The 72089-nt window shown below is 35.5% G+C and overlaps 4 protein-coding genes and 1 long non-coding RNA gene across 5 annotated transcripts in view; 3 read left to right on the forward strand and 2 right to left on the reverse strand.

Moving 5' to 3' along the window:
- Positions 1-8583: 8583 nt before the first annotated feature.
- On the reverse strand, positions 8584-10742 carry LOC115952256 (cytochrome P450 81Q32-like). Its single transcript, XM_031069346.1, has 2 exons — positions 9792-10742; positions 8584-9477 (listed from the first exon to the last, which is right to left on the reverse strand). Exons 1-2 carry the CDS (start codon positions 10683-10685, stop codon positions 8848-8850), a joined length of 1524 nt encoding a protein of 507 aa, XP_030925206.1. The 5' UTR covers positions 10686-10742; the 3' UTR covers positions 8584-8847.
- Positions 10743-19012: 8270 nt separating this feature from the next.
- On the forward strand, positions 19013-22636 carry LOC115952758 (magnesium-protoporphyrin IX monomethyl ester [oxidative] cyclase, chloroplastic). Its single transcript, XM_031070001.1, has 5 exons — positions 19013-19552; positions 20540-20604; positions 20715-21042; positions 21793-21891; positions 22205-22636. The coding sequence occupies exons 1-5, from the start codon at positions 19079-19081 to the stop codon at positions 22466-22468; spliced, it is 1230 nt and encodes a 409-aa protein (XP_030925861.1). The 5' UTR covers positions 19013-19078; the 3' UTR covers positions 22469-22636.
- A 2148-nt stretch (positions 22637-24784) lies between these two features.
- Positions 24785-36744, reverse strand: LOC115953213 (probable aquaporin SIP2-1). Its single transcript, XM_031070747.1, has 3 exons — positions 36222-36744; positions 25376-25636; positions 24785-25264 (listed from the first exon to the last, which is right to left on the reverse strand). Exons 1-3 carry the CDS (start codon positions 36507-36509, stop codon positions 25100-25102), a joined length of 714 nt encoding a protein of 237 aa, XP_030926607.1. The 5' UTR covers positions 36510-36744; the 3' UTR covers positions 24785-25099.
- LOC115953214 lies at positions 28996-36204 on the forward strand. The gene is made up of 2 exons (XR_004083664.1): positions 28996-29571; positions 29620-36204. It is a non-coding gene; the product is annotated as an uncharacterized LOC115953214 (long non-coding RNA).
- Positions 36745-64655: 27911 nt separating the features above from the next.
- LOC115952871 (proteasome subunit alpha type-3) overlaps positions 64656-72089 on the forward strand; it is an 8108-nt gene continuing 674 nt past the window's right edge. The window contains exons 1-9 of the mRNA XM_031070199.1: positions 64656-64894; positions 64982-65021; positions 65122-65205; positions 66232-66305; positions 67143-67229; positions 67592-67676; positions 67820-67866; positions 68919-68984; positions 70320-70410. Of these exons, the coding sequence (XP_030926059.1) occupies positions 64791-64894; positions 64982-65021; positions 65122-65205; positions 66232-66305; positions 67143-67229; positions 67592-67676; positions 67820-67866; positions 68919-68984; positions 70320-70410 (678 nt within the window). The 5' untranslated portion in view covers positions 64656-64790. The remainder of the gene's footprint in view (positions 64895-64981; positions 65022-65121; positions 65206-66231; positions 66306-67142; positions 67230-67591; positions 67677-67819; positions 67867-68918; positions 68985-70319; positions 70411-72089) is intronic.

The raw sequence follows: 72089 nt of genomic DNA on the forward strand, positions 1-72089 counted from the left end.
GCAAAAATTTCAAAAATTCAAATTTCAAGTTCCAAATTTCAATCCAAAATCTCAAAATTCCAAAGTTTCAATTTTTCAAAATTTCAAATTCAAAATTTCCAATTTCCAATTCCAAGCTTTCATGCTTCAAAAATCAAATATTTTTCAAAGAAAAAAAAAACTTTTTCAAGGAACTACAAAAATCAAAGTTTTCTTGATAAAAATGAAATCAAGAAGGAACAAATGGAAATCACACATCTCAAAAACAATGGGTCCACAAAGCCCTCATCATTTATAGACTAATCCCAAATCTTGACTTTTTGCAGGCGACAGTCAGATCAAAGTTGAAAAGCCCTTTAATCGACATTCCAGCAGTCAGATCAAAGTTGAAATGCCCTTTGATCAACATTCCAGCAACCAGATCGAGGTTGAAAAGCCCCTTGGTCATCGCAGCTCCGGTTCCAAGGTTGAAAAGCCCCTTGGTTACCTTTCATCAAGATCGAGGTTGAAAAGCCCCTTGGTCATCACAGCTCTGGTTCCAAGGTTGAAAAGCCCCTTGGTCATCGCAGCTCTGGTTCCAAGATTGAAAAGCCCCTTGGTTACCTTTCTTCAAGATCAATGTTGAAAAGCCCCATGGTCGTCGCAGCTCTGGTTCCAAGGTTGAAAAGCCTATTGGTTACCTTTCATTAAGATCGAGGTTGAAAAGCCCCTTGGTCGTCACAGCTCCGGTTCCAAGGTTGAGAAGTCCCTTGGTTACCTTTCTTCAAGATCAAGGTTGAAAAGCCCATTGGTTACCTTTCATCAAGATCGAGGTTGAAAAGCCCCTTGGTCACCACAGTTCTAGTTCCGAGGTTGAAAAGTCCCTTGGTTACCTTTCATCAAGATCGAGGTAGAAAAGCCCCGTAGTTACTATCCACATTCAAACTAAGCTAGAAAAGCCTCTCAGTCACCTCAATTATCAAGAATCACTACAAAGTTCATCAGCTATCAAGTAGGTTAAGCAATTGCAATTTTCATTTTTTTTTCAAAAGGTAAAGCCTTAGCTCTATGTTCCAAAGTTTTAGGTTCGAGGACTAGGTAATCTTTGAAAATTCAACCTCAATTAAATCATGGCCGCTAAAATCAGTATCTTTGTTTTACATTGACATTCGCTTTCCAAGCTCTGTAAATGAGGGACATTCTATAAACACTCGATTTTGCACCCATGATTTAATCAAGGAAGATGACTGGAATGATCAATCATATACCCAAAATTCAGGATTGCATTATATACATTAATTCATTCATTGCATATCATAAAAATGATCTCGAGATTCTAACGGTTGCGACGGTATGCCCGGTTTCCAAATCGGACCGTCGGATCGAAAAATATCACATGATCAAGTTTGCATGGTTAGCCTGCATTGTGTCTAGGTAGAGTTGACCGCGCATGATTAATTTAAATTAATTCTGATTGCTTAAAAAATTAAAATTAATTAAATAATTTTGTGATTGGTTGGTAATTAGTGTCAAAAATAGCATTGCTTGCATGGAAATAAAGGAGATGGTTGGATAATAATAAAATTATGGATAATTTGAACTTTATCAATATTTATTTTAGATTATTTATCAACAAGATAATTGTTGCTAAAAACACCTTAATTATCTAGAAAAGAGTTAAAAATCTTAGAATACGAATTAAAAACACATCTAAGTGCAAGTCTCAGCTCAAGAAAACCTAAAAAATGAGTCCAAAATGCACCCGAATACGAAAGCGCGGTTGGCATCTAAGAGTGCCATTCGGCACTTCTGGAGTGCCAAACAACACCTATTAGGGCTTTGGCCCAACGGTCTTCGGGTGACAATAAAACACATCATTTTCGACTTTTTAGCAGAAGGATGCGTCCCGGTTCATATTCTAATCGTCTTTACCTATTTGTTAAGCATACCAGCCTCTATAAATAGAGATTGCATCTCAAAATTCAGCACACTCTTTTACACTCTCAGAGTGACACTTTTTCACACTCTCAAATTTCTCATATTTCTAACCCCCCCATTCTGAAATTCTCTCTTATGTTAAGGAGGTTCTAGAGGCTTTAGTCTTAAGAATTTCTTTTTTGTAGACAATTACATAAATTTCTTTGAACCCTAAAATATCCCCTCAAGAAGAAGAGTGCTCCATGCAAGAGGCTGTTTCTTGTTAACCCTTTTTCTTATATTTCTCTTATTGTGATAATGCATGTTTATATATTCCTTTCAATTTAGTTGTTTTAAATATTTATATCATGAATTGTTGATTTATTATTGTCATGATCTATTTTTAATTTCAAAAATCTGCATGCTATCTACATCTTTTTTAAAATCAAAAACTGATATGCATCTTCCTTAGATGTGGATCTGAATTCTTTTCAAATAAAAAACTGTTTTGCATCTTCCTTAGATGCAGATCTGAATTTTTCTCAAATTAAAAAAATAAATAAATAAATAACTAATTTGCATCTTCATTAGATGCAGATCTGAATTTTTAAACAAAAACTGATTTGTATCTTCCTTAGATACAAATCATTTAAAAAATTGATCTACATTTTCTTTAGATGTAAATCTGATTTTTTTAACATAGCAGATTTTGAAATAAAAAAAGGGTCATGAGTGGTTTTGTTTGTTTAATGCATGTAGCATAGATTTATTTCATGAATAAAGTCCTCTTCTTAAAAAAAAAAATGTTTTTCTTAAAATTGTTTACACATATAAAAACAGATTTGATTTTTCATTCATCAAAAAACCAATTTTTTTTAGTTCTTAAAAACATATCTGATTTTTCGTTCATCAAAAAACCAATTCTTTTAGTCCCCAAAAACAGATTTGATTTTTCTTTCATCAATAAACCACTTTTTTTAGTTTTCAAAAACAAATCTAATTTTTTTTCTAAACCAAATTCAATTTTTTTATCACAACACAAATCCAATTTTTTTTAAAACAAAGAAGAGGGCATATTCATAAAATAGATTCATGTGAGTCAATTTTGATTAGTTTTATTCATGTGTGCAACATATCATTCATGTCATGCATAAAAGGGGTACATTGGTCACAAGAGTCTAAAATACCAGACTCTATTTAGGTGGAATGGGTGCCTAACACCTTCCCATTCCGTAACCTGGCCTCCGAATTTAGTGTCTTTGGATAGGTAGACCTAGGTTTTATCTTTATATTTATTTTAGATAGATTGTAACTAAGACAAAATGTCATGTAATTATTTGGTAGTTTGTAACTAGGACCTAAAGCCATGTAATGCTCAATTTATCAAATATGTATTCTTTTTTATTCAATCAATGAGAATAGAACAATTCGTCATGTATTCTGTATTTAGTTTTTCTTATATTTTGTATAAAAAATAAGTAGTAACTCTACATCACTTACTCAAAAAGATATGTGTTTTCAAAGCATCCAAAAATCTCTTTTTTTTAGAAGCATTTTTGCAGTCTTTCTCATTGGGTCTATTAAATTCTTTTTGGATTTCGGACCAAATCTGAATCCTAATCCAAATTCAAGGAATCTAAACAGGCCATATGAGGATTCATTAACACAACCCTAAAAAAATAATAAATAAATAAATAACAATAATAAAAAAGCACGGTGAGGGACACAGCACATGGCTGGCTTGTTTGACTATTCTTTCAAAAGTTTAAACGAGGCAATCGTGAGACACGATAAACAATGACAAGCACACAAAACAAAAAAAGGACAAGAACTAACGAAGAGAGACAGGCAATTTCAAAAGTTTATTATTGCTGAAATTGGAAATTGAAAACTGAAAACTGAAAATACTGTAGTAAAATAATTTTTAAATGTGTGAAAAATATCGTGAGACCTATTTTTAATATTTTTTAGTGTGTAAACAGTAATAAACAGTGCTACTACAGTACTGCTACAGTGTGCTACAGTACTTATTATCTCTGAAACACGTGAAGTGAGGAAAAAAAAAAAAAAAAAAAAGAGAGGAAAAACGCAGCTTGGATTCAGCGGAAATTTCCGCTGAATCCAAACGGCACCAAAGAAAGAGAAGAGCAGAAGAAATCAACGAAACACAGAGAGAGACTTGAGAAAGAAGAAGAAGAAGCAGGGTGTTCCCTGACCAATACGTAGCGCTGCTCCCTGTTAAATTCCACCGCTTAAGTACGGAATCGACATCAAGAGCGTCCCCAGCCTGCATTCCACCATTTCCTAGTTTTGTTTGAAAGCAGAGTCACGTGGCTTATATATGTGATTTTCTCAAGCTTCCTTCTCGTAATTTCCTCTATTCAATAAACATAGAGATATAGAAAATGCCCACGGTTAAGCCATGCCATTTAACTTAAATAAATTTATGGTTATGGAAGTTCCAAATTATTAATTAGTCAAGAAGCAAGCATCCCCGCTGTTTTAGGTCTTTCTCCATTAGTGACGACCTCAAACATGAAGATGAAGACGAGTCCGCACTTTGTAGCTTAGCTTTTTCCTTCTACAAATCACCAGTCGATTGTCTAAAACAACCTAAAGAGAATAACAATCCAGAAGTAACTTGCACCCGGTGCAATAACTTGAATCTCAACCCTGTTAAGCTTCATAAATTTTTATTTGTATAATTCTGTTTGCACATATTTATGAATACAAATCTAGTATATGTCGTTGACTTTAAAAATGGATTATTGGAGACGTAACAATTTTGTTCTGAAAAATAAAATAAAAAAGGAACTGATGATGATCTATTTGTCATCCATCTATTGATTTAACATTAACGTTAATAGTAAAAGAGAAACAATCCATAAATTGTTGGCAAATTTTCCTTTAAAAAAATTAAAAGAAATTGAGCAGTCAACGAGGACATGCTGATTTTGTTTAAAAGGTAAACCACAAAATCATTTTGGTGTTGGCTAAAGCTATTTGCTTTCTTTTACTTTATTTCGAAGATGGATAAAATTTAGGTGTAATACTTTAAGTGTTGTTCCTTAAGTTCCCCTCTTAAGATTCAGTAATGTGGCAGAATTCTAGAAAGAAAACCTAAGAAACAGCACCTAAGTACTGTACCTAAGTCTTACTCTTCAAAGATAAACCACAAAATCATTTTTGCGTTAGCTACTTAGCAAAGCTATTTTCTTTTCCTAATTTGAAAGGTAATCCACAAAATCAAAGGCTGCGCATATTTGCTTTCTTTTCTTTGTTATTTTGTCATCAAGTACGTGATTGTGTTAGCTAAGCAAGGGTTTAAAGAATTACGATCCAATTGCCTAACTATTTGCTTGAACAGTGGCATACGTAAGTGGGAGATGGCGCAAGACATCTCTACGCCTTTTCCACTCTAATTTGATCATCATATCGTTTACAGCATAGGTTACTTGCCTCTTGCGGTAAAAATTTGTTTGATTTTAAGACCTCTTACTCATCAACATTGGCAGAAGGAGGAGATAAATTGTGTTGACTACTAAAATAAAACATTTGATGTCAAATGTTTTGTAAATTGAGTTGTTAAAATAAATAAAATGATTTTTTGAGATGCTAAAAACTATATTTTTTTACTTGCTTTATTGTGAATACTCTAAATACGAGTAAATTTATGTACAATATTTGTTTTACACATTTTTTTACAACTTGCTATATCAGCAAGGTGTGATTGATAGATGAAAATGTGATGATATTAGTGGCCTATATTGCCACTAATCACAACTTACTGCTTTAGTAACTTGTAAAAAGATTATATATAAAAGAAAATGTGTATATATCCCTATTATCGTTGTCATGAAAATCTTTAAATTACGAGCAATGCTTAAGAGCACTCACATCAATGCTTCAGAGCAATGCTTAACTGATCAAGCCTAAAATTCATACACAATAGTCTTTATAAAGTTTTGTAAAAATACATTGTTACTACAGTAACTCTGTAAATTTACATTAACATTATTCATTTTGCATTTTTTTTTTTTTTTTAACGTTGTAGAAGGCAAAAAATTAATTAACCCAAGATGATATCACATTGGCAAATGAAAATTTTCCACATCTTTGGCCCACAAAATAAAGATAAATTTCTTATTTAGAATTAATGGATAACTATCTTTACTAAAAAAAAATAGAGACAATTATCTACAAGTAATAAATCCTAGTGGGACTCTTTGTTTGATTATTGTCTTTATCAAAATAAATTTGTAAAAATAGAGATAATTATCTACATGCAACAAGTCCTAGTGGTCTCTCTAACTTTGGACAATCAAAATCCACTACTTCTCCTCAAGTAGATCAATTTAAAGTAGAATTCATTCTCTGAAGCCACTATAAATAGAGGGCACCCCCTCATAAATGTCCATCAAATTTTCTAGACATCAAAATTCTAGAGAAATTTTGCCTTAAAAACACTTAAAAACATTCAAAGAAATTTATTCAAATCACTCTTCCAAGACTTGAAGTTCTATTGGAATCGAACTCAAAAGCCTCCACAAACTTCAAAAAGCCCTAAATCATTGAAGCTCAATGGATAAAGCCTCCAAAGCTCCAAAGAATTTCCATCCAAAAGCTCATTTGAAAAATCTTCAAAGAACACTTGAAGAACAACAAACCTCTAACAATCTCAAAACCAAAGATGTATTGTGAAGACCATTTGGTCTATCTATCTATCTTCCAACCAAAGTGAAGAGGATCTCATGATCGAGCCAAGATTAAAAGAAGATAGAATCAGATGATTATTATATTGTATTAGAATCCAAATACATAGAATTGTACTCACAAATTCATCAATGAAAATTACATTTGTTAAACTATTTCAATGTATCTGGAGGATAAAGGAAAATAATTTAAAAAAAGAAAAAGAAAAATTGGTAATATGGACAATCCATGATATATATATATATATATATATATAATATAAATTATATATAAATTTTAACAATTAATATTTTTTAGTCTAATTTTTATAAGTTCATAAATTAATGTCATTTTTTTTTTCTAATTTGATGATTAGTTTGAGCTTGCCAAGTGTTTGAAATAAAGTTCAATGAACAATACTAAACTTTTAATACTTGGTTTGCCTTATAGGAAAATTCAGCTAACAAGCCCCAATATCACACTACAAACTCAGTATATACCCCAATTATGTATTCTTTTGTCCCTTGTTACACTACACATCCCTCAAACCCGTTCTTTTATCCTTCTGTTATAGGATGTAAATATATCAAGTAGTTTGAAATTTGAAACTTAACTACAAAAACACTGGTTTATTTTCTAAATTTGTGAGATGGAAGTGTAGAAATTTGAAACATATTTTGGGATAAAATATTTCTTTTTGTTTTGTTTTTTTTTATAAATGATACGCATCTTGAATTTGACTTTTTATTTAGATTCAGTTGCGTCTTTCCCTATTTACAATAATATTATCCAAAGCAAATAAATGAGAAAGATTTTTTTTTTTTTTTAAAGGAAAGGCAATGGTGAAGAAGAAGAAAACTACCAATCGAGCTTATTCTAGTCCACTTTTATCTGTGGTCAGTTTTCTCTCTTGTCCCTTCTCTCTCTGTTTCTCTCTCATGGAGAGATTGTGACTACTAAGTGCAAAAACAGGAGAATAACTCTATTGTTACACAAACCCTTGCTCCATATAGGATTGTAACCCTTACACTTGAATTCAAGTGCACCAAGTCCAACAACAAAAATAATCACAAACCAATATGTGAGTTATTTGGTCTTTTTTCTTTATTTATTAAAAATTCAAACTTCTTCGATATTATATTACAAATGTAAATAATTAAGGATTAAGGTAAATAATAAAGCCACTGAACATCCCTACAATCTTTCTACCTACCCCATTGAATAAAATTGAGAGGTTTATTACTCCATATACCAAGATCAAAAGGGTGTTGGATATCTATTGAAACCACACAGCTTTCATCCTAATTATCATGTTTTTCCTTTTAAAAATAAAAATTGTGACTAACCTATGTTTCCCAAGTGGGAGAGACTATGATTTTTAGCTTAATGTCAAGCAACATAATCCTTAATTATTTGCATTTGTAATATAATATCGGAATAGTTTGAATGTTTACAAGATAAAGAGAGAAGACCAAATAACCCACTTCTTGATTTGTGATTATTTTCTTCATTGGGCTTGGTAAACCTCATTTCATGTGTATGGGTTACACTATTGTATATATGGAGGAAGGCTTTGTGTAAAAACATAGTTTTTCTCCTTTTTTTTTTTTTTTTACACTTAGTAGTACACCACACAATCTCCATGAGAGAGAGAGAGAGAGAGAGAGAGCTTAGCCAAAAAAAAAAAAAGGGACAGCAGAGAAGACATGCCCACACATAAAAGTTGACTGGAATAAGCTCGACTAGTAGTTTTCTTCTTCTTCACTAGTCTTTCCCTTTTAAAAAAAAAAAATTCTTAGTTATTTTCTTTTGATAATATTATTGTAAATAAGGAAAGATGCAACTGAATTTATATATATATATATATATATATCTCAAATTTCTAGACATTCATCTTATCAATTTAGTAAATAAACAAGCATTTTTGCAGTTTACTTTCAAATTTTAGACGATTTGTTTTATTTATATCCTATAACAAAATATCCTAATTTAACATAAAAATTTGGAAGGGAAAAGTAAAATTATCCAAATCCTTTCTTATTCCTTAAACAAATATACAAATCACCATCCAATACAATCCAAAAACAACAACGCCACACCTCCCCACCCCCCCCCCCCCCAAAAAAAAAAAAAAAAAAACCAAAAAGGATACAACTTTATATAGATACAATAATTCAATTTTTAAATTGAATATGTAACGGTTTATTTTAGGTTATTAAGTGATTAAAATTATCAACAAATAACTAAGCAAGTCTCTGAAAAGTAACTCAAGGAGATTGTTCAAACATCATCTGTCATTGACTTAGAAAGAAGCTTATGCATGATTGGGCGTGCTTTACACATGGCCTCCAATGGCATGGCTTTAGGCATAGTGATCCCACTACCTTCATGTGTATCAACTTCTTCTATGGTAACCCTTTCCCACTCAAAACTTTGAATCAACGAACCCAAAGTCAGGCTCACTGTACGTTGGGCAAGGCCCGCCCCAGGACAGGTCCTCCTCCCAATCCCAAATGGCATTAGCTTATGTCCTTCACTCTCACCATTTTCAAACCTCTCGGGCTTAAAACTAGTTGCATCATCCCACACCTTAGGATCTCTATGTATGGCCCATGCATTGACCAATAACATTGTGCCACTTGGTACATCATATCCTCCAATGGTGCAATCAGCGGAGGACATATGGGGTACTAACAATGGTGCTGCTGGATACAATCGAAGAGTTTCTGAGATAATACTTTGAAGGTAGTGTAATTTGGAAACATCTGATTCCTCAATCAGTTTCTCTTCTCCAATTTGACTGTCTATCTCATCTCTAGCTTTCTTCAATATATTAGGATGATTAAGTAGATTAGTCATTGCCCACTCTAATGTGACTGCTGATGTATCAGTCCCAGCAAGTAACAATACCTGTGCATTGTATATGAGATGTTTAGAATAGAACAACAATATATTAAATAAAAACGGTTTGTTCATATGTTCTGCAACATTCAACACGATGATGATGATATATAACTAGTTAGTCTAATGTTACTGTGGATTTTTTTTTTTTTTTCCCGAGACTTAGAATGTCACTTTTTCGCACTAGATAGCAATTCCGATGAAGCTATTAAAGAAAAATAAAACAGATAATTGGGTAACTGCTTTTAAGATGTAAGCACCAAACAAAAACATGATTTCCTAGTTTTCTCAATAAGAGATGAAGAATTATTGAGTGCACTTACCAATATAAGCCCCTTGATGATTTGGTCCGTGTAGTACTCTGGCTGTGATTTTTGCAAAGAAAGCATATGGTCAATCATAGTGTTACCCTCTTCCTCCTCACGCCTTTTCTCATCAATGAGTGCTTGCAAGAACTCATCTGTCCTCTTGGAGAGACTCTTCAACTTCTTCTCCAAACCTCCATAATCCATCCACCGCAAGATGGACACAAACTCTGCTGGATTTGATGCCCCTCCGAACCTTGTTAACTCTTTAATTATCCGCCTAAACTGTCTCGCTTCTTCCTCGTCCTTCACATCCTCACCGTACCTGTAGTACCGTTTCCCTGCCACCATTCTCATTATGTTGTTAAATGTCATCTCCAATAGCATTGATTGTAGCTCCACCTTGGCGAAACTGTGGCAAGAGTTGCGTGACAAGTTTCGTAGCAAGTGCTTGATCTCGTCACTTCGAATGCCTAAGAACTTGTTGAGGCGGTTATTTGAGAAGATTTCAAGGGTACTAATGCGGCGGAGGTTGCGCCAGTGATCGCCGTATGGGGATTGTACTAAGGTGGTATTGTTGTAGGCAAGATGCTTGCCTAATAGGAAGGGAGGACGGTTGGCTAATACTATGTCATTCTTTGTGAAGCATTCTTCAACTGCTGATGGGGATGAAACAATGACCACAAATTGTGAACCAAATTTGAGTGAGAATATTTGACCATATTTTTGTGAGAGGGCATGGAAAGTACGGTGGAATGGTTTTTTAATGATATGGAGATGACCTATAATTGGAAGAGAAGGTGGGCTAGGTGGGAGGTGTTTTGGTCGAGTAGTTCTTGTTTTGAGGATGAGCTTGAAAGCAACAAGAAAGCTGAGAAGAGTGAGAGACAAATATAGTAAGATGGCTTCCATGTTTATTTTTATGATATTTTGATACTGAAATGATTTCTGATGCTCTGTGATTGAAGATGCATGTGATCACTACATATTTATAGGGACTAGGTAGTTAGTGTTAGAATATCATTTGTTTTAAAGGTAAATCACACGTTTACACACGACACTCTTCAAATGAGCACAAATCAATTTTGTGTACACGACATTGAAGGCCACGTTTTCAATGAAGTTTTAACAAATATACGCAGTCAGTGCCTCACGTCACTGACTGCGTATATTTGTCTCTCTCATTTGATTTGCGTCACCGAGTACGTAATCGCATTTGCCTCACGTCACACGACACTCTAGTTATTTTCATTAACATATTAAACAGATTATTTAAATAATATATAATTATACACCATATATTTCTCTAGAAAATAAAATTTTATAAAATTAATCTTTTCTTTTAGTAATTATTGAATTAGTTAATATAATTTTAATTTTATTATAATCAGTACTATACACACTTTATTTTTGGTAAGGTTGCTATGCATACTAATATATTAGTGAAAGTATCATGCCTTACATGGCTTTAATCATGAATTATATATATATATTAGAAATAATAACTAAATAAGTTATTATTACATAATTTTAGAAGTTGTTTCTAACAAAATAATGAATGATTATTATTATATAAAATGCATAATTTTGTATATATGTACTTATATATAATATCTCTAATTAGAATAATCAATAAAAACTTTTCTAATTACTTTTTTATAATTCCTTATGCATTAATGAAGAGGGTGATTTGAACTCGAGCAGTTAAATATTTTATAATACTTGCATAAATAAAAATTATCCTAAAATAATTAATTACAAACTTAAGATTAAAAAATCAATTTTATTTGTACACCTAACATAAATTTCATTTTTAAGTCTTATTTTGATATTTAAATCATCTATTTTAGTGTTGATTTTTTTCAAATGGTTAACACCCTAACATATAAAACTTGAGCAATGTCTCTAATTATATTGTGTTTTAGCCTTAATGAACACATATATTAATATTACACATGAAAGAAAAAATACAAATTTCAAAAATTTTAAAATAAAATAAAATAAAAAAAGATAAATAAAGATATATTGGAATTCAGAATGAATCTAATTTAGCCAAATATTTTCTATGATCTAAAGAAATATAGGAGGAATTCTAAATTGAATTTATTCAGAATTTCGAAGAAATATTAGAGGAATTCTGCATACTAAGAAATTAACATAAAGTACAAACAGAATTTTAAAATATAAAAAAAGATAAGCATTGATAAAGTTTAACAATCAATAAGTAATAATAACTTGGAATCAAATTGCATTACAACACATGAAAGAAATATTTTGAACCAAATTTTTCGTAGTGACAAACAATTGAAAAAAATCAAAACACCTATAAACTAAACGCATAGAATATCCAAAACCTAAAACACACAAAATAGTTCAAAAGTTGATCATTTTAAAAATAAATAAATAAATAACTTAAGTACCTAAATTTAAACTATTGTTAATTCTATCTCTTAATTTGATAAAATATATCCTAACAATTAATAAAAAATTAATTTAATAATTAATATTGAGAGTAGTTGTTTATTAGGAAAAAAAAAATGTTCTAGAGGGAGAGAGAGTATTATATAAATTTATCAACTCCTATGAATCTATATAGCATATATATCCTTCAATTACAAATACTTCTAAATAAGTTGCAACTTGAAGAAAACAGGAAAAAAAAAAAAAAAAAGTGGGGTGCAAGAGAGATTCTATGGAAAGACCATTGGTGAACATATATAAGGTTTGAAATTTTGATAATAGATTTTCAGTTGGAGTAGGATTTAAATTTCTAAAATTCAGATGCATGTTGCATGCCTTGTTAAAACACTTATTTGTTAGGGTTATATTTTCTATATAATTGGCTAATCATTTGACAAAACACACTTACTTGTAATTAGGTAGATCTAAGTTGGTTTTAATATATCATGAAGAATGTTGTTCAAACATATCAAGTGGTATCTTTTGTTAGGACATATGTGTTTCACATGTTAAGAACATATGTCATGACTTTATGTAATTGACTTATCCTTTGACAAAACGCACTTTACTTGTATTTTGGTAGATTTAAGATGTGTTTAAATACTTCAACAAACCATGTTTCAAGATCAAGTGTTGAAGCCTTCAAGTCTGTCCAAGAAAACAAGTTGATAGTGCAAATTCATTAAAACTTGACAGCTGTATCTATCGAGCTTAAGAAAGATATTCAAAGTTCGGTGTACTCGACAGCTGCTTGACACCTCCTATCTGTCAAGATTTAAGATTTTCAAAATTCAAATATGATTTTCTTGGGATCCGTGAATATGTCTTTGGGCCTTCTTTTCTCCTAACCCTAGACATATAAAAGGATTGTTTTAAGGGCCGTCAAACAGTTCACAAGTTGCACAAGTTTTGAGCAAACTCTGTTCAAGCAAATTGTGACCAGAGACGAAGTTCTTGCCCTAGTTCATCTCTTTCTCTTGAAGAAGTTGCTGTGTATATGCACCGTGGGTTTTGTGACCAAGCATCTTCTTGATCTTTATCGTGTGGATGAACTGAAGAACTTTGCAACCAACAACCTTCTTAGTTGGTGATTGAAGTCGCGTACTGGGATCTGCGCAATTGGTTAGTCACGTACTTGGGAGTCGTGCATCTGAAAGGGGAACTGTCACTACAGAATAAGTCCAATTGGGTATTGGGGTAAGGGTTCAACTGCAGGTTGGTAAGGTACTTGGGATTCCTTTACTTGTAACCGCTTGTTGTGATAATAATGGAGTTTCGGGAGTGGTGACCTAAAAATCACCCGGTGGGGTTTTTGCCGTTAGGTTTTCCCCATTCGTAAACAAATCACCGTATTATTTATTTTCCGCTACGTTATTAGTTTATTTTTTTGATTTGTTTGTGCTACCACGCGTTTGCATGATAAATTGATTAATTAATAACTTGTCTAATTAATTAATTAATTTCTATCACAAGGGGTCATTCAGTTTGTGGCCTATCATCTTTAAAGACATAAAGACTGATCCAAGAAACAAGTGAAGAAAAGTTGATTAATTAAGTCTCGACAGAAGCTCGACAGATATTGTAATCGAGGAAATGAAGAAACTCGACACAAGCTCAATCTATCAAGATCTACGATTTCATAATTTTCAGATCTGAAATTCAACCCATAATGACTTGTTTGATTAGGATTTCTTTTCTCACAATGCTAATCATATATAAGGTTTATTTTAAAAGTCATCAAGCACAAATACAGAGACCTAGAACTCATATACTCTATGTGAAACTATTGCATTTGTACACCTTAGAGTTTTGTAACCAAGTGTTTCCTGATCTTTATTATTGATGAAGTGAAGAACTTTGCAGCCAACAACAATCAATTAAGTTGCTAGAGTTAGTCACATATTAGGATACATGCAAAGGAGTTAGTCACAGATTGGAGATTTGTGCAACAAATGAAAGAACGCTACAACAAGATCAAGTCCAATTGGGTATTGGAGCAAAGGTTCAACTATAAGTTGGTATTTTGGGATAAGCTAGGGTAGTGGTAAGATTCCTTATACTTGTAACCACTTGATTATTGATAAGTGGATTCTTGGGAGTGGTGACCTTAAATTCACCCGTTGGGGTTCTTGCCTTGTGAGAGATTTTCCCTATTTGTTAACAAATCACCATGTCAATTTATTTCCTACTGTATATTAGCTATTTGATGATTTGTTGGTACCTCTACAATTTTCATGTAATTTGACCTAATTAATCAACTTGGGTAATTAAATTAATTAACCAGGTTCAATCTATTTATTGTCTCTATCAATTAAAACTTAGATGCATGTTGCATATATTGGTAAAACTGTTATTGTTATTTTATCTAAAGAAATCGATAAGAAAAAATAAGTTGTTGTCCTCTCTATCAAAGAAATTATTTTTATCTAAAATATTTTTGTAATTTGGTGAACCCAATTAGCATAACCATGAATTTTAACCCTAATTTTAAATTATATATAATATATGATTAGCCAAGACTTCTTGGAAAAAAACAAAAAACAAAAAAAAAAAAACCCATAAGACAATGGGAAATCAACGAAAAGATAGATAAATTCAAATCGTCCTCTAGTACTGGTAGTGCCTTTGGGGAGTTCGCTAGCGAACGTAGTTTGGTGGTAGGAACAAGTTTCAAGAGAATTTTCAAAGGACATGATGTTCTCTAGGGATTATGGGGGAAAGTGGGAGCACATGGGAACTGGTGAAAAGTAATGGTTTGGATCCCACTAAGAGCAGTCTATATAAAGGAATGGGGACAAATAGAGAAAGGCTAGTTTTTTTGGGCTTTGAGAGGGAGAAGCGGAGAGAAGGCAACACACACACACACACACACACACAGAGAAAATAGAAAGAAAAGGAGGGAGAAGCGGAGAGAAGGCACACACACACACACACACAGAAAATAGAAAGAAAAGGGGGAAACACAATGGGGATGAAAGCACAAAGAGAGCAGAGAAAGTAAGAAGCAGTATAAAAAGGGAAGAGGGCCCTGAGCTTGAAACCACAGGGATTTTAGAGGTTGGGCAGTCTAGGCTATGTTTGAAGCAAAACCTGAAGGATTGTAAGGAAACCCACCAACAAATAAATTGGGAGCCCAAATCCATTGTCCTAAAAAGTAATGTTCATAGGTTACAAATAGTACTGGTAGTGCCTTTGGGGAGTTCGCTACCGAACGTAGTTTGGTGGTAGGAACAAGTTTCAAGAGAATTTTCAAAGGACATGATGTTCTCTAGGAATTATGGGTGAAAGTGGGAACACATGGGAACTGGTGAAAAGTAATGATTTGGATCCCACTAAGGGGAGTCTATATAAAGGAATGGGGACAAACAGAGAAAGGCTAGTTTTTTTGGGGCTTCGAGAGGGAGAAGAGGAGAGAAGGCAACACAGAGAGAGAGAGAGAGGGAGAGAAAGAAAAGGGGGAAACATAGTGGGGATGAAAGCACAAAGAGAGCAAAGAAAGTAAGAAGCAATATAAAAAGGGAAGACGACGTTGAGCTTGAAACCACAGGGATTCTAGAGGTTGGGCGGTCTAGGCTATGTTTGAAGCAAAACTTGTAGGATTGTAAGGAAGCCCACCAACAAATAAATTGGGAGCCCAAATCCATTGTCTAAAAAGTAATGTTCATAGGTTTAGGGTACCACAAATAGCTATTTCATCAATTAAATGTTTAAATTTCAAGTTTTTAAATCTAAAATTATGCATAAAAATAAGTTTATATATCGAATAGTAAATAATATCCGATTCGCACAAAATTTGACATACATGTTAAGAACCAAAAAAAAAACATGTAGTGTATGTTTGGCAAAAATTAAAAAGCCAGCTTATTTTACTATTTAGCTTATTTTTGCTACTATTCATAGGCTCCACTACACCTTTTTGGTACTATTCTTGGGTCCCACTATACTATTTCAACTAATTTTTACTTTTATTAACAGTACTTTCAACAAAAAATTTTCAGTTTCAGTAAAATAAGAGGATCCCAAACAGTCCTGTAATCCAATTAATGGTTAGATTTTCAAAAATATACAATCATATTATTTTTTTTAGCGGGAGTTGTAGCCATTGGCTACAATCAGTTTGTAACTAAATTTTGTCAACAAAATAAATAAGTAAATAAAGCATAAAAATAATTTGAACCTAGAGCATTAGTTGGGTGAACAGAAAAGCAAGCCATCCGAATTTCCTCTTTGTTGAGGACCCTTTTGTTAACTGAAACTCTAAAAGCCTTTCCACAATTCCAAGACAAAAGGCCCAAGCTATTTCGGGTCTGCATCACAACTCCACACCACTGAGACCTAATTCTACCCCACGCAAGGTCCCACCAGAAAATAGGGCCATATTGCACTGGCTCACAACAAGACCCAATTAGTTACCGAACAAAACATAGATATTCAGATAAATCCAACACCCATGAAAGATAGCCCAACAACGCTAACCAACCCATGGGCCTATCTTGGGAACAAAAGGCCCACAGGCACGAGGCTGACAAAAATGAAAAATCAAATAACTTCTTTTTTTTTCTTAATTATGATAGATACCAAAGTTACAATCAAATAACTTCAACATTTTTCATCAAAAATAATAATAATAATAATAATAACTTCAACATTGGTAGAAGGATCTTTTTCTTTTATTTTTATTTACAGTGTATAAAATATTTACTTAATTTTCTAATTATGTTTTCTTGATAAATAAGAGTTTTGCGGTAGAAATTAGAAATTCACTAAAGCTAAAGAGATAATAGCATGTGGGTTTAGCTTACCTCCAGTATTTTTTTAATAAAAATCTCCTTTTGTTTTAATGAAAAACTGTCACATTACTCACTGACTAAATAAAATGTAGAGATTAAAACCTACTACCACTTGCTATTGTGTATTTAAAATAAAAGCACACCTCTAATTTAAAAAGTATTAGAGGTAAGTCAAACTCATAGCGTTTTAGGAAAAAATTTGTTAAAGTACACACCATATTTAAATCTGAATTAAAAATCTCTAATATGTCTTCAGGTGGACTACCATAAATCACAAATTCACTATAGTCCATAAATCACAAATTCACTAGCTAGATTAGTGCTCGTCCTTACTAATCCATTAGCACACCTTTTAGCTTTGCAAAAGTAGTGGTTGATCCAGACCTAGGGAAACAAGGAAACCAACAACCTACAACCATCCACAATTGGAAGAAACAACATTTTTACAGTAATTGGAGTTAGCAAGCAAGTCAACAATAACTTTTGCATCTAATTCTATCTCTATTAATGTTACTTGTAACTTCTGTCACATTAAAAGACCATCTCTAAGAACCCACAACTCCGCTAAGTTGATCCCAATTTTTCTTAAGAAATCCCCAACTTAAACTGATCACGAATACCATCCACACCACCAACCAAACTAGAATTTCCATAAACAAACACATTTGACTTCAGTTTAACCCATCCCATGCTAGGCCAATCTCATCTGAGTATTTTAACTATTTGTTTAGTAGCAGCTCGATTGATGAATAAATTATGATGGAATGACTTGCATATGGCCAAATGAAAACAAAACCAACAGTGTTTTCTAAAAGTTATTTAAATATTTTATTTTTCATTAATTATTGTACTACCCACAACCTATACAATATATTTGAGAAAGTCTATATATAAACACAAAGATGTGATAAATTGTAGTGATAGGTAAAACAATTACGTCGGTAGTATGAGCAAAACCCAAATTATAACAAATAAAAATTTATTACTTCAACTGTTGTGAAAAATATTGTAAAAATTTGTATATAGGTGATATTACTCTCTCTCTCTCTCTCTCTCTCTCTCTATATATATATATATATATATATATTAATAGCAAAAACTTAGAAAGAATCCAATTAGATTTTAATTAGATTCTTAATTTTGCACAACGTGTCATATTTAATTTTTAATTTAGTGCAAAGTGAATTATTGAGTATAAAAGTCAAAAAGTTCAAATCCAATTAGATTCTAAATTGGATTTCAATTGAAATACAATTTTTTGCCACACGTCTATCTAAGTTTTAAATTTTTGTGCCAAGTGAATTATTGTATGCAAAAACCAAAAAGTTTAAAACCAATTTAATTCTAAATCATATATATATATATATATATAAAATGAGAAACCATTATATATTTTAGAAATGTATTGTTTAAAAAAAGTGTAAACTAATACTATGTATAATTTAAACTTTTTCTCAAAAAAAAAATAATAATTTAAATCATATAATTGTGATTTTATTTAATGGTACTTGTGCATATGCACATAGCTACATACTAGTTTAGCTAAAGATTGATACGGTTTAAACCAAACTTTTTCCTTTATTTTTGGACAAAAATTTAAAAAACAAAACAATAGGTAAGAACGGAGAACAGTTTGCTCAAGAGAAATATCCAAAGAAAACAAATTTTAGGAGCCGTTTGGTAAGTGTTTTTTAGCAACAATTTTCAATTTTTAAATAATATTACATGTATTTCTACTTTTTTTTTACTCACACATATTTTTAAAAAATATAAGGATGACATTACCAAACATGCCCCTAAAATCCATCACTTGAAACGAAGGAGGCCACAAATGCTCACCCAAAACCACATCAACACTGCCAATCAACAAACCAGTAATCAAGAGAGGACTAAAATCACCAACCACGTGTCATGTACCCATTCATTCTCACAGATTTCATTGGATGAGATTATATCACTGTCAGCCACATCTTATCCCTCCCCACCCCTTTAGTCTTTCACTCTTCACTTCATTAAAACTCTAACCACAGCTTTGCCTAAACTCTGCTCCAAAAAATGGCAGCAGAAATGGCACTTGTAAAACCCATCTCCAAATTTAGCAGTGTAGCTCCCAAATTTGGCAACTTGAGAAGTGGTTCATACTCAAAATTCACCACCATCAAAATGACTGCCACTTCACAGCCTCCTCCACCTACTAGCACTACCAGGCCTAGCAAGAAAGCTGCTAAAACTACCATTAAGGAGACCCTTTTGACGCCAAGGTTTTACACCACAGACTTTGATGAAATGGAGACCCTTTTCAACACTGAGATCAACAAGAACCTCAACCAGGCTGAGTTTGAAGCTCTGCTGCAAGAATTCAAGACTGACTACAACCAGACACACTTTGTGAGGAGCAAGGAATTCAAGGAGGCTGCTGACAAATTGCAAGGACCTCTAAGGCAAATCTTTGTGGAGTTCTTGGAGAGGTCCTGCACTGCTGAGTTCTCTGGGTTCCTTCTCTATAAAGAGCTTGGAAGAAGGCTTAAGGTATGCCCCTCTCTACTTCTTCAAGCTTGCAAATTTCACTGAATTTGAATTTCTTGTACTATTTAAGATTAATTGGTCAAAGTATTGACAGATAAATTTTCTTAATTACAAGGGAAAATTTTGAAAGTTGAGAAACAAGAAGCTTTATATATTTCTATGGAATTCAACTTCAGTCAATTGCCTCTTATTTGTCATCCAATTTATGGTAGTGGGCATTGTGAATGAGGTGAAACATTGTCCTCTGGGATGAAAATCTAACCGAGCTTCTGGCTTAGTGATTTAGAGGCTGTTTGGATGCAAATTTTTGTCAGTCAATTTTCGTCACTAATTACCCAACACTTAAAATATTCTACTCATTTGACACTATCGTTCACTTGTCATTACTCAATATTTTTTACACTTGTGGGCCTCATACCTGTCAGTGCAGTTTTTTTTTTTTCCCAGTACCCAAACTCACGGAACCAGTGAAAATAAAATAAAGTAACCCAGAAACCGAACCTAGTGAAAAAAAAAAAAAAAAAAAAAAAAAAAAAAAAAAAAAAAGAACTGAAGACCAAACCAGTGAGAAAAAAAAAAAAAAAAAAAAAAAACTGAAGACAGCTAAAATGTATTTTCAGTTTCCATAACTCATAGTTCAATAATCAGATAATTGAGTGATGGAAACAAAAAACTAGAAACAAAGTTATGGTGCTCCCAAACGGACTTCTCGCTATGGGTTCCACCATTTTGAGTTATGAGTTATAAAAATTGATAATCCAAACAGCCTCTTAGAATTTTGGCCTGCTATTTGATTTAGAAGCTAAATTTGATTGGTGGCTTTTACTAATTAGCTGTTCTCTGAAAGGGATGTTATGACAGTTATGTCTAGATTTGTCTCCTCTCCAAGTAAAATGAAGGCCTTCCAATTTTCTTTTGTTTTGGATTAATAAAACTTTATTCTAATAGTATTAGGCTTCTATTTGATTGTTTTGAGGATTGATCCTGCAGAAAACCAATCCAGTGGTGGCTGAGATTTTTTCTCTCATGTCCAGGGATGAAGCAAGACATGCTGGGTATGCAAGCCAACTCTCTCTCTCTCTCTCTCTCTCTCTCTCTGTGTACATACTGTGTACGTATGTACGTACCTGCTAACAAAAATGTCAAATTTTTATACAATATGCAGATTCTTGAACAAGGGTTTGTCTGATTTTAACTTGGCATTGGACTTGGGTTTCCTAACAAAGGCTAGGAAGTATACATTTTTCAAGCCTAAGTTCATTTTCTATGCTACCTATCTATCTGAGAAAATCGGATACTGGAGATACATAACCATATACAGACATCTCAAGGCCAATCCTGAGTACCAATGTTATCCCATTTTCAAGTATTTTGAGAACTGGTGCCAGGATGAGAACCGTCATGGTGATTTTTTCTCTGCATTGATGAAGGCCCAGCCACAATTTCTCAATGACTGGAAAGCAAAGTTGTGGTCCCGATTCTTCTGCCTATCGGTACTTTTCCATTTTTAACAATTTACTCTGACTCTTCTAATTCATTTTCAAATGCAAAGTTTGTCTGTCAATGATAAAAGAAGGCAAGAGAAAACCTTAACAACAAATGAAAAGAATAAATATTAGAAGTTTGCAATTATATGCAGTAGTCCTGAGAAATTAAATGAATCTGAGTTATTAATTTTTAGGGTAAAATATAGTTACACCACTTGTGATTTGTTGCAGTACTCTTGGCAACACTGGATTTTCAGTTCTTTTTCACCAAATCCACATCATAGCCTATTTCTTTTGATCAACTACACCCATCCACTTATGCAATCAACGAAAATTAGTTACATGAGAGTATTTGGATAACACAAGGGGTGAGATTAGAAAGAGATGACGATGTGTGTGATCATGTGAATCTGTTGTAACCAATTTGAGTTAATGATTTAAAAGAAATTGGATGCAAGTAGTTGATCAGAGAAATTGAATAGCATAAGAGGTGTGATAGAAAAATGGAAAGGCAGTGTTAAAATAACAGCGTCAAACCATAGGGGGTGTGGGTGCATTTTACCCTAATTTTTATTCCAACTTTCAATCACAATTCTAGCTTCTACTAAAGTTACACAGAAAGCAACATATCGAATTCCTAATTTGAAGTTATTTCCTCCGTTTTTGAGAACCAACCTTATTAGAATTGTTCGTACTAAAATTATTACTCCCTAATTTTCGATATTTCTCTCACAACTTCATGAATTTACCTTGCAGGTTTACGTGACAATGTACCTCAATGATTGCCAACGCACAGCTTTCTATGAAGGCATTGGACTCAACACAAAAGAATTTGATATGCATGTCATCATTGAGGTGAGCCTGTGATCTTTAACTACATACTAGTATGCTACATTTTCAATTTATGTTGACAATTCTATGGTATGTCTCATTTCGTTCTTATTTCATGCCATTTTTTTTGCCACTCAAATGCTAAATGAATTAGGAAACGGAAAGGGATTATAAATTCTAATCCAAACCCAAAAGTTTGTCGGATTCCAAATTTTCAATTATTTTCTTGCATTCCTTGGGCTGTCATCATTGTCTACACTAGTCAGACATATACCATAATATAGAATCTTGAATTTTCAATCATTTGAGTTTGGTGTTTAAAATTTTGTTTATGCAGACAAACCGCACAACGGCTAGAATTTTCCCAGCTGTGCTAGATGTTGAGAACCCAGAATTCAAGAGGAAGTTGGATCGCATGGTGGAGATTAACGAGAAGCTGCTTGCTGTTGGGGAGACCGAGGACGCATCCTTTGTGAAGAACTTGAAGAGGATACCACTTATTGCAGCATTGGCCTCTGAGCTCCTGGCTGCATATCTAATGCCACCAATTGAGTCTGGATCTCTCGATTTTGCAGAGTTTGAGCCACAAGTTGTGTACTGAGTTTTCATGAGTTCCATCACATCCATGCCTTCTTCAGTTCCTGTAATTCTGTTAAACTATTCACATGATTTTAGTGTAAGAAAGTGATTGTTATGAAGAGTTCATTGTATTTGTTGTAATGATAGAACAACTTGTTTCAGCACTAGTCATCCACATTTTTCCATGTTAGGGACTACAGTAGCATTACTTAAATTGTTCCAGTAACGAGGTCGGCGTGATGATATTTATATTTTGGTGCAACGTAAAAACAAAAAGATTTTTTAGAGGCCAAATCTGATTTCATGGATTTGTGGCTATACTTTTGTCGAATATTAGTTTAATCAAGGAAGCTCCCTTGGTTGGAGTTAGTGATGAGTAATAATGTCATAAAAGAAGAGTTTGGGTTGGGGTGTTGCGAGGGGGATGCTTTTTAAGACAGCTTGTTTTTAAAGTAAAACCTAAAGCCCTACAAGTAGGTCCATCCACACCATCCTTTTTCTTTTATACCTTTTAAGTAAAGAAGATCTAAAACTTAGATGTTTTTATTAGAAACACCAAAAATTACAGAAAACACCAATTGACCTAAAGATCATTGACCCTTGTGCAACACTTTCACCAAAATTATACTTGATAAATGATGAGGTAAAGAGAATTTAGATCTACTGTAGATCTAATATGAACCAGACAGAAAATGCCCAATTTCAAGCAAATTAACTCTTACAAAAGGGTTCAAGAAGATTACTACTTGTAGAAGAAAATGAGGTTGAAGTTTGTAATAGTAAAAATTCAAATTCTAGGCTCAAAGGTTCGTATTCAAATATGAAATTTCATGAGTTAGATAAGGAAACCTGTGTACAATATGATTCAAAAATGGTTTTAAATTTGTGATTTTGGTACTAAAGACAGTGGAACAAAGGAAATTTTTTTGCTTTTATGCACAATTTGGTTTTAAATTGAAACAGAGAGGAATTAAACTCTTTTATTTAGTTATTTAAGGATACAGCTCTACTTCAACATTTTTTAAATATTATGAATACAATGAATATTTAGTGGAAGTCATGAAATAAATGAAATTGAAAAAAAAAAAAAAAAAGCCATAACAAAAATACATGGTATTAGGACTTATGTACAAATTAAAAACTGTTGGGAGGAGCTGTCATCTTTTGGGACAATAATGATATTTTATGTCCTTCTATTATGGATATAATTTTTATTTATTTTTAATTTAAAAAATTAGTAGCATTCTCGTGCAATATTCTTTTATAATACTTATAAAACCAAATGTAAAAGTATATTATGATTATTGTAATCTATTACTTCATAATATCCGTATTTATCTCATTTTTAATATTACTTCATAATATTATATGTTTCATCTTATATCAGAGTCAATTTAGCTTTCAATAATTGAAATTAGAGAGATATTTAAATCTGAACGTGTTAACATTTGATTTAAAACTATCCCGTGCATCGCACGGGTTTGCGACTAGTTTTATTTAAAATCGAATACCAGTCATGACTAAAGACATATTAAGGAGGACTAGTCAAGTAGTCAATAATACCTTTCTCCAAAAAAAAAAAAAAAATGGTAGTCAATAATAACTAGGACTAGACAAAATGGATTAATGGACTAATGGTATTTTTATTTCTTTCTTTTTCTTTTTTTTTGCTCAAATTCTCCTACATCATTACTATTATATGAAATAATGCTAGTAGGAAGATACTTGTGTTCATATCGTATAAACTAGCCTAAATCATAGCATGGAGCAACCCTTCCCCCACCCCACCCCTAACAGCCATGGTATGTTAACATTCTCTTCACTTGTGATGGATCCATTTCATGATTTAAATTAAAAATTACAAACCGAAAAGTGAATATAACGCCACATCATTTAAAAATTATTGTCTAATTCAAGAAATAAAATGCTGACCGTGAAATGGAGGAGACCCCTCCCCCCTCTCCCAGTGTTGCTCTCTATTTTAGTTCACTTCCCAGATGCAATTGACATTTAACCAAATAATTCTGTGTGCACTGCCATTATAGTACACTTTCTAGAGTTTCCTTTATCCCACCCAAAAAAATGAATGTTGGTATATCAATATCACCGTATACGAGGTATAGAAAAGTCATTCTCTCATAGTTGTAAACATTGGCTTACAAGATTGGTAAATCACCGTAGACTTCTCAAACTTTTGCTTTCTGTACTTCATGGAAATGTTCTTCAATTTAGTTACATACCGCAATATGTTAATTTGGCATTGCCAAATTCTTCTGAAAGAAGAGTTACTTCCCATTATGCTGTTCTTGAAATTCAATTCAAAAAGTTCATATCATGCTAGCATCTTAATCATTTCTTTCATTTCTTTTTTCTAGTGATGAGAAATCTAGAGGCTCAGATTTATTTTGTGATATTATTGTTACACACGTGCTTGTGCAAGCACACACACAATCACAGATTTGTAAATTGCGAATGGATGGGTGATTCTACTGAACACAATGGATAACATTTACAAATTGATCACCTGAAGGAACCGATAACAATGTACTCTGTATTCCTTCAAGTCTGATAGTCTTCAGGTTTACACATTTCCTACTCAAATGTCAACAGATTGAATCATCTAATCCAAGTTTGAATACAAAGTGGAACTCCATCATTCTGATTTGCTCTTCATATCTGCTTTATCCTCTTTAGGTGACCGAACTACCAACCTAAATATCCATACAGCCAGTAGAGTTGCCTCGATTGGGGCAAGCCAGTATACAAGTATATGCTCCTTGGTTATATGATCCCCACGAGCAAAAGCCCATCCCATCACCTACATAAATTGGAAGATGATGATCCATTGAAGTTCAATACTTGGTGTTCTGCAGCTAAAATGGTGATATTAAAGAAAATTTTAGAGTTATTGATAATTGGAAATACTTACAGAGGCTGGGTTCATACAACCACCAGTTAGATCAGAGCCAAGTATATGAAGAGTTAGCTTGGAGACACTTGAGATCCAAGTCTTCATGAAGAAATTTCCCGGGATTTTTTGGGCCAGACCAAGTGAAATAATAACAATTGTAAATGTCAGGAATCCTTCTGTTAGTGCACCTCGATGGATGTCAACACTTAAACGCGGCCCAAGTCCAACTTCAGGAAAGGTGTCAATAATGAGCCTAACCCCAATAATAGATCCAATAACCTGAAAAGCTATGAAAATCATTTCAGAAAACCCAAGCTAGCAAGCCATATTATTTTAGCATAGCAAATTATTTACTCCAAACAATATCCTTGAAAATTCCTAATCATACCGCATGAGAATAATAAACTTTTATCAAATCCAATAGTTTCTCCTTCAGCCCTGCATTTCTTTTTTTCTTTTTTTATGTATCTTTAAACTGATTTAGTCTCAAGACTGCAGGACATTTCACCAGGAATATAGACAGAACCTATACAAATAGGGAAAGACTTCAATACATTGGCTGGTTATATTATCCTATCATTTATTCATAAAATGTATGTAATGACACTGATCCACATTCCTCATGATGCACATGTAGTAAGATCGGTAGTATAAGGCTGGATCAGAAGTCACAGGATTTCCAACAGATCAACCTAGTTAGGTTCCTTCCAATTATATTATTATGGATTTACGTATTCGTGTTTGTGGGTGTGTAAGCAACCTATTTATGTGTATATGCGTCTCTGCGCATTTGTGAGTGTTCGTACATATGAATCTTCTTAATTGTATATTTATGGCTATAGGTACTCTAAACAGATAATAGAGTTTAAAATGACATGAATACTAATGAAAAAGTAAAAATAAAGTGAAATTTCTAAAATATCCTTTACACTGTTAGAAGTGGCAAGACTTTTAATTTAGAATCTTGTTTGCTTTTTGAAAAAAGTGTGAAGATAATATAGGAAATTGAAGACACAAAACTTTTACCTTCAAAGGTTCGTATATTTTGAGATAATTCAAAAGGAAACGTTCTGTTTTGGGACGAAGGGAATACATAACATGTATGTTATGCGTGTATTTACATCAATGTTTGTGTACTACGTTAGGTCAATATGGTAAACAGTTTTAATTCTTAAAAATTTGCAGCTGTACAAATTAGGACAAACCTCACAATTATGTCAAATAACCCTCTCTTCCTTTTCAAATGATATCAAGAGAACATTTAAGAATTAATGGTCCGTTTGGATTGAGGGGGAGGGAGGGGGAATAGAATAGAGTAGAATTAGCCCAAAATTAGCCTATTTTTCAGCCAACTCTACTCTACTCCTCCCCTCCAATCCCCCTTCCTCCCCCTCAATCCAAATGGGCCCTAAGATAACAATACAAACAGAAACATGTTTTCAAACATAGGGTAGCATATTGTTATATCTGTCCTGTTCTTACTTTTACATCATAGATTCCTCCAATTTGCCACAACCACTATTTTCCAGTTAAATTGCAATCTCTATTCATAAAGAGGGGTTTACAAGTGGTTTGTAATGTCATCAACACAAGGTGAAATTAGTAAGTGTATAACACCATATCATTTAAATCTAAAGTAGTGTTTATGCTAGGATAAGTAGAGCATTATTTATATTGGTAAGTTTACAAACACCCAGAGGATTTTGAACTCACAAGTCACAACCTAACCCTCCACCCTTTCTTATGGGGGGCAAGGAGATGCCATTTAGGATAGAAGCATTGATGTGCAACCCCTTTCTTTTTGTGTTGTAAATGTAAAATCATCAATGATTTATTAAATAGAGCCCTTTGTTTATTCTTACATAAAATTACCGTAATCACTTTATAAACTTATGCTCTCTCTCTCTCTCTCTCTCTCCATTTTCATAAAAACTATTGTCCTCATCTCTGTTATGATTCCATAACTTATAGCTATGTTCTCTAAGAAGCAACAATACTGACATGAGACATACAACACATTATAGATAGATGAGACAACAATTCTTCAAAACTGGGACATGATATGATTTTTTGATAAGTAGAAAAAAAAAATTTTGATAAGTAAAACTGGGACACGATATGATTGGGACACCTTAATTAATTAAATCAATTTTCTTTTTGGTCTATATATTATATTAAATTTTGATATTTAGAAGATAAATAACAAGAACTAAAAGATTAAAAAAATCTAAAACTAGCTTTCAAAAATAATAGATAGAAAAGAAGCACATATTTTGAGTATAAAATAACTATTATCTATGTTTAACTTGCACAACTCAAAATACACTATCCATAAATACCCTAAAATGACATCAATCAATTTGCTATTTGGTCCTTCAAATGTTTAAAATAAAGCATTCATATATGTCCTTTTCTAATAGTTGACCCCAAAGAATTTTAGAATAGCATTTAAACCCCCCTCTTAAGTTTGATAAAATTTTATTTAGCCCCACCCATGTCCTAGCTGTACCCCAGTTGTGTCCTAACCATATCCCAGCCATGTCTCAAAGTATCTGAATTCAATATTTATATTTTGATTTATGAACATGTATGCAGCCATACCCAAGCTTTATCTGTGTCTGACTAGTGTCAAACAGTGATAAATATATAATATATCTTTCTTGTTCATGGAAAGCTTTTTAATCTGACATATATGCTCTCAATTAAATGTCTGAAAATTTATCTCATTAGTATTTGCATTATCAATGAGATAAATGTTCAACCAATATTTTTTTGTTTGAAATTAATTTATGTATGGGACATTTAAAATGACCAACTATATATCATTCTCCTTAATCTCTCTATCTAACTCACTAGTAACACAAATATATCGAAACTCTCTATAAACACAAGTATGCTCACATACAAACAGTGTAGATAACATGAACACAACCATTTTCTTGCATGTTTTACTCTAGCTACCTCTCTGTAAACACACTCTCATGCCACACACTCTCATGCCACACACTCTCATGCCATATACAAACAAACTAAAAAATAGATATTTTCAAATTGCTCATCCAAGCATGTACATAACATGGATGAGCTCACTAGATCGATTCAAGATGAAGTCACTCAGTGTATGCTTTTTGCAGTTCATATGGTTTTATTGGATGAAACCAGACATGGAATCAATGTCAAGTTAAAAATTTGGAGGCTTTAGAATCTAAAGACTTTTGGAGATGAAAAGGTTGTAAGACTTGATTGTTAAGAGATACCAAACAGTAAGTACTTTTGACATCTGGGATCAATAATTCATAGGGATGAAGAGATTGAAGAGGACGCAAATCATAGGAAAGGGCAGGGATAAGAGGAGAAGCACATCAAGAGTATTGTGTGATTGTAGATACCTACTAAGTTAAAAGGGAAAATTTTATAATACAACTGTTAGACTAACTATGCTCTATGGTATTGAATTTTAAAGTTACTAAGAAGCAACATGTTCATGTAATAAGTGTAACTAAAATGAGCATTTTTTTTTTTTTTTGATAAGTAAGAATGTTATATAAACGAACGGCTACTCTATGCATGAAAAAATATAGAGCAAACCCAAAAAATACAAGAACAAAACAAAGAGAAAACATAAAAGAAAACCAGACAACAGATTAGTTAAAAAAGAGAAAGAGAACTAAGAAAAGAAGGGAGAGAATTACTAGTCGTGAATCCCCAAGCCCGAGACCAATCAAAAAGAGTCCCACTAAAAGAAGCAAGCATCTGATCACCGGAACTATTCAAATCCTCAAAAGTCTGCTGATTCCGTTCCTTCCATATACACCATAGGATGCACAACAATACTAAGTTCCAAATCTGAGACAAATGCTTCCCCACCTAATTCCACCAACCAAAAAGCAAATCTGGGATCGATCTAGGTATAACCCAAGACAAACCAAAAGTTATTAAGGCAAAGCTCCACAACCGATGAGCCATCTCACAATGAAGAAGTAAGTGGCCTACTGTCTCTCCACAATGTCAGCACATAATGCACCAGTCTACCAAAACCAATCTCCTTAATCTCAAGTTATCACCCGTTAAGATCTTATTCCAAGCTACACACCAAACAAAAAAAGAAACCCGTCTAGGTGCCTTTGCTCTCCATATACCTTTCCAAGAAAAGACCATTTAGGGAGAATCCCGCAATTTGTTATAATACGATCGGATGTCAAACTCCCCATTAGGTTTCAACTTCCATCTCATCCGGTCTCCAACATCCAGTAGAGTATTAGCTCCCAATATACGAAGAAAATGCAGCCCTTCATCCATATCCCAATCATTAAGTTCTCGAAAAAAACGAACATCCAAAATTCTTCTATCCTCCACCCCCTGCCTTGACAAACAGCTTTTACAGATGCCTCCTTATCAATGGCAATACCATACAGCCTTGGGAAAGCCAATTGGAGAGGTTGATCCCCATGCCACCTATCTTGCCAAAATCTTACTCTATTCCCCAACCCAACAACAAACTGACAATTTTTGCTAAAATCCTCTCATCCCATATGAATACCTCTCCACAAACCACACCCATGAACTCTCCTTCCTAGCTTTGAGGTCCATCCCCCCTAATTTTCCCCATATTTCGAAACTACCACCCTCCTCCATAACCGATCCTCTTCCTTCCCAAACCACCACAACCATTTTCCCAATAAAGCCTTATTGAAAGTAATAAGTTTTCTTATCCCCAAGCCACCGTTAGCTATAGGTGCACAAACTTTATCCCATCCTACCAAATGAGTCTTGCTATCACCCCACAGAAAATCCCTTTGCAACTTTTCAATTTTATTAGCCACATAAGTAGGAATAGTGAATAGAGATAGAAAATAGGTAGGAAGACTAGATAACATACTCTTAAGTAACATCAAACGACCCCCTTTAGACAAATACAACTTCTTCCACCCGGCTAATTTCCACTCAATTTTTTCCAAAATAGGATTCCAAATTGAAGGGAAGTTATGCGAAGCCCTCAACGGCATGCCAAGATAAGACATAGGCAAAGTTCCAACACTACAGCCCAAAATTTCAACCAGGGCATGCACATCATCAACCTCCCCTATTGGAATTATTTCACTCTTGTGCACATTGACCTTCAAACCTGTTACCGCCTGAAAACTGAGTAGCAACAACCGAATATGAAGAATTTGCTCCACATCTACATCACAAAATAGGATAATATCGTCTGCAAACAATAAATGTGAAACACTTTCTCCACTACCCCTCCTACCCTCGACTTTAAAACCACGGATCAAGCCAGCTCCCTCCACTCTTCTCAACATCCTACTGAACACCTCATTCAAAATCAAAATCAAAATCAGCATAGGAGATAGCAGATCCCCTTGTCTTAAACCCCTTGAACTACCAAAAAAATCAGCTGGAGACCCATTAATTAAAACAGAGACCTGAACTATGGATATACAAGTACGGATCCACTTACACCACTTCACTCCAAAACTCATTCTATTCAACAAATCCAACAAAGCCTCCCAATTCACATGATCGTAGGCCTTCTCAATATCAACTTTACAAATGACTCCAAGAACCCTGCTCTTCCCTCGGCTATCTACACACTCATTCGCAATAAGAACCAAACCAAGGATTTGTCTCCCACCCACAAAACTATTCTGAGTCTCAGAGATCAACTAATCTAAAACCACTCTCAAACGATTTGCCAAAACCTTAGCCAAGATTTTATACACACTCTCCACCAAGCTAATAGACCGGAAATCTCTGTGTGCTTAGAATTGAAACCTAACAAACTATACAAGGTTTACACTTTGCGTAAGTCCAGCAGCTTTAGCTCTTTGAATGCACAAGCTTTATGTGTGCTTTGAGTGTGCTTGATTTGCCTAGCTTTTAAACTAGTTCTGTCTATAGTATCAATGGGTGGAATTCATAGTTTTTTCATTGAAGTTAAGCTTTTTTGGTTGAGGAAGGAGGAAATTTTTTCTCCTTACACTTCATGAAGTCAGTGTTCATGGACAAGAATGCAACATTATGGTTGATGAAGAATATAGAACACACGGTGGTCGGAATTAATCCCAAACAGTTTTTTATGTTTAGAGAAGGAGATACCGCATACACTTTGCAGCGGGGAGCAAACTCCTTTGGTCAGTTCTTTTTAGTGTCTGAACTCAAACTTGGTGGGCATAGAAGATCTGTCATAATTCCTAGAGGCAAAGCACAAAATGGTTGGAAGGTCTTTGGACTGAGGAAGATGTTGGAACCTGGTCAATATGCTTTAGGTGATTCAAGCCAGGCCAAATTTGTGTCTCAGCCACAGAGGAGAATGTCGGGGTTTCATCCCTCTCGGTCTTTTGTTGAGGCACTGAAGGTTCAGGTGCAGCCAAGGGATGTGACTCACTCACAACATTTTACAACCAAGTATATGGTTAAAAATATGATTCAGGGGGAGTTTTTGGAGAGGCAGAATTAGTCAAAGGGGTTGTTGGCGATGAATCAGAAACTTACAGGTGCTAAGGTGGGGGATATTCTGGTGGGCAAGCCTGATACAATGGTGGTGGGAGGAAGGGATAGGAGGGAGCAGTGCATTAATGTGGATACAAAATTAGGTGAGCAAATTCTGGTAGAAAATAGGAAACGTATCCCAATAAGATTTAGTTTGAATTCAAAATCAGATGAAAATGGGAAGAGGAGTGATATAAGGAGATCATGCTAGATAGGGAGTGGCCTAATTGTGGAAGTTGATGTGGAAGGAGACAGGTTTCCTGGGACAACAGTAAAGGGGGAGTGAAAAATTTTAAATGGGTATCACGGGCTCATATAAAGGATGTGGTGGGCCTAGACACTAACTGTGACCAACAGGTGGGCTTCCCTAACTTAGAGCTCACAGGCCCAATTAGGATGGAAGTGGGTGAGAGCTCCTTGTTAGCTGACCCAAGCCCACCAAAGCCAGAAGCCCACATGTCAGCGATGGTGGTGATGGCCACTGCCCTTCACAAAGCTTCATTGAGTCAGAATGAGTTGGGTCAACTTGGTGAGCTTCAGAAGGTGGTCGACGTCACAGTAGATGGGGGATCTCAAGCTGAGAAGCTACCGGCGCCAGTGATTCAGGTGCGAAATCAAGCATTGGCAACGGCGACGGGTGTTGATAACTGTGAGATCATGGTTTGTCATATCGAGACGATGGGTAGGCTCATGAAGCCCTCGATGGTGCTAAGTGTACTAATTCCGATGGATTTAGTGTTGAGGAGCCATTGATGATATTGGACAAACCCGATGCAGATCTTACCCACTCCATGAGGATGATGAAGAACCCTGATGGTGATTATGAGAAGATGGTGGGTTGCCTTGAGGAGTCATCGCTGGAGAAGGTGGGTATCGTGTAGGGCCCAAAACAGTTAGTAGCCCATGACGTTTATAACTTAAGCCCGATGACCACAAGCCCAATTAACACAGAGGCTGGGGAATGCTCCAACATTTATTCAAGCCCATTCTCTACTCCCGATGGGTCTAGAGAGAAGCCCACGGTATTTCCTAATTGTTTAGTGATGCCAGTAGAGATGTCGAGGAGTAATTCTGAAGGAAGCTTCTCGGTCTCTCAATCGCAAGTGTCTTCACAAGTAGGGGCTCTCCAGACCGATGCAGATGGAGGTTTGGTTACTCATCCATGGAGTGCTTCGCCGGTAGGAGTGTCAGGGCTGCACAGAGTATCTTCAGAAAATGATTTTGGGCTCAAAAATGCTGTCGGGTGGGATGGTTTCTGAGGATACGAGGTCAATCACTCTCGAATTTGTGTCGAGATTGATTGGACCATCTTTTCCCAAGCATTTTTTGGAGTTTTGGCGAGTTGGGTCAGTGGGTTTTGGAGCATCGGGTCAAGAGGTAAACTCCTTTTCTAGTAAGGAACTCTTGAGCCTTTCTGGGGAGGTCATGGTTGTGGAGGATGTAGCTGATTTTTCTACGGGCTTTGGTGAAACAGAACTGACAGATTGTTTACCTCTAAGGATTATTGCTCCGAGCGCATCGACAACTTCGGCAAAGTTGGAGGAGGTCATTGAGGCATTGAGTATTGAGGCTAAGTTGGATATTTCTAGGTGGGTGAAACACAAAATCCCTGGCTTCAGTAAATTGGTTGGGTTGTCAATGACTTGGCATGAGAAGTTGTGCATTGCTCTCTTACAAAGGCTAGAAACTGAGATGGAGGCAGCCAATGTGTTACACCGGAAAGGAACAAGTAGCCAAAAAGTGGCTAAGTCCAAAAACAAGGGACGTAGAGAGCTACGAAACTTGATCTCTTCGGTGAATTATGATGGGAGATAGATGATTGGTTTTGTGTTGGTGTCAGTAGGTGGGGATATTTTTGTAGTAATGAAGATAAAAATGATTTCGTGGAATGTTAGAGGTTTAAACGATCCTCGGAAACGACTTGGGGTGAAGAATTTGTTGCGGGAGTAGAAGTGTGATGTTGTTTGTTTACAAGAGACGAAAATTGCTAGTATGAATAGACAGCTAGCTTGTAGTTTGTGCAGCTGTTTCCATATGTGGATTGGGCTGTTTTGAAGGCTGATCGGATTGCTGGTAGTATTTTGATTATGTGGGATAAAAGGGTTTTGGATAAGGTGGAGATTATGGTTGGTACATTCTCAGTTTCGGTAAAGTGGCAAGGGGTGGAGGACGGTTTCATATGGGCATGTTTAAGGGTCTATGGCCCAAATGAGAATAACGAGAGGGGTCACATGTGGTAAGAGTTGGTGGGTATTCAGCAGTATTGGAGGATACAGTGGTGCTGCTTTGAGGATTTTAATATTGTTCGCTTTCTTAGTGAATGTAGGGGTGAGACACGTTTAACCCTAACTATGGAAACATTCTCTGAATTTGTTGAGGACCTAAACTTGATTGATTTGCCTTTGGAAGGAGGTAGCTATACATGGTCAAGTGGTACTGATCAACCAGCGATATCTAGGATTGATAGAGCTTTGGTTACTCCAAATTGGGAGGAACACTTCCCAAATGTTTTTCAAAGGATTCTACCCCGTCCTATCTTTGACCACAGTCCAATTCTTTTGGAGGCAAGGGGATTGGCAAGGGGGAAAAGTCCGTTCAAATTTGAAAATATGTGGTTGAAAATAGAGGGGTTTGTGGATAAAGTTCAATCCTAGTGGAATCGGCATTCTTTGTAGGTACACCTAGTTTCGTGCTTGCCAAAAAATTAAAGGCTCTAAAAGAGGACATTGTACAATGGAATTGCTGAGAGTTTGGTAATGTAGAGCATCAAAAGAAACAATTACTGGAGGAGTTGACAAAATTAGACGCTAAGGAAGGGGATTTAGGTCTCACTAATGGGGAGAAATGGCATAGGGCAAATTTGAGGTCCCAAATGGAGCATCTTCTTTCCTTGGAAGAAATTTCTTGGAGACAAAAATCTAGGATGTTATGTATCAAGGAAGGGGATAATAATACCAAGTTCTTCCATAAAATGGCTAACTCCCATAGATGGTATAATCATCTGAAGACCTTGGAGGTGGATGGGGTGGTTTTTGAGGAGGAACCCAAGGTAACTAATCAGGTAGTCCAGTTTTATAAAAATTTGTACAAGGAGTCTAAAGGGTGGAGGCCTTTTGTGGAGGGTTTGGAGTTTGGTCGTATTGGGGATATGGAGAGGATTTGGCTTGAACGGAAGTTTGAGAGAGAAGATACTTCAAGTCGTAAGTGAGTTGGATGGGGACAAAGCTCCAGGTCCAGATGGGTTTACTAAGGCGTTTTATCAGCATTGTTGGAGAGTAGTGGAGAAAGATGTCTTAGCGGTCTTTGAAAATGTTTTTAGATGTCTTAGTGGATAACTAAAATGAGCATTTTAGATGGATAAGTACAAACACAAGGAGATATGATATTCAGTATGAAGAAATCCGCTTAAAGATAGGGGGTGAAGAATCGCTTGAGATGGTTTCGTCATGAGCAGAGAAGAGTGATTAATGCACCAATGAAGAAAAGTGAGTTATTTGAGTCAAGTCTATTAAGGATCTATAGCCAACCTCAAAGTTTTTAGACTAAGAGTTGATTATTGTATCTTAGGTAGACTTCCATATTTGCATAATCTTCAAATTTGAGGAGAGGAAAGTAACAGAACTATGTATCTAGCACGAAAAGATGATGTTCTTTCAATAGAAGGATTAAAAACCTTTTGCGTAATCCTCTAATGTCATTTTTTTTGTTGGGGGTGAGATAGAGAGAGAGAGAAATCAAAATCTTAAGCTATTAAGTAAAGCAAGAAAGCCTATGACATCAAATCAAGAATAAGACATAAGCTATCCTTTGTCTCAAGTATAAGCTATCAGACCAATAACTCGTTTATTAAATAAGGAATTATCAAACAGTAAGTGCACAAGGACACATTCAAGAAAAGGTGCATTTCAGATTTTCAACTCCAATCAGTAATATCAAACAGAAAGTGCGAAACAGCACAAAGTACATATTCAAGAAAAGATGCTCCTGATATTTCTACAAAATTGCATTAAAGAAAATTAACAAAATTTCTTTGATTTAGATTTTTATTCTGGAACGAAGAATATTAAAGAAAAATAATCCACTTATTAAGCCTTAAACAAAAATTTGCCAATATTGAGGCGAAATTATTCCATAATTTTTCAATCAAAACGACAAAACCAGAAACCCGTTTCCTCTTATAATCCTTCACTTTCTCTCCAACCAAACATGCAAATAAACCAAACCCAGTTCACTTATCAATCAAACAAACGTATCTCAAAATCAGACAGCGCTTCAACACCCAAGATAAAGAAAAACCCAATTCTCATTTTCAATCAAACCAACCGATTTACCAATAGAATCATTGAAAGCACCAAAAAAAAAAGCTAACCTGCGCCGGGATTCTAGCACCAACATTAAAGATGAAATGCCTGAAATCACCAGAAATTGCATCAGCCAACACAGTGAGAGGATTGTAGGCTCCACCTTTGGTTATCTTGCCCAAGAAAGCAAAGAAGAACAAAACAAGAATAGAGAGCATGCACTTGATAACCTCACCACTAGGTTCATGTCTGCCAAACCCCAAAATATTGTACACAAAAATACTGTTCAAAGTCCCTGACCAAACCCACATGAAAGAGATTATCAAATCTGAGACCAATAAACCAACCCCAGCCATTTTTTTTTTTTTTTCCAAAACAAGGATTCTGGGTTTTTTTTTTTGTTTTGTAACTGTTTTTGGGTGTTGGCTAGGATTTAAGGACACAACCTCTTTCTATGTGGGCGTGGAGAAAAATCTAGGAAGAGTAAATGTACACGCTTTCAACTCATGCTGGAAGATTTTTGAGATGATGACTCTAAAGAAAAGCAGAGATTCCATTGGGTTTTAGAAGCGAAATTTCGTGTGTTTGTTAGTTTTAACGGGCCAAAATTGGCAATTAACTGACATGTTGTCGTATCCGTGTTGGCTAGTGGATACAATAATTTAATGGGCCCCACATTAGGGCGGTCGTGGATCATGATGCATGATTCGTGAGTCATGAAGTTAGGTTTGGTTCAAATTCAAACACTTTACCGGACCGGTCGATTCGACCGGTTTAATTAAAAACCGAACTCTAAGCCGATCCGGTTATCTAAAATAATCGAAAATTGAAGAAAAACCAAGTTCAACCGAAACCGTAGATTCGACCGTGAAAACCGGTAACCAGTACGGTTAAACCGGTTCGATGACGTTGTTTTTGTTAAGTCGGCATCACCAACAATGACAACGGCAACGAAAAACTGGACTGAACTCGTCGATCTGGACATGGAAGTCAACGTCGAAGTCTAGATCTCTCAGTCACAGGCTTGCTGCTGTTGGCTTGGCTACGCAGTGTTGCTGCTTTTCTAATGGGTTTTCTCACTTTTCTCTTTTTCTGGGTTTTAGTTTTACATACAAAGAGACATTCGTGTGACAGAAATGAGAAAATGGAGGTTGAGATTTGAGACTGATAAGTGGTGGCTATTGTTTTGTTTTTCATTTTAATATATTTTATTTATGATATGCCGTTACTTAGCTGGCAAGCATTAGAGGAAATAAAAAAATTAAATAATAACTTCTACACACCACACAATGCCTGCCACGATTTGCTTTTGGAGTTTTTTTCTTCTCTTTCCTCTTTTTTTTTTTTTCTTCTCTCTCGATTACAGCGTTTGTAATAACTTGATAGAGGGAGGTTATGTTTCACAATAGTTTAATTAATTGAAACTGAAAACTTTTTTATGAAAGTATTAAACATAAATCTAAGAGGTAATTGAAATAGTATAGTGAGACTTATAAATAGTATTAAAAATTACAATAAAATTATGAATAGTAGCAAAAATAAATTAAATAGTAAAAAAAAACTGAATTTTTAAGCTAATGTCAAACGTACACAAAATCTAAAAAAAAAAATTCACTTATATTAAATAATTTACTCTAAAGATAAAAACTAAGCATAATTTGTATCTAAACATTAAAATAGCTTGAATTTCTTATTAAAATAAAATAGCTTCAATTTAATCTTGGAGTTCAATTAATACCTTTTGATTACGTAGCAAAACATATAAAGACAAAAATTGTCCTAAAAATTATTTTTTTCGCTATGATTATATAATTATTTATAATTTTTTTAGAATTATAAGGTGTGAAAACTCACATAAAATTATGTCTTGGATAAATTTTTAATAAATATTATGAGTTTTTATTTTTGTTTTATTTTTTTAATTATATAATTATTAATTAAATTATTTATGACATCATAGTCGGATCATCGGTTCGACCTTGATTGGACCAAAAAATCGATAACCACTCTCTTTTTCGATTCTTTGATCGTTCCGATTTTTAAAACCATGATCATAAAAAAATAGAATGAAACAGAATAAAACGGAATGTTTTTAAGTAAGGGATCGGAATGGAATGAAATTAAGTAACATTGTTTGGATATTTTAAAATAAAGAAATTGAAAAGAATGGAAATGAATGTAAATGAATGCAATTTAAGTAGTTTTGTTTGGGAGTAACATAAAGGAAAATGAATGAAATCATTTTATAATAATATTACTATTAGACCCCTATTTTAAAATAAAATGTTGAATATATAGGGTATTTTGGGAGTTTTAGTAAAAAAATTATTAAATTTAATTCTATTCCCTCCAATTCCTCCCAATTTCGAGAGAATGAAAATTTGAGATTTTAAGGAAATAGAAAAGAATGAGTGTTTTCTCCTATCATTTCATTCATTCTCACTTAAACTCCCAAATAAGAAAATGTAAGAATATTCTAAAATTATTCTTTTTATTCATTTCCATTCAATTCTATTCCCTCCTCTCAAACGAGGGCTAAAGAAGAGAAGTCTCCACATTTATGAGTTTTATTTTTAATAATTTAATAGTTGGAGTGGACAGATTTGAATTTCAGATGTCTCTGTTGAACAGGAAAGTGGTGATAAACTAACCTTTAAGCACGTGCTCTTTAAATTTTTATTTTTATTTTTATTTTTTATAAAAGGAAACGCATCTCTTTGTAAAGAAATATGGTGATTAAAAATGGTCGAGATCAAAGGAATTGTAGAAAGAGACTGGAGAAAGAGATACTTAACTTTAGGGTGCAGGGATATTTTTGAACTACAAAAAGTTCATCCCAAACGAGAGAAGTCTCTTAAATGGTAGTATAGATATAGATTATGATTCTCTCAAAAACTTAAACTCCTACTTAAAATGTTAAAATCTCATACTAATTAAAGGGGAGTTTAGGCTCACACATGAGAAAAGTGTTGGAATTATGGTTAAATGATTAAATTCATTATTTCTTAATAACTTACACTTTTAGGAGAATTAGTAATTTATCATGGTATTAGATTTAGGTGGTAGTGGCGAACCCAAAAACGAAACATTTCAGGGGGGACCAACTAAATATAAAAATAAATTAAAAAAAATTTAATCCAAAGAATAACCTTCATATACTTACACATAAAATATGTTTGTAACATGATTTAAAATATACTATTTTCTTACATAGTATAAAGTATTTGCATCAAGTATATATATAAAATTAATAAAAATTAAGGGCATGTTTGGTACACTAAATAAGAATTATGACAGGAATTGTAATATTTATTACTGAAAATAAAATATGTTATAATGGAATAACTAAATATATTCATAAGTTTGATTATGAGTTGTAACATTATAATAAAATTTAAAATAAATTTGAGAGAGAGATAAGTTATTTTTTATGATTTTTTATTTTTATAATTGTTATGTATATATGAAAAGTTTGTTTATTTGGAAATATATTAATTTTAAACATTATTGCACCTATTAAGGAATAATTGTTACAAGCTTTTTAGAAAGTATAAGTTATTCTTCATTTTGAAGAATAGCTATTCATAAGAAATGGCTATTCTTTATAATAAAAATATAACCAAACTAAAATAGCTAAACCATAGGAATAACTAATATATTACAATGTTTATTAAAATCTACTAAACATATCCTAAAGGATTTTTATCTCCGAACCATCAATCCATATTTATTGTTTCTTTTAAAAGGAAACAAATAACGTCCATATTTCTAATTTTCTAAATGAAAATTTAAAAGAATTATATATATAGAAGGTTTTTATTAAAAATATTTACTTATATATTTCTAGGATATCTCCTAATATTCTTTAATTCAATGAACTATTATGGTATAAGAGTAATTAGAGGAAAAAAAATAGTGCATTAATAATTTATAAATTTTTCTATTTTTATGAAATACATTAAAAATACTTTGAATTAATGAGTTATGTATGGTATAAGAGCAATTAGAGGAAATAAAAATGATGCATTAGTTATCTAAATAAATGTGTTACATGTTTTTAGTAAAAATCTAAGGGGGCTATTATTTAAATTTATACTTAAATGTATTTTTTTTATTAAAAAAATATAAAAGGAATGTGGGATTTTTGAAAAGTCAAGGGGGACCAAACCATGGCTCTCCCTCCCTCCGCCTCTGCTAGGAGGTAACAATGTTGAGCTATAAGACTTTTGGCTAGAAGATAGAGTTACAAATACTCAAATAATGATTGGCCACTAGTTTGTATAAGTGTATACTTTTCTTATCACTCTAAATTCTAATATATTTTTATAATTTGTTTTTATTTTTAAGTTTTAAATAGTACTTTTATGTTTCTCAAAAAAAAAAAGTACTTTTATGAACCTAATCAATCTACAACACTTAGTTTGGGAGATCATAAATGAATGGAATGAAATGCATTAAACATTGCTTTGTTTAGGGTTGCAATTACTAATCACATGTAGATTTTTTGCATTTATATAGGATGATTTGAAACATACTATGCCATGTGGCAAAAAATATTGTACATGTCAATTTATTTTCCATGTATCAATAATAAATGGAGAAACAAATAGATATGTCATTGAAGAGTAATGCTAAAAGCCTCAAACTTTTTACAAGTTGCTAATATGACATGGTCCACATCAGGCATTAAAATTAAGTAAAACCACATTAGATATTAAAAGCATTAATATTATTCTTCAAGGAGAATGAATAGGTCCCACAAAATAATAGTTTAAAAATTTGTATTTAAGTACATGGCACTCAAAGTAGATAGAAAATGTTAAATCTACTATAAAGTTTACTATAAAAACCTTATAAACTAATGTGGCAAAAAATATAATATATGCTACTTAAATGGTATGGTAAATGAAATTTTGAATTACTTATTTGTGATTATTACATATCTGCTTCTAGGCTTATGACTTATGTGTAGACATAACATTTTGTACCCCTTACAACTTGCACCCCTGTTCCTCTATGATGGTAGTACTCTAAAGCCCAAGGTTGGTTTAGGACCCAATCAGATGAAAATTGACTTGAGGAAAGTGTTTGTGGAAAATATAACTTATTTTTGGAAGAATAAAACTATTTTTGGAAAAGAAAGACCATTAGAAACCCTAGAGTGTGCACACGCATACACGCGTACGCATACATACACTCAAGCCATGCGTGTACGACTAGGATTCCAGAAACTATAAGGAAAGCTTTTTGCACTTGTTTTTGGTTTGGAACAAATCACACATCATTTGGAAGCCACCCCAAACCCCTATTTTTCTACTATATAATGCCATAAAAAGCATTTTTTCAAAGAGGACGAAAACAGTGGCAAAACACACAAGATTCACTAGAAAATAGTGAACCAAAGAATGAGTTTTTCACAAAGTATTCTCAAGTCAAATTTTACTTGATTGGGACCTTTTCTGGTCTCTATCTTCGAGTTCTAAAGTTTGCTAACCCATTTTGATTTGGTTGTGAATAAATTGACTAAGGGAAACGGTCAAAATCAAGCTTTAAAGAGTTCTAGTATTAAGATAAAGGTTCTAATTTTGGCTCTTCACTTTTACTTGTTTCATTTTTTTTTATATATGTTTTGATGTTTTAACATGTTTGTTTAAGTTTAGGTTTACTTCGTGTTATGTTAAGAGCATGCTAGGTTGTTAGTTTCTTTGTTTCTGTGTTTTCCGTTCTTAGTTTCTGAGTTTGCTAACCCATGCATGAAGCATGCGCACGCATACGCATACTCGTAGTATGGGTATGCATACAGTTGGGATGCGCACGCATACCCTATGTATGCGTACGCACACTCATGCCCAAAAACCCTAATTCATTTATATTTGTTCTTTCTTTGTTTCCTTCACATGTTTAGCCTCTATTTAACATAGTTTTTCATGTCTCTAAGTTTTGGTCTATCTGTTTTGTTTTTGTTCTATCTCTTTGATGCTTATTGGGGTATTAGTTTGTTTGAATACCATGAACATGCATATGAATGTGAACATGAATAGGTGCTGTGATGCAGTGAGGTATGGGTATGCATACAGTTGGGATGCGCACGCATACCCTATGTATGCGTACGCACACTCATGCCAAAAAACCCTAATTCATTTATATTTGTTCTGTCTTTGTTTCCTTCACATGTTTAGGCTCTATTTAACATAGTTTTTCATATCTCTAAGTTTTGGTCTATCTGTTTGTTTTTGTTCTATCTCTTTGATGCTTATTGGAGTATTAGTTTGTTTGAATACCATGAACATGCATATGAATGTGAACATGAATAGGTGTTGTGATGCAGTGAGGTAAGTCATGTATAATTACATGGACATGCATTTGATTTGGATGATGAACATGGATATGTTTGGTTGAATACCATGGTTTTGATGTTTGAATGTCTAGACATGTTTGTCCAGATCTATCTTGAGTTGTTTCTACCCTTGGTAATGAGTGCTTAATGCCATGATAGATGAATGCTAGGCATTTATAGAGGAATACAAATCTACTATACTACTTTTGTCTTCCACCAACCACAAGGAATACAAATCTATTGTACTACTTTTTGTGTTCCACCAATCACAACTTACCATATGTTTCAACTTTTTTCCATTCTAAACTTTAATTATTTTTTAAGGAAAGTAAAAATAATAATAATAATAATAATACATGGCAAGTTATGGTTTGATAAATAAGTTGTAGATTTGTTTTCCTGCTTTACTTTGGCTGTAAAAGTTTTGTCCCTTTGTCGAAGGAGAGTTTTTCTTTATTTGTGTTTTCTCAAGAGTATCACATATACTGTTGAGCTAGAGGTAATTTTTTGTGGGGTCTCGGGGAACAATGTCTAGATTACTCTCCTTCGAGTTGATTCGTGGATTGGTAGTAAACAAGAATGGATCAGCTAACGAGGAGTTGGAAAAATCTATCATTATCAAAAAAAGAGCGTATAGGTTACACCCTTCCCAAAGATCACAAGAAGGGTGAGTTTATTGTTGCAACTAAGTTCCTTACATCTCGCTTTCTTCAAATGGAAGCCGTGGCAAGAACTTTCAAACAGTTGTGGCCCACGAATAGTGGATTTAGGATCTGGAATCAAGGTAACAATATAGTTCTGTTTGTCTTTGATAACTTGCAAGAAGTAGACAAATTCTTGAACAGCCAACCTTGGAGCTTTGATAAGCACTTGATTGTCATGCAATGCTATACAAGCGACTCCCCAGTGTAGGAAATCAAGTTTGACAAAGTCCCTTTTTGGGTGCAAGTCTATGATACTCCAGTCAGTTTTCTGACACGAAGAGTGGCTGGAAGCTTATGTGAAATTGTTGGGGATGTCCAAAAATCCACAGGAGTAATTGATGAAGATGGTGTCACCTTTTTTCGGGTTAGGGTGGTTATTAATATTAATCTACCTTTATGTAGAGGAAGGGTCATCACTATGCCAAAAGGAGACAAAGCATGGATTCACTTCAAATACGAGCGCCTACCAAGTATATGCTACTGGTGTGGCTGTTTGGACCACGATGACAGGGACTACGATCTTTGGGTGGATAGCAAAAGGACACTAACAATTGAACAACAGCAATTTGGACCAAGCTTGAAAGCACCACCATTCAGGACCGCGAGGAAGGATGTTATCTACGTTCCTGGCTTTAATGAGAAAACTAACCATAGAACACAAAGTAAATCAACGATGATATTCAGGCAACGGCAAGGGCAGGATCGGCCTCTGCAACTCCGGCAAGGGAAGTTCCCAATATGGAAGTTGACGAATTGAAGAGCAATTCAAACACTAAAGTCGTTACTGAATTGAATGCAGAGAGCAATTAGGGGAAGGAAACCATTACAACGGATGAAATTATAGGTAATAACTCCAACCCGACAAAAAAGGAGGCATTGATGGTTAATGTAGGGAGTAATGATCCGAGATTCTATACCGAAGTTAATGGGATTGATCACGTGATTAATATGACCAACTCACCAAGAGACATTACTGATAAGGTAATAGGTAAATTGTTTACTTCAAGGGAATTAAACACAATGTTGAATGCAATTCCTAAAGAGGTAGATTTCGAAGGGGAGTCAACCATCCAAGGAAATAACCTAGCCACCCACACACAAGCTAGTCACGTGTTCACTAATGGGATAAAGGAGCAACTACTTTATCCAACGGCTAAGATTGAAGAATAACCAACAAACCTTAGGTAATGGAAATGTGTCATGCGCCAAACCCCACCTACTGTGGCTGAAACTCAGAATGAAACAGAGAGAAAAAGAAAACCTAGCATGTGCATTATAGACCTCTATAATCAACCTTGCAAACGAGTATAGATTCAAGGTGAACTATGCTCATCAGAACCAATGGCAGAGGCCACTCAACAACCCCGCCAAGAGCCATGAGTCTCCTAGTGTGAAACTGTCGTGGGCTTAGGAACCTAGTGACAGAGAAGGAGCTCGGTGATTTAACCCGGGCACAAGATCTCTCTGCCGTGTTCATTGCTGAGACATGGATGAATGAAGCAAGGCTTAAAAAAATAAAAAGGAATTTGCATTTTGACCACATGTTCTCTGTTCCCCGAATCAATCGAGGAAGGGGATTGGTTTTGTACTGGAAGGAGTCACTAAAACTGACAGTTAAAACTTCATCAAAAAACCAAATTGACTGCATAATTGGGAAAGGCAGGGAGGATGCTTGGATGTTAACCGGATTCTACGAAGAACCAGTCAATCACAAACAGCATAAGTCTTGGGATCTTCTCCATCAACTCAACAACCGTTTCAGCTTGCCATGGATGTGCTCAAGTGATTTTAATGAGATAGTAAGGAATTTAAAGAAGAAGGGAGGTTCCAATCGAAGCCACACGCAAATGCAGAATCTTAGAGAAGTTATAGATGCTTGCGAATTTATTGATATGGGGTATAAAGGCATCCTATTCACCTGGAAAAAGCTATATAGGGATGGACACTCAATTTGGGAAAGGTTGGATAGAAGCATGGCAACTAGTGATTGGCTAACTTGGTTTGGTGGTTCCTCAGTACACCATCTGACTTGTAGTACATTTGATCACTCCCCATTACTAATTCTGCCCGAGGTTTTGGTTACTACAATCCTAAACAAACCGTTTCGGTTTGAAGAAATGTGGCTTGCAGAGAAGGGTTGCTCAGACACGGTAAAGTCCGAATGGGGAAAGCAGAGGAGGAACCATCAAGCAATGAGCAATGTCACAAAAACTGAGGATTGCGGGTTAGCTTTAAAAAGATGGAGTAGCAAAAATTTTGGTAGCATACACAAGGAGCTTTAACTCAAGCAAAAACTTCTAGCCAAAGCCGAATTGGAGACTCTCAGTTTAGGTGTTAATTTTCGAGGGAGATTGCTGAGGTGTGAAGTGAATGATCTTCTTGACAAGGAGACAAGGATGTGGTTCCAGCAATCTTGGTCTCTTTGGGCTATCCATGGTGACAAAAATTCAAAATACTTCCATAGTAGAGCTACACAATGACATAGGAGAAATAAAATTGAAGGAATCAGAAATCCTAGGGGTCAATGGTGTTCGGACTCACCAAAGATTGCAAAGGTGTTGCTTGAGTTCTATAGTGATTTGTTTTCTTCAACAAATACTTGTTAACCAGAGTTGGCAATGGAAGTGATCCCTACCATAGTGACAAATGACATGAATAAGCTACTTCTAGGAGAATTTAAAGAAGGTGGGGTTCAAGAAGCTCTCCATCAAATGGCACCACTAAAATCCCCAGGACCGAATGGAATGCCACCACTCTTTTTCCAACACTATTGGGACTTGGTGGGTAAGGATATCACATCGTCTGTTCTTTCATTTTTGAATTTGGCTTCATTACCCGAGCACCTAAACCACACATTTATGACTTTGATTCCTAAAGTTAAAAACCCTAAATTGGTTTCTCAATTTCGTCCCATAAACTTATGTAATGTGCTGTATAAGATATTCTCCAAGGTTAGCAAACAGGTTGAAAAAGCTTCTCCCAAATATCATCACCAAGCACCAAAGCGCCTTCACAAAAGATAGATTGATAACAGACAATATCCTTATAGCTTTTGAGCCCCTTCACAACATGCAAAACCATACTTCAGCCAAAGATGGTTACATGGCACTCAAACTAGATATGAGCAAGACGTATGACCAGGTGGAATGATCTTTCTTGGAGAAAATTATGAGAAAATTGGGGTTCAATGAAAAATGGATCACTCTCATGATGCTTTGTGTATCCACTGTCTCCTACTCTATCCTTATCAACGGTAAACCAATGGGATTTATAAAGACAACAAGGGGTATCCGACAAGGCGACCCTCTATCACCCTTCCTATTTCTTCTTTGCATGGAAGGGCTCCATGGCTTAATATCTCAAGCAGCCCAAAGGGGTGATATTCATGGCTTTTCCCTAAGTAGGAGAAGCCCAGCACTAACCCATCTTCTATTTGCAGATGATAGCTTGCTGTTTTGTAGGTCCAATGTGAAGGAATGCCAAAAAGTGTTGGAAGTGTTACAAGTATATGAGGTGAGTTCGGGTCAATAACTTAGTAAGGCAAAACTACTGTCTTCTTTAATAAGTCTACCAAAGAAGAGAGTAGAGTGTTGATTAAAAACACATTGGGGGTGGAGGAGATTCGAAGTTATGAGAAGTACTTGGAGTTGCCATCACTAGTAGGACGGAATAGAAAAGCAAGTTTCAATTACATAAAGGAGCGGGTGTGGAGAAAATTACAAGGGTGGGAAGAGAAGCTTCTTTCTCAAGTTGGTAGAGAAGTCCTAATCAAAGCAGTTGCCCAAACCATTCCCACTTATACCATGAATTGCCTTAAGCTCCCAATTGGCCTGTGTAATGAACTTGAGGGGCTTATTCGAAGATTTGGGTGGGGACAAAGAGGTGATAGATTGAAAATTCATTGGGTGAGATGGGAGGAACTTTGTAAACCAAAAGGTGAGGGAGACATAGGGTTCAAAGATTTGGCCTTATTAAATGATGCACTCTTAGCCAAATAAGCATGGAGGCTCCTTTAAAACAGAAACTCATTATTCTATAAAGTTTTTCAATCCAAATTCTTTCCTCATGGCACAATTATGGAGGCATCAGATGCACAAAAGGGGTCTTATGCTTGGAAAAGCATTTTGAAGGGAAGGAATGTACTCAAGGAGGGGATGAGGTGGCGAGTGGGAGATGGTACAGAAATCCAAATTTGGTCAGACCCTTGGCTTCCCTCTGAATTTCTGCCATATATCACCTCACTAGTGGCAGCAGGTTGGGAAGAAACTAGAGTGTGCTCACTGCTCAAACCCTACTCAAAGGAGTGGAACCAAGAGGCTTTACAGGCATTATTCGTCCCAAGAGACATTTCACTCATTTAGTCTATACCTTTAGCATCCATACCAAAAAATGACAAACTTTTTTGGCTATTCACCCCCTCAAGTGCATACACTGTAAAGTCGGGTTATAGGTTCCTTTACAAAGCTTAAAGTCTCGGCAATGGGGATTACCAACTTGAAAGCAGTGGTTTATGGAAGCAGGTCTGGAACTTTGGTGTGCAACCAAAAGTAAGGAATTTCCTACGGAGAGCTATAAAAAATTCTATCCCAACAAAGACGAACCTCAAAAACCAACTGGTCATCGCAGAGGATTGTTGTGATCACTGCAAGCATGACTTAAAGGACGTTTTACATGAGATCTGAGGCTATCCTTTCCTTTCACTGATTTGGAACCATCAATCTTGCTAGAACTTCTGAGACACTAAGGTTTTCATGAGCTTCAAGGAGCTTGTTGAATTTGTCATTGACGAAGACAAATATTTGGCACTCTTTGCAACCACAGTATGGTATATCTGGAGTAGACGAAATGCGATGCAAACTAGTTCTGTGCAATACCCGACTCAACAAGTTTTACATGAGGTTCAAGCTTTCAAAACTACCTATGTCCGTTCCATCCCTCCAAAGCCTCCAGACCGACCTAACGAAGCCATACAACAGCTAAACTGGAAGCCACCACCTTGGCCGAAGGTTAAGGTCAACTTTGATGGGTCACTATTTAGAGAAGAAAACATGGCAGGTACTGGATGTATTATCCGACATTCTAGTGGGCAAGTTGTGGCATCCATGGTGGGGAAACATTCTTTACCTACTCGATACTTGCTGTAAAAGTATTGGCAACAGTCCACGCACTCAGATTGGCACTAGAGCTCGACCACCTTTCCATCATCCTTGAAGGTGACTCAAAAGTAGATATTGATGCATTTTGGAGCAAGCAACAATGTTTGACAATGTGGACACCTAATAGAAGAAGCCAAGTGGTTGGCGAACCAATTTGAAGCCGTTGAGTTTAATTATGTTCCAAGGAAGTGTAATATTGCAGCTCATAACATTGCTAGACATGCGAGACATGTTAGCGAGTGTACAGTGTGGATGGAGGATGTTCCTCCACACCTTTCTATTGTAATCCAAGTCGATTCGATTACTGTTTAATGAAATCCAAGTGTTTTTTCTCCAAAAAAAAAAAAATGTTACAAAATAGATTAGGCTAAGTTGTATGCAATGTATCTTGGCACTAGCATCAATTGTGTTATTCCAAATAGAGATTAAAATCTATAAGGATGTGGTAGAAACCCAAGTTTTACCCCTCCAATCTCAACATGCCACATCATTATATTACATATTATAGAATAGGTACAACTACACTCAATCAATTCTAATATCCATTGGAAAATTCAACTTAATTGTGAGTTTATTGAGATGTTATTATGTGTAGTAGGAGTAGGATGTATTGAGTTTTAAGTAAAAAACTGATATAACAATATCTTATTAGATGGTGTAAAACCCATGTTTTACACCCCATTCTTACCGAATTCAAACTTATATATATATATATATATATATATATAAATAAGATGGATTCAAGTTACACCTAGTGTAACTTCACTATAATCAATGTCATCTTTAAAATTAATTGCTTTCCATATTAGCTAACCTAATTAATTTGATAGAATATTATATTATTTTCTTTTCTACTTTCTTTCTCTCTCCTAATCAATTCATCCCTAACCTTGCACAAGATCATATTCTCAACGTTCTTATGTTGCAAATCAAATTTTGATAGTTCAATCTTATTTGGTTATCTCCAAAATATTAGTTAATTAAGCTGTGGATGTTGGCAATGAAACAAGAGATACTACTTTTTGACAGTCCATAATTTCTTGGTCATAAATCTTCAAATTTTTGTGATAATATCACACTGTCAGCAACTTGGTCAATTGAAAAAAGGTGACTTATACCCCAAACCCCCCCCCCCCCCCCCCCCCCCCCCAAAAAAAAATCCTAGAGCTAAGCTACTAGATGACATTGAACCTTATTTTTTTCCATCAACCACTATGTGCAACTTTGTTGAATAAAAGACTAGCAATAAATATATGTGATTATTCTTGTATGGCACCTAACGTCCAAGTTCATATTGGGTCTTGGACCATGAATTAATGATATGGGCTGGAGGTGCAGCCTTCACATCAACAAAAGCCCCGGCCCAAACCCCCAATAACTACTAATCTGAACTGAGTGTTGTCTGGATACTTAAAAAGCGGACTGCGTACGCCCCGCTCACAGGCTGCTCAGGGAACCATTTCCGAGCATTATACATGCCTGGTCAAATTGCCCGGTCACATCGCCATTTAAGTGCTCAGCAGAACCTTAAGAAACTCCGCTACCGAACATATTTACTGAAGTGGGAACCGTTCCCAAAGCCACTCGTACTTAAAAATCCACTTAAGTTCATCGACATTGGACCTTTCTTTGCACTAAGGAAGAAGATAATGATGATCACCCCATTAACAAAGGCTATAAATAGGAGAAACGAATGAATAGGAAGGGGATGCAATTTTGAGGAAAGAAAAGAGAGAGAGAGAGAGAGAGCAGGAGAGGATCTGAGAAGAAAATAACATTGAGAAAGAGAGAAAAGTGATCTCATTGAGTTCCTTAGCCTAGAACAACCCAAGGTAGGATATCCAGACCCACCAGATAAATAAATTGTGAGCCTAAATAGTGGTTTCGCCTGGTAAACCCGTCCTTGGAGCCTACAATTGGCGCCCACCATGGGGCTCTCCTACGACGCTGTGATTCTAGAGGGACTCAAGCTCGAGGAAAATGTCTGAAAGGCATTCGGGGGACTATGTGGGAACTGGATCCGTAGGGTCTTCTCGGGGGTCAAGTTGGTGAGAGCGCAGACAGAAAGAATGAGAAGATAGGGGGCATGACCAACAAGAAAAATTTTCGACACAGGAGAGGGGTCGTACCAAACCCAACGGACAGTTTCTGGTGCCACAGGACGTAGGCAGAGGGAGGAACGGGATGAAGAGCTCGAACAGCTCCGCAGACTAGTCAGGGGTTTGGAGCTGGAGGTGAGAGGTAGGCGCCAGAGAAGAGATAGAAATGACCAGCAACCTTACTCGGTTCGATTCCTATCACCGAGCAGATAGAAACCTTACTTACTTTTCTAAGGACAGAAGCCTGCTTCTCGGTTCGATCCCCATCTCCGAGCAAATGGAAACCTTACTTAATTTTCTAAGGATAGAAACCTGCTTCTCGGTTCGATCCCTATCACCGAGCAGGTGGAAACCTTACTCACTTTTCTAAGGACAGATGCCTGCTTCTCGGTTCGATCTCCATCTTCGAGCAAATGGAAATCTTACTCAATTTTCTAAGGACAGAAGCCTGCTTCTCAGTTCGATCCCTATCACCGAGCAGGTGGAAACCTTACTCAATTTTCTAAAGACAGAATCCTGCTTCTCGGTTCCATCCCTATCACCGAGCAGGTGGAATTCTTACTCAATTTTCTAAGGACAAAAGCCTGCTTCTCGATTCGATCCCTTTCACCGAGCAGGTGAAATTCTTACTCAATTTTCTAAGGACAGAAGCCTACTTCTCGGTTCGATCCCTATCACCGAGCAAGTGAAAACCTTGTTAAAACTTTTCTAAGAACAGAATCCTACTTCTCGGTTCGATCCCTATCGCCGAACAGGTGGAATCCTTACTCAATTTTCTAAGGACAGAAGCTTGCTTCTCGGTTTGATCCCTATTACCAAGCAGGTGGAAACCTTGCTAAAACTTTTCTAAGGACAGAAGCCTGCTTCTCAGTTCGATTCCTATCACCGAACAGGTGGAAACCTCACTTAAAACATTTCTAAGGATAGGAGCTTACTTCTTGGTTCGATCCCCATCACCAAGCAAGTGGAAAACTTACTCAGAATTCCCAAAGAGCATAATCTGACTTCTCGATTCAATCCCTATCACCCAACGAGGGAAAACCGTACATGCATGCATGGAAACTTTGAAGCATACACAAGAAGGATAAAATATACATGCATAATCACAACTGATCGGCAAATAAACACAAATCAAAACCAAGCATGATAAATCAATTATTTCATCACCAAAACCCGGTGATATTAAATTCAAATTCATAAATCAAGTAAGCTGTTTAGTAAAAAAAACTAGGAAATAATTGTTTAGTCACCACAGCTTGGTGACATGGGCAAACAAACTCGAAATAAAAAGCTGTTAAAATAAAAGCAAATAGAAGTAAAGTAGAGCAGATTCGACAGTCAGGAGGAAAGGTCCACGGGTTGCGTCTCGGAGGTCATCTCGGCGGAGTGGTGTTCGGGTATAAGAGGCTAGGGATGAACATCTTCACCATGAGGGCCTTCAGTGGGAGGGTTGCTGGTTACTTCTGTCTCGATCATCTCCACATGGGCATCAATCTACTCCACCAGCTCCCTCAAGCTATCTGTCTCCTCCTCATCGTTTGGACTGGCTTTCTGAGCAGCAGGGGCAGAAACTGGAACGGGGATCTGACCAGGGTCCCTAAGAGGGGAGTCCTCGAGCACTCCTAAGGCATGTAGAGCTGCCATCCAGCCCTCTCGGAAAGATAGTTGCCAAGCTTGCATCACTACCGACTCCACACCCTTCTCTGCGTCAGCAAACCCCTCATCATACCACTTACTCTCACAAACTTTAAGGGCTGCCCGCAAGTCAGCAACTTCTTCGGACAGAGTAGAGTTCAAGCTTGCTACTTCGGCGAGCTTCACTTCCGTTTCATTCTGCTACGTCACCAGCTCCGCCGATCTCTTCTCTGCCAAGGCCCTGGATTTCTCCGCAACAGCAGCCCTCTTCTCAGCAGATTCAGCAGTTTTGGCTTTCTCCTTAGCCGTTTTCACAGCCTCTTCCCTACCGGCTTTCTCCCGATCAACCTCCTCGGTAAGATCCTTCACCCTCTCGTTCAGTATATGGGCTAGCTAGGTGGCCTGTTAAAGACAATGTTATTCACGCACGGTAACTTGAAGTTACGACGAACATGGAAAATATAAGGACGTGCGCATAAGAAAAAAATAAAAGTGCAAAGGAAGAGAACTTACCGCGATAGTGTGCCATTGGAGTCTTCTCCCTATGGACTCATCGGTCCCATCAGCGAACGCATTTACATCCTCGGGTAGAAGGAGGCCGTGGACCAAGCTTTGGGCAACACGGCCCACTTCACCTTTCTCCCATGCCCGAACGCTTGCACTAGCCGGGAAAGGCATACCATCTAGCTCATATGTTGGTTGCCACGGCTGCGCCGGTCTGGAGGATGAGGCCACATTCGTTCCAACCTGAGGTGGTGGCTCCCGAATGGTGATACCCCGAGAAGGTTGGTGGGGGGTTTGGACTTGACCCTCTCCCGGGCCGGTGGAGATCGACAATCCTTTGTCTCTTACATTGCCGCCCGAGTGGAGGGGGAGCTGGAGGATGAGCGGGAGGAGCTAGGATGCGCCCTTAAGGTGGCTGCTGCTGCTGAATGGCTTGGCTTGCCCCAGGAATGAAACGGCTGACAGTCAAGGTCTTTTTGGTCACCATGTCTTCGGGAACAGAGTGTGTCTTGGAAGAGTCACTAGATTCCACGGCTTCTTACGTGGCTACTTGAACTGGATTCTCGGGTTCGGCTGGTACGACTTCACGCTGAACGGCCTTGTGAGCACATTCCCGGAGATATCTGGATGCTGCTTCAGCTGATTCGTCCCTTATAGGCGCGAGTTCATCTGAACAGGTGTACTGCGGGCTGAGGTCTCGGGCTTCGCCTACAGTAAAGCTGGGGGGAAGGAAGTTCGAGTGCCGAACATCTATATAAGAAAGGAGCGGACTATCAACAATGAGGGCTTGGCTGAAAGGTTGCCAAGTGGAGTACACCGGGTCCACACCGAGAATAAGGTGAGATGCGCGGAGTTGCCCGTCCCGGTGCACAAAGATTTAGAACCTTAGCACAAAATTCAGGTCCCGAACATGAACTATTCTGATGTCCTGGGTGAACATTGAACCGTCTGCAGCAAAAGAAAACAAATCAGGGTTAGAGTAAATAAAGTATTTACAAATTTAGGAAATATGAGAAATTAAAGGTTAGGATGAACCAACTTCGCGCCATGACAATGGGGGAGGGATGTCACCGGCAAACCAATTGCCGCGCACCCGGATATATTCCCCGGCGGAATTCCTATTAGAGTCCGGCAAACATGAAATCAGCCGTACCCTTGTATCTCTAGTCTTTGAGTAGTAATTTGATTTCTTCTTTCCATAAAGGCTGTACATGTGGTTTACGTCGTGGTGGTCTAATTGCAAGCCGAACGTTTGGTTCAGCCTACCCACACAACTCACTACCTAGTAAAAGTTGGGAAGGAGTTGGTCGGGACTCAATCCGTAGTATCTAAGGGTGTTAAGTAGAAGTAGGTCTATGAGAAACCTGACCCCGCCTTCTAGGACGAACATCAATGGGAAAAAGGTCGTGCTTGCCCCTCTGTGAAGGGTGATCTTACTTTCATGGCAATAAGCCAACTCCACATCATCAGGGATGCTAAAGGTTTGCCTAAAAGCAGCTAAGGGTGCTCTGGCGTTCAACAGATAAGCAAAACCCATCCTAAGCCTAGAAATTAAAAAGGACTCTGGGGAGGGAAAAAAAAACAAAGGAAAGGGGAAGAAGACTTACTTCTAGCTCTAAGGGAGAGGAGGATTCTGGGTTAGTGGACTGGAACGCAGGAGAATGCTCGGCAGAGAGAAATTTCGGAGTAACAGAGAGTGAAAAGTGAGAAAATGGATTAAGATGAACTATTTATAAGAGCCAAGGAAAAGCATCAGTTGGTGTACAATAATTAACATTAATTAGCAATGATGAAGTAAAAGGGAGTGACCTTAGAAATGCCCAGAGCAATCCACACGCGCGCTTTGGTTTGTGAACCGTCAAGTAATAATGACGGCAGAACCAGAGGGTTTGAAGTGACGTGTCTTTTGAAGAGCGCATTTATGGACTGCTATAACCACCCAAACACATCCGTTGGATTTCTCAGGCAAAACACAGCCTCTCTGACTCCTTGATTTGTCCCCGGGGGCCGAGGATGAATCAAGGGGGGGCTATTGTACGGCACCTAACGTCCAAGTTCATATTGGGCCTTGGACCATGAATTAATGATATGGGTCGGGGGTCCAACCTTCACATCAACAAAAGCCCCGGCCCAAACCCACAATAACTACCAATCTGAACTGAGTGTTGTCCGAATACTTAAAAAGCGGACTGCGTACGCCCCGCTCACAGGCTACTCGGGAAACCATTTCCGGGCACTATATACATGCCCGGTCACATTACCCGATCAAATCGCCATTTAAGTACTCGGCAGAACCTTAGGAAACTCCGCTACCGAACACATTTACTGAAGTGGGAACCATTCCCAAAGCCACTCATACCTAAAAATCCACTTAAGTTCATCGACATTGGACCTTTCTTTGCACTAAGGAAGAAGATAATGATGATCACTCCATTAACAAAGGCTATAAATAGGAGAAACGAATGAATAGGAAGGGGATGCAATTTTGAGGAAAGAAAAGAGAGAGAGAGCAGGAGAGGATCTGAGAAGAAGATAACATTGAGAAAGAGAGAAAAGTGATCTCATTGGTTCCTTAGCCTAGAACAACCCAAGGTAGGATACCCAGACCCACCAGATAAATAAATTGTGAGCCCAAATAGTGGTTTGGCCCAACAAACCCGTCTTTGGAGCCTACAATTCTAATCATCTAAGGTTAACTAGTTTGAGGTATTTAGGCTTCTACTAGTCCTAGATTCTGCTTCACTGTCATAAACAAAGCTGTATGTATTACTATGAGCAACTTAAAAACATTGAGAATATGCTCTTGTGCAAGGTTAGGGATGAATTGATTAGGAGAGAGAAAGAAAGTAGAAAAGAAAATAATATAATATTCTATCAAATTAATTAGGTTAGCTAATATGTAAAGCAATTTATTTTAAAGATGACATTGAATATAATGATTTTCTAACCATTAGATTTCTTATAAATCTATAGTTTAAAAAATGTGTAACTTTTGTAGAATTACACTAGGTGTAACTTGAACTCTCTCTCTCTCTCTCTCTCTCTCTCTCTCTCTCTCTCTCTCTCTCTCTCTCTCTCTCTCTCTCTCTCTATATATATATATATATATATCCTTTGGTTTACACCCTCTAATACCACCATGCCACATCAAATTTTCATAATATTTCACAAACTAATGAATAGAGTCTAGCACACAAAATTCTTTCTCAATATTTTTAATTTTCAGAAAATTAACTCCTATAAAATTAAAAAATGCCTGCAAATAGCCAAATACCACTGCTCCAACTATGCAAAGATGCCAGTGGAGATGATTCTAGAGCCGCCTTTACGTGGTGGTCGCGACCATCAAACCCATCCCTCTTGTTAATACAAACATCAAAACCCTTTTTTCAAACAAACCAAATCTCAACATTTGGTTTCATCCAAGGATGTGCAGATCAATTTCACGACAAGGCTTGGTTCCTTGTCTTTTTTGGAAGATTTACTTTCCATCAATGCCTTCGTCAAAGTGATTCTAATGAATGTTGCCAAAAGCTTGTGAAAATCATTGGGTGGGTCCCTCACCAAACGTTGAAGCAAGGACCACCACACAAAGGTGATTCCAACTGTTGTTCCCAGAGCTCCTACGACATCTTTAAGGGGTTGGAGGTAGTGGTTCTTCAACCGAAGAAACAATAGTTTTTTTATTTGATGATTTTCTGAAAAAAGGTGTTAATGAATACGCATTGTGTGTGGTAGGCTTTATTCCTTAACATGTGAAACGCTGACATGACAAGCTAGTATTAGAAGGTTTGGTTTACACCAGGTCCTTATTGAATTTAATCTCAAATGCAAAATTTACCTCTAAATTTCTTCAAAATTCATTTATGTGTCCTAACTTTGCTTTTATTCAATTCAATTCTTTAAATTTCAAAAGTGTTCAATTAAAGCTTCCATTAGTCTTCTGTTAAACTGCCTATTAAATCTTCTTAAAATGACATTGCTTTGGTCCATTCATAATATTCAATTACTATTTTTTTTTTCAAAATTAAATAAACATTAATTTTTTTTTAAAAAAAAAAAACCAAGAACAAATGGAGCCAATAAAACCTACACTCTAAGTTTATTCAAAATTCATTTATGTGCTCTAACTTTGCTTTCATTCGATTTAGTTCTTTAAATTTCAAAAGTGTTCAATTAAGGCTTTCATTAGTCTTCTGTTAAACTGCCCATTAAATCTTCTTAAAATGACATTGCTTTGGTCCATTCATAATATTTAATTATTATTTTTTTTCAAAATTAAATAAACATTAATTAACCAAAAAAAAAAACCAAGAACAAATGGAGCCAATTTCATCCCTCTAACCTATTCGATTTTTTTCTCAAAAAAAAAAAAAAACCTATTCAATTTCGTCTTTTCCGCCTCTCTTCCTCCGATGCCAAATTTGTCCTCCAAGTCTCCAACCCATCCTTCTCGCTTTTGATTATGCCTTCAAACTCTTCTCCTTCAACCTCATCCATGACAAGATCAATCGACCTAAATCCAATTCAAACTCCAATTTTGTTTACAAGATCATAGATTTGGTGTGCAAGTCTGAGGACTTGGAAAAGAAAAACTTGAGCTCAACATGCTTCGGGTTAGGGGAGTTAACGAAATACTAACAAAGGCCTTAATTGGACACTTTTGAAATTTAGAGGACTAAATTGAATAAAGAGTACTGAAATGAATTATAGTAAAAATTAAATGGTGAATTTTGTATTTTAGCCAAAAGATAAAAGAAAAGTGGGTGCTCTCTCTCTCATTTTTTCTTCCTTATGTCATGTGATGCATTATGAGTATATTAAAATAATTAACATATATTACTCTAAGTGAAAATTTATTACCGAAGTTTCAAGAAATTTAAAAATAACCTATAATAATTTTTTGTTTTAATAATATGAGTTAGGTTATATACATTAATACGTTGCGATCTTCAATACCCGATTTTGGTCCCCGCCAACAAATTCAAAATGACCAAGCATTAGCCCAAGCTGGAAAAAATCCAAAGCCCAAAAACAAATGTTGACCTAGGCTATCACTGTCACATACAATATAACAGTGACAACTTTTGCATAAACAATGTATGAGGAACAAGAGGCACAAACATTACTTCCTAAGTCCTAACCACTTGCGACTATGAAAAATGGGCCAACACATGAATTTCCATATAATTGTTCAACTTTTAAAGAGAGAGATGAGCTTAAGGAGAAGAGAGAGAGAGATATGAGTTTCTTTATATAAAATATATCCTTTTTATATTTTTTTTCCTCTACTCTTAAGAAGACACATAAAATTGAGTGATGCTATAAATACTATAAATTTTACTACATATTTCTTATAAATTTATGTGTCACCAATCACAAAAAATAATTACAAATCTCATTTATTACCTTGTTAATTTGTAAGGTTTTTGCAATAAAATTAGCAGCAGTTTGAGTATTTTCCCAAAAAAATTATGGTTAATAGAAATTTAACGAAATCGCCTTTTTTTTTTAGAATTAGGTAAGAAATTCTATTTAAGGCAAATCAAATTGAAAAACATTCTCCAAGTCACATGGTAGATCTTCTAACCACATATCAAAATTTGCAGATACAACTGCTCTACGAGCAAGGGCATGTGCATGTGCAAGCTTATTGCCCTCCCTCTTGACGTGACAAAAACTACAATTAAAATTAGCTACTAAACAATGAATATCAGCAATGACATTTCCAAACAAAGTCCTTGAAGGCTTGGCAGTAACAAGAGCTTAGATAACCTTCAAGGAATCACCCTCCACCTCCACAGCTTGAAGACATAGCTCCTGGGCAAATACAACAGCTCTTTAGGCAGCCAAAGCTTCCACCATGTCCACAAACCCCGGATGCCTAATTTTCTGGCTCAACGCACCAATAACTAACCCCGTCGAATCCCTGATGACCACCCCAAGACTTGCACATGCCTGCTTTTCCAAGAATGCTCCGTCGAAATTGACTTTGCATAAACCAGATGCAAGAGGTTTCCACCGAATATCCCTACTACGAACAGCCAACCTAGGAATCTTTCTATGCACATCATGGAACTCCTTCAGTAGCTCAGAGGCCTAAATGCACACCTCATCAACACCTCACACCTTCAGTCTCTCCCTAATCCGGTTCTGACGCTCCCAAATACTCCATGTGACCATGGAAAAACACTCCACTAGCTTTGAAAAATGCTAAAATTATTTAAATAATTTTACAAAAAACTTCAAAACTAGTGTGGTGAAAGTTATATGGCCCTAAAGTTTGATATGAGTAAAGCATATGATCATGTGGAATAGAATTTTTTTTGGAGGCTATTATTCGAAAGTTGGGTTTTAACTACAAATTTACTACTCTCCTGTTGCTTTGTGTTACATCAATGTCGTACTCTATCTTATTTAATGTGGAACCAAAAAGCCTGATTAAACCTTCTAAAAATATTCGACAAGGGGACCCCCTTTTCTCTTCCTCATTTGCACTAAGGGTCTCCATGACCTCATCTACCAAGCAGCTAGCCTAGGTGATATTCACGGGTTCACTTTGAGTAAGAGGAGTCCAAGTTTAACCCACCTACTATTTGCTAATGACAGTCTTTTATTCTACAAATCGACTATTGAAGAGGTTCAGAATGTTTTAAAGGTTCTAAAAGTCTATGAGGAGGGCTTGGGGCAGCAAATCAATTGTACTAAAACTACTTTTTTTCCCCCCCAGTAAATTAACAACGAAAGAGAGAAGGTAGAATATCAAGAACTTATTGGGGGTGACTGAAATTAGACAGTATTAAAAATATGTGGGGTTACCTTCTTTGGTGGGAAGAAAAAAGAAGGCTTGTTTTGAGTACATTAAAGAGCGAGTTTGGAGAAAATTACAACGTTGGGAAGCTAAGTTACTCTCTCAAGATGGCAGAGAAGTGTTAATTAAAGCCGTTGTCCAAGCTATTCCCACCTATACCATGAGATGCTTCAAACTTCCCTTGAGTTTGTGCAATGAAATTGAGACTTTGATAAGAAGATTTTGGTGGGGGCAACATAGTGATTGTAGGAAAGTGCATTAAGTTAGATGGGAAATTTTGTGCAAGCCCAAATTTAAAGGTGGTATGGGTTTCAAAGATTTGAGTTTTTTTAACGATTCCTTATTAGCTAAACAAGCATGGAGACTCCTCCAAAACAAAGATTCATTATTTTATCTGGTCTTTAAGTCTAAATTTTTTCCCAATTGCACAATCATGGAAGCCCCAGCCTTAGCAACTAGTTCATATGCTTGGAAGAGTGTTTTAAAGAGGAGGGATGTGTTGTGTAAAAGTCTAAGATGGAGGGTGGGAATTGGTGATGCCATAAGTTTATGGTCAAACCTATGGCTCCCTTCCATTGCTCACCTAAAAAATCTTTCTCCCATTGTACCAAAATTTGCAAAAGCATAAGTTAGTTTTCTCATCAACCTTCCAAGTAGTGGGCTGTTGTCTTACTGAATCATCTCTTTAGTTCTCATGAAGTTGATTTGATCCAGTCCATTCCACTTTGTCAAGATCCATCCGAAGACAAGCTCATTTGGCCCTTCACACTTTTTTTTTTTTTTGGATACCAAACAAATGAAGAGTTCATACATGGTTATATAGAGCAGGATTGTACCACCTGTGACACAAAGGTGTGTTAATTGCCTGTTTAGCAAAACACCACACAGTCTTAACTACTACATGAAGAACAACTAAAGTATTACAAAATAAACCATGTTGAGAAAGAAAGTTCAGATCAGCTATCCTACTGCTATCCAGCTAATCTGTGCTTTTTCTCGATTTGAAAACTTGATGGAGATTAACCCTGTCGGTTAAGAACAAAACATGTTGAAAGCCATATTTTTTAGCTATGATACCAACTTCTACCATTGCTTCAAGTAGAGCTCCTATTGATGTGTTGGCGAGACTACAATTAACCCTTGAAAACATTTCTACTCCCTGCATATTTACAACTACAAAAGCGTATGCTCTCCTTTGTGGCTTTGTTCTTCTTGCTTCAACTAATTTGATGATGAGCTCATATTGCCCTGCAGCTGAGAGATGGGCTGACTTGGTTGCTCTAAGCTCTTGGTATGATGGAGTTGACTTGCATAAGACTTCCTATACCTGCAAGATAGATTTTTGGCTGTTAGTATAACCTTTAAGGGATTTGGGTTCAAGCCTTGGTGAAGCATTCTGTTTCTGTGATTCCAAATTAACCACAAAACAGAAACATTGATTGAAGGATGACCAAGCTTTAATCTTCATTATTTAAGCAAAAGATGAAATAGTCTTTTAGCCAAAATTGAACAGACACATTGGTGATCTCAAAAGTGTGTAGACCAAGATTCGATCCAAACCAACAAGTTCTAGAAAAACTGAATAAGAGAAACGTATGTGTAGGAGTCTCTTCATCAGAATTACATAAGGGGCAAGTATCATCATTACTGATTCCTTTATTATGTAGAGTGGTCTTGGTAGGTAGGCTGTCATGGAGAAGTTTCCACACAAAATTGATAATCCTTAAAGGAACATGGGCTGTCCATATTGCAGCCCATATCTTCCTTTCTTGCTGGGGTTGTTGTGACCCTAAAAGGTCTTCAGTTAACAACTCATAAGCTATCTTGGTACTATAATTCCCATCCATTGAGTACTTCCACATAAGCCTATCCTTAGAGGCTTTGGTTTTGGAAATGGGCGTTTGTAAAATGTTGACTGCTTTAGGGTGATGGTATAAGCTCCTAATTAAATCCACTTTCCAACTTCTAGAATTATGATCAATAAGATCTCCTACTGTGCCTGTCTGTAAAAGTGGAAGAAAAGAACTATCCCTTAAGTTTGGTGACCAATCAAGATGTGTAAGGGGTATATCAAAACCATTTCCAACCAACCATCTACCTTCTCTAAGAATAGGATCACCTTGTTAAAGGCCCTTCACTTAATCTAGAGTTTTCACAGTGAAATCAAGCTACAAATTTCTATCTCAAGGAATGGAGTCTTTAGGTCCTAGCACACTGCATAAGGGGTAATCTGTTTGGAAGAAGGTATGGGGTTTAGTGGTTCAAAGCAAGGTAAAAATTTTCTTATGGAGGGCAATCCGAAACTCTATTCCAGCAAAAGTTAACTTGGTGCGTCCTACTATTCTTGTGGAAGATACATGTGACCATTTTCATCAAGCTCCAGAAGATGTTCTTCATGCCCTTTGGCAATGCTTGAGTCTTTCTCTTGTTTAGGACTTTAACCAAAGCTGAAACTTTTGGGACAACAACCATTTCCTCAAGTTTCAAGACTTGGTGCAATTTCTAATTAAGGAAGGTAAGAACATTGAGCTCTTTGCATAGATTGTTTACACCATTTGGCATCGCAAGAACTTACTCAGACTAGCAATAGACAATTCCCAATCAGTTAAGTCCTCCTAGATGCCTTGGCTACCAATGCTGCTTTCTTCAGAGCCATTCCACTTAAACCTCTTGATTTGCCAAACCGTAACCCACCAAAGGTCTATTGGAAGCCCTCGACGCAACCTCTCTTTAAGGTGAATTTTGATGGAGTTATCTTCAATGATGTTAAGAAAGCAGGAACATGGGTGGTAATTCGAGATAACATGGGACTAGTTCTTGCCTCCATGTCTTATAGTGTTCCACTCACAAATTTGGTTGTTATGGCAGAAGCTATTATTGTTATAAAAGCCCTTACTTTTGCCAAGGACATAGGTCTTCATTTGATTGTATTAGAGGGAGACTCAAAACTTATTATCAACTCTTTGAAGAGTAAAGATATTTCCCTTGCTGCCTATGGGCATCTGATTAAAGAGGCAAAATACTTTGCTAGCTCTATTGCTGTTTGTAGTTTTTCAGACACTAAAAGACTGGGTAATTCTGTCGCTCATCATATGGTTAGATATGTTAGCAATTATTCAGTGTGGATGGATGATGTTCTTCCACATCTTAATATTGTATTAGTAGCAGATTACGACTAATTTTCTTAATAAAGATATAGACTTCTTCTCAAAACAAAAAGTAGTAAGAATATCAATGACACCACTTAAATGATATAATAAATGAATGGTTGAATCATTTTTTTTTTTAATAATTTAATTGGTGACACATTAATTAGTAAGATTGAAGTAAAATTTGTAGTATTCATAGAATCGCTTAAGTGAATTAATCATATTAAAAAATAATAACAATTTATTTTAAAATAAAAAAATTATAATATAGAACATTAATTATTATTTTGTAAATAATAATAATTAATGTTAATAAAAAATATTATCAATATATATATATTTATATAAAACCGAAACTTTTGAAACACTCACAAATTTCCACGTCAGCACAATATTAAAAAAAAAACATAAAACAAAAAAAAAAAAAAACGTAATAAAAGACACCCTTTCACGATGTCTGCCTCTCGATGTTCTGCCTTTCCCTTTCACAATGCTCTACCATCTCTTCCCAACCTTCCTCTTCTACCAGCTCCTCCTCGATTAGACCCACGACAAACCAAAAGCAAAGCATCGCATTGCATCTAAAAACCCCAAGATTCCTTAATGAAAACCTACCATACCCACAAACTAACAAACCCAAACTCTTTTTTTCCTATTCAAAACATGATTCCAATCCCAGCAATTGCTATGCCTCCCTTAATCCTATCAAGCCCAACTCTATATACCACCGTAGACCCCACTCCCCTACTAAAACTTTTCCCAAGATTGATAAATACTCCTGCGGACAAATCAACAAGAGAAAGGGTGAGCTAAAAGATAAAATCTTGAACACTTACTAGTTACCTCTACATACCAGCCCCACAACCGCAATGAACAATAATTCTAAGGAAGAAGAAGATGGAGGGACTGATATATATGGGTATTGCAACCACAATATAGAGAAAGAGAAGAAAAAAAAAATATATATATATATATATATATTCTTGAGAAGCAAGAGAAGAAAATATAAAAGAGCAAGGGAAAGGACAAATAAATAACTTACGGTAATGTTTAACCAAAAAAAAAAAAAAAAACTTACGGTAAACAGACCCCTTTACAAAAATTAGCGGATTAGCCCAACTTTATATTTTAAAAAAATAAAAAGATGGGCTAGCCAGCCACTTTAATATATATATATATATATATCTCTCTCTCTCTCTCTCTCTCTCTCTCTTTCAGAAGTTTTTGAAACTCTCATAATATTTAAATAAAATTATCATTTTATTTAAATAAAATTATTTTTATTTAGTCCAAACTTAACAAGGAGTGAAACTCTATCCCTCTAACAAGTCCAACGTAAACTCAAACTCATCATTTTTTTTAAACAAAATTATTTTTGTTTAATCCAAACTTAACAAGGAGTGAAACTCTATCTTTCTAACAAGTCTAATTTAAACTCAAACTCAAACATTGATGTTATTATTATTATCTCTCTACTTCACTAATGTGATATTTTATGATAGGGTGCAAACCTATAGCCATGAATTATTCTTTTGAATGTAACTCAATCTTTTTCTTATATTTTTCTATTTTTTAGTCATATATATATTTTTTGTTTCAATAATTTCTAAGCAGTGAATCATTTGATTCTTTAATATTTTTTGGTCTTTCAGAAGTTTTAATATTTGAATTTTTGAGTTATTTTTTGCTGTATCTGAAATTGTATGACAAATTTTTTATAAGTCATTGCACGTTCAAGTAATGATTTCTTCATCAAATTGTAACACAAATTGAAGTCATACAAAAACAAATCATGTAATGGTGTAGTTTCTTAATTAATTTAAGATTTTATAAAATTATTTTAGTCTACCTCACAAATATATAGGTTCTCGTGCATAACACGGGTTAGCGACTAGTTTAAGTAATATTTAAATATAAGAATAAATTGCTTGGTATTGAGCTGGGCCGGCTTATATCAATGAGATTTCCTTATTGGGCCTTAAAAAAAAAAAAAAAAAAAAACGAGTCCCACCTCCCATCCCTTTCTAATTTATGAAGCCCAAAGATTGCAAAAGTTTGAAAAAAAAAAAAAACATAATAATAAACATTTGCCATATTTCTTGAGAAGAAAGAAATATCGGTAGACAAAAAGGCAAAAGGTCCCCTTCTCCCACTGGTCTTTTTAGCACTGTTTTTATAAACACACACATATAGTACAGAAGAAGAAGAAGAGCAAGAAGAATCGAAAGACAAAGATAAGAATATGAGTAGCATAGGAACAGGATACGACCTCGCGGTCACCACTTTCTCTCCAGATGGTCGTGTTTTCCAGATCGAATACGCTGCCAAAGCCGTCGACAACAGCGGGTTACTGCTCTCTCTCTTTCACTCCTAGATCGGTTTCAATTACCCATTTACTTTTCCTCAATAAATTTTGAATTTTTTTTTTTCCAGGACTGTTATTGGAATCAAATGCAAAGATGGGATTGTTATGGTAAATATCATTACCCTCTTGGATTCTTAGCATTAGGGTTATTGTTATTATTATTTTTTTGATGTTATATATTTATTATTTTGTGGTGGGGAATTTTTAGGGTGTGGAGAAGTTAATAGCATCGAAGATGATGTTGCCTGGTTCCAATAGAAGAATTCATGCTGTTCATCGCCACTCCGGAATGGTACAATCCCTTTTTCGTTTGGATCTAATTACTGCTTTGTAATTTGTTGCTTTAACTTGGTTTTAGGTTTTGGTGTGTGATTTTTGTGTGACATGCTTTATTGTTGTAATGTCAATGTGTTTTAGGTCAAAAGGGTACTTTCTTCTTCTGGTAGATAGTTGGGGTTTTGGGTTCTAAACTCACTGGGTGCTCGTGTTGTGTAACTTAAAGGGCTTAGTGCTTGTTTGGATAAGTTTGAAGCTTCAATGTAATGCATAAGCTTTTAAGAATAAGGCAGGGGGAGTGGTTTTTCGTTTTTGGGTCTTTGACGATTAGCTGGATTGTTAGAGTACCAATGAGCATTAGCTCAAATAGCTACTCCTCCGGGTTTGTGTGTAATTACAAATAACAAAGAAAAGGATTAGCAGGATTTCATTAAGTTATTTAAACCCTTCTTTTGGTAGGTTTCTTTACAATGGGTCCTTAATAAGCAAACAATGTATGCTAAAATAAGGAGGAACCTATATCATAAATGTCCACATTTGAATATATGATTTTAAAAGAACTTGCTAAATACTGGCAATACTTTATGATGATTAGATTAAAATGTAGGACCATTCATTGAGTCTGATATTTGTCTTTGTTAAGTATGTTGCCACCTACCTTATGCTTGTTATTTCCTTCTTCGTTTGCTAATATAATTGAAATAACACCAACCTTGATCTAGTGAATGTTTTGGAAGCTGAATGCAGAAAGTCAAAAGGATGGTCTTGTTATGTGTTCTGTAATTTACGAGAGCCCTCAATCCTTAAGACCACCCGTGGTTGCTTAATCAAAGACATTATTTGAACTGGAAATCTTTGTGATATAATCAGTTTCCAATATGGGAATTGAAATAGTTTTTATCTTAATTGATGGAACAACTACATCTAATTTTAGATAATTTTGTGGTGGTTAAATGGTTTAATGTATCAGAAATTTTACCCTTGTCCAGCATCTTGCGGTTGGTTATTGTTTTGATGATTTGCTGATGATTTTCAATTACAGGCTGTGGCAGGACTAGCAGCAGACGGAAGGCAAATTGTTGCCCGGGCCAAGTCTGAAGCTAGTAATTATGAAAGGTTTGCTTTGTGCTCTAGAATGTTTAAATATGGTCACATTTCTCTTTCCATCATATCTTTCATTTCATTATTTTCTTACTAATCATTCTTTATTGATTTGCCAAATGGATACAATGTAAATGTGTGAAATAATTAGGCTGGATCTTTGGATATTGTAAATGTGATTTTTTTTTCACCATTACTAGAAGAAAACATCACAGCACCCCCCCCCCCTCTCTTTTTTCTCTCTGTTCCTACACATGAACAGTTTTCCAAACGTTTGGAAATTATGAAACACTGGAGACTATATGTTATCTAACACCGGCAATCATGGTCATGTCAAAGTAAAATGGCCCATATGGAGCATCTGTTTGACCCGGTTGTTGTATTAGGTTTGATGAAATTACCATTAAATAGTATCTATCAAAATAGTGTGTGATTGTGTGTGCATCCTAGAACCATGCATGTATCTGTGTGCTTTTACATAGTCAAATAATTACTTTTATGATGGAAAGAACGGAGTACAACTACTGTTGAAGAGAAAGGGATGGATGTGTTATTTGAGAAACAAGGAAATATAATTTATTCATGCTTTAATATGCAGAGTTTCTTTGAATGGTCAGAAACTGGTATGTTCTTTTGAGGTTCTAACAAATGCAAATTCTATGTCATTTGTTAACATGGATACAAATTGCAATTTGGTGATCGAAAGCACACAAATTTATTATGATCTTGGTTCCTACAATTTGGCCTAATACAGTTTCACCTAAATTCAAAATTCCCTTTGCTGATAATCTGCCTTTACATTGTTACACGATTATGAGTCTTATCTCATTTTCTTATGACTATTTTGTGCAGTACTTATGGCGAACCAATTCCTATCAAGGAACTTGCTGACCGTGTTGCTAGTTACGTGCATCTGTGTACGCTTTATTGGTGGCTGAGGTTTGATGAGAAAATACCAATTCTTATTATTCATTACTTCTTCTGCCCCATATTTTTTTGGTCCTCTGTTCCACTTTTGGATCTTCTAAAATATGGCCCTCTTTGAAGTCAATGAGAAAAATATTGATAACTTTCCTAACTCACCCTTTGCTTTATTTGAAAAGTCAATACCCTTTGTTTAATTGTCTTTTTTGAATTTAAATTAAGGATGGTAGTTTTGGAAACTTATTGCCTTTTTTTTGGAAAGACAAATGATGTTTCCTGACAAAGTAAGATTTTCTAAACAGGACCAAATGGGACTGAGGGAGCATTTTTTTCTCTCCTTGCTTTGTTCCTAATGGGAATATCTAATTGTGTTGCAGACCTTTTGGATGTGGAGTTATTCTTGGAGGCTATGACAGAGATGGACCACAGCTGTACATGGTTGAACCATCTGGTGTCTCATATGTGAGTTAATTTTTTTCACATATTACAATAAGTGTAGCAGCATCCAATCCTCTTGCTTTTGCATCATCATTATTGGTTACAGTTGGTTTATATTAGTGTTACATGGCAGTTCTTTGAATCGTGTGTTTTGGCATTTGTTCTAGAGGTACTTTGGTGCTGCAATTGGCAAGGGCAGACAGGCAGCTAAAACGTAAGTTGATTTATATCTTCATCAAATTCTAAACACAACTAATTGATGTCATTATAATAGGAGAATTTCTTTGATAAAATATTATCTAAATGTCATTAACATGCACACTCCTAACTTTACAAATTTACCTCTCTGAGTCCCCCCTCCCGAAAACCCCATTTCTTCTCTCTGTTGCTCAATTAATGATTTGTCATACCTTGAGCTTGCCCATTGGGGACTGCACTCCAACTGAAAGATACAGCTTTAGTGGCTTATTTTTTTAAAGAAAAAGGGTAAGGAAAACATAAAGAATGCACCAATGGGAACCCTTCTCTCTGGGAGGTGGTTGTGCTGGCCAGGCATGAGCTGAAAAGGGTGCTTGGCCCTAACGGGTGAAGTGGGTCTTCAGGTGGCTTAATAGTAGAGGAAGAAGAAGTTGTAGTGGTGATTATAGAGATTGTTCATTTACTACTTTTCCCTGACAAACTCTCCAAATTCTTCCTGCCCATATGGTGGGTCTAGCATAGGGCCATGTTTGCTGGTGGTTGAGATTCAGTTAATATTAATGTGATCTCATATGGTTCTTTGGGAGATGTGTGGCACTGTGGCTTTCAATATTTTATTACCTGCTTTGTTGGTGGTCTTTGTTGCTTTCATTTCATTAAGACTTAGATGTGGGCATGTTATTCTTTGGCCTGTGAGGCTGAAATGTTTTTTTTATTTTAAACCTGAAATTAACTTCAACTTTAACTAAAAAGATCCATTAATTAATTATTTAATGTGTCCATGCCATATTGTATCCCAGTTTTTCAAGAATTACGATGTTTGTGTTATTGTATCATATCTTGTGTCCAATATCAGTATTGGTCCTTCATGGCGAACATCTAATTTTACTAAAATTTTATATATGTGGATGCTGGCTTGGGTATTATATCTTTTTTAGAAATCTAGATGAGGTATCTGTTGTGTTATTTTGCATCGTTTAAATTTCATCTCTTATGCATAATATTTTGATGATATTTTGTAATCAAGTTGACATGTTCAAGTGTTGCTGCTGTATGATGTTTCTACAGAGAGATCGAAAAGTTGAAGCTTTCAGAATTGACTTGCCGCCAAGGGGTTATTGAAGTAGCCAAAATGTGAGTGTTGTTATAGATTATTATGTGAATTGTGTTCTGCAACTTTGTAATGTCAATATGTAGCAGTAATATTTGCCAATCAATATTAGGGCTGGTTAAAGGAGGAATTTGTGGTTCTGGGATTTTTGTTTTTTGTTGAATTTGAATACATTGCATCTCTATATTATATTTCTAAGATCTGATTATTTACTAGTGAGGGAGAGGGTCAAAATATTATTTTTGATAAGTAATAAACCTTTTTGATAGAAAAACAAGTACAGGAAAAACCAAAGCACACAGGACATTTACTAAGGGAAAGAAGGGACAAACAAAACTAAGAATTTAAGAAGAATAAAAACTAAATCTATAGATCAAATCAGACGAAGAAGTGAAAGAGAGAACACCTGACGCATTTGTCCACCCAAACAAAGTCTGGAAGAAAGAAGTCTTCAAGTCTTGAATCGATCTTTTGGTTTCTTCAAGATCTGAAAATTCCTCTCCCTCCAAATACACCACATAAAACAGTGGGGGACCATGTTCCAAATCAACCCATTTCTATGTTTACTAAACTTGCCCTTCTAGCTAGCTAGAAGCTCCACTACATCCTTGGGCATAACCCAAAAAACCCTGAGAAGTGAAAACACCATATTTCACAGTTCTCTGGCTCAAAATATTAGAGCATGAAAGGAGGGTGCTAGTATTAAATCTAGAAAATCAAAGCCTTTATTGTAAATAACCATTGTTACTAGAATTATTTTCCATGGAAATATCGAAAGAGTTATAAGGTTTTTACAGTTCTAAATTCAAGTGGACACAATGAATTAAGTAAGTTTACATTTAAAAACATATTCACATATGTAATGTGCATGAGTGGAACCTACATTTGGTTCTTAGCCTTCAAATTTTATGTTGCACAATAAGAACCTCCATTCTCGGTTAAGTCATGGCCTTTATAGGTACTTTATTACTTGCATTATTATCCCAAATTCACTTTTTATTTGGGTGTACACTTTATGGGACAGCATATTTTTTTCCTGCTTATGCATTTCATGGGATGCAGAGTTTTTCTGACACTTAATGGAACACCTATATGGCATGTTATTTGAGCTAGCGTTTTAGATGTCATATTATGAAATAATAGATATGTTAAAAAATATCTACTTATAAATTATCAACTTAATGAAATTGTTATTGTTTTTTGCGTTTTTTTTTTCTTTTTTGGGTGGGGGTTGGGGAAGGTTGCTGAACATTTACTAGGAATGTGCTGGTTAAAGCTAACGGTTACCTTTCATATTTTAATAATATATAATGTTCAAATGTTATATTGTATGACAATTTCATGTTAATGCTAAGCAGCATTTATGGAGTACATGATGAGGCAAAGGACAAGGACTTCGAATTGGAATTGAGTTGGGTCTGTGACGAGTCAAACCGTCTGCATCAGAAGGTATCTCTAAAATTTAATCGGGCCAAAAAGGGTTACATTTATTTTAAGTAATTTTTTTGATAGAATCTGCTCTAACTGTAACAACCTTGCTTGTAGTTCTACGTGTGTTTGTCTTACTGTCTTCCTTCTTAAACCCATAAAAGACCCAGTTTTCTTTTCATGTCTTGTGTGTGCCATGCTTCTGCAGTTAATTCTAATAAATCATATGTAGTTAAAAGTTATGGATGTGTAAATTTGCTTTTGAAATCCTGTGTTTTTTCATTGTGGTGCCGAGATATCAGTTGACTGATGACACATTTCATCTATGAATTATATAAAAGGAATCACCTTGATGCAGAAGAATTTAAGCCCCAAGGAAAGAAGGCTCATTATGGATTAATTTTTAATTTTTAATAAAAAGATAGTTCAATTTTACTTGCACAAGTTGGTGTAGGAGAATTTTATGACGTATGAGAAGTGCTTTTTTCATCAAACAATAATTTGAAAATAATAATAATAATGATAAATTTTCCATTAACTGTTATTTGCACAAGTTTTACGTATATCAAACTGCTACACACATAATATCTCTGATATAGTGATATTGTGTTAGCAACCTTTTTTTTTTGTTTTTAAATTATTAGTGAAGAATATTGATTTTAACTTATTTAGAAATATATTAAAAAAAAAAAAAATTTTGCTACATTAAGTTGGGGGAGGGGATCAAACTTTGACCTTCCCGTTGACATCGTGTTATCAACTTAACATGGTCTAATTGAGTTAATCACATCCATAGTTGATAAAAATCTGCACAAGTTTTACATAGAAATGCTTGCCATCAAGTGTACAATGGCAAATCAATCAAGGCCCCATGGATGCGCAAGCTCAAACAACTGGCTCACCATCATCATGTTGCCCATATTTCCCGTAAGCAAATGTACCTATAGTCCTCTTCAACACTAAATATTCCCGTCCCGCCTTAACAACACCAACACTGTTCTCAACAACCTCTTCACCAACAACTTGGGAATTATCTTATCAAAAAAAAAAAAAAACAACTTGGGAATTATCTTCAGAACCTGAAACATCTTGAACGGTATCATAATTCAACAAATGCCAATCATGTAAATTAAAATAACAGCAAATCAACACAATGCACCCATTAATCTCAACACAATCAACTTCCCACATTCCCAAGCTAATTGCCAATTCCCCTTCACTGCACTTGATTTCATGTCCTGACCCAATTTGGCAACTGAGCACTTGTTGAATGGATAGATAGTGTGGGTGGCTGTAGCCTGCATGTTGGGTGTTAGGTGTGGCTGGTAAGCAAGACAGAGAACTAGTGTTTTTAAGTAAAAATGAGAATGAAAATCCAGAATGAAACTGAAGGGATTAAAAACTTATTCTCATTTAGAATTATTTGTAGAGGTAAGGGAGAATACATTTTCAGAATTAGACTTGGTTAATTTGAATTAGACTCTTTTATCTGAACTATTATATTTATAAGAAAAAATTTGAATTAGACACTCTTTTTGTGACTATGGTATTCCTCACAATGCTGTTGCTTTTGGTAAATTGAGTGCAGTACTTGCCAGAAAATAAATAAATAAATAACATGACTGCTATATTTAGATAACGGTGCTGGATGTGCCATATCTTGAAATAATATTTAACGTGTTAGACTTTCATGTGTAATA

Source organism: Quercus lobata, chromosome 7 (assembly GCF_001633185.2).
Source record: "Quercus lobata isolate SW786 chromosome 7, ValleyOak3.0 Primary Assembly, whole genome shotgun sequence".
In the NCBI taxonomy this organism is placed as follows: Eukaryota; Viridiplantae; Streptophyta; class Magnoliopsida; order Fagales; family Fagaceae; genus Quercus; species Quercus lobata.

Excerpts from the sequence above, each read along its gene's own strand:
- LOC115952256 (XM_031069346.1), bottom strand. The coding sequence starts at position 10,685 with ATGGAAGCCATCTTACTATATTTGTCTCTCACTCTTCTCAGCTTTCTT. Across the intron at positions 9,478-9,791 it reads TCATCAAGGGGCTTATATTG|GTATTGTTACTTGCTGGGAC; the intron begins GTAAGTGCACTC and ends TACAATGCACAG.
- LOC115952758 (XM_031070001.1), top strand. The coding sequence starts at position 19,079 with ATGGCAGCAGAAATGGCACTTGTAAAACCCATCTCCAAATTTAGCAGT. Across the intron at positions 20,605-20,714 it reads GATGAAGCAAGACATGCTGG|ATTCTTGAACAAGGGTTTGT; the intron begins GTATGCAAGCCA and ends TACAATATGCAG. Across the intron at positions 21,892-22,204 it reads ATATGCATGTCATCATTGAG|ACAAACCGCACAACGGCTAG; the intron begins GTGAGCCTGTGA and ends TTGTTTATGCAG.
- LOC115953213 (XM_031070747.1), bottom strand. The coding sequence starts at position 36,509 with ATGGCTGGGGTTGGTTTATTGGTCTCAGATTTGATAATCTCTTTCATG. Across the intron at positions 25,637-36,221 it reads GTGCTAGAATCCCGGCGCAG|GTTATTGGATCTATTATTGG; the intron begins GTTAGCTTTTTT and ends ATAGCTTTTCAG. Across the intron at positions 25,265-25,375 it reads GTTGTATGAACCCAGCCTCT|GTGATGGGATGGGCTTTTGC; the intron begins GTAAGTATTTCC and ends CAATTTATGTAG.